Source organism: Cupressus sempervirens, chromosome 3 (assembly GCF_028749045.1).
Source record: "Cupressus sempervirens isolate cs-2001-9-10 chromosome 3, ASM2874904v1, whole genome shotgun sequence".
Taxonomy (NCBI): Eukaryota; Viridiplantae; Streptophyta; class Pinopsida; order Cupressales; family Cupressaceae; genus Cupressus; species Cupressus sempervirens.
The window spans coordinates 901,626,103-901,698,191 of NC_143120.1; positions in this window are offsets into that span (position 1 = coordinate 901,626,103).

The window sequence follows — 72,089 nt, forward strand, 5'->3', positions numbered from 1 at the left end:
ATATGATGTTTTACTCTCATCATGGAAGATTACTCTCATAAATATTTGAATTTTATTTAGTTGATATTTCATTTATATTCTTCTTTAGTATTTATCTTTTATTAAGTTTAATCTCCATTTTAATGTTCATTTTTATTTAAAATAATTTATTTTTTAACATTTGTATTATATCAAGTGCAATCTCATTTGTAATAGATACTTTTTTGACTATATAGAAATATTAAATTTTGATTATAATTTCTTCATAAAGAATAGTATATGCATTGTAACTTAAAATGAATAATATATAAATATAATTACACATATGATTATATTTTTAAGACAAGAGGCTCACACATTTGAAAGTTACATGCAAATATTAATAAATAAAATAATATCTTAAATTATTTCCTATAAATTAGTTAAATTTTGTTCTTAACTTCATGTCTACTACTCTAACTCAATTACTAGAGGAGCGGTTGCATTGTTAATTGTGCAATCACTACAAAAAGTAACATAATATACAAAAATAACTAGATGAATATTTAGACATGTAAAACAAATCAAATCTTTAAATTTTTTATTTCCTAATGAACATGTACATCAAATCTTAATGGCCAAAAGAACATGAGAATTAGTGGTAAATGTACTCAATTTCACACAACAAACTCAAATGTCACAATTCTTAATCATATTTAAAATTAATAAAATAATTTAATACTATTAGATATGTGTATCAATATTATAAATCAAAATATTATTTGTTAAATAAAATATTATTTTAGAATTGACTATAGGAAGGCCTCGGGCTTCATTAATTTTGTTCATTTATAAACATGAAAAAATTGCATCTTCACCTTTCAAGAATTTTATTAAAAAATCATCTGAGTTGGTAGAAGTAAAAGGTTTTAATTAGTAATTAAGTTGAAGAATTCTAAGTGGTTGTGATATGTTGTATATGTGAAACTGTGTAGTTTTCTATACCTATTCTAACATCAAGTCTAAGTAGGTTAATGATCTACCTACTAGTTTATATATATTTTGTTGTATATGTGAAATAGTAATCTATACCTAATGTAACATCAAGTCTAAGTAGCTTAATGATCTACCTACTAGTTTTTTTTTTTTTTTTCTTTTGGATCAGTAAACAATCTAAGTCTTGATTATATTAATTAAAAATAAATAACATACATCAGAGTACCTCTATTTAAATTAGCACTAGTAGGAAAGAATAGAGAAGAAAACCTCTATTCTAGCCCGAGACCATGGACCTTTATTATTGGGTATGTGCAGGATCATGGTGTGCCAAAAAGTGGCGATCTAAAAAATTTGTAGTTCTAAAATATCCCAAACCATTTCAAAATTTATTCCAACTTTTTTCCCACCCACCCTAATACCAAATGAAAGCAATTAATATCTTTATAAGGTCTACTATATATTTTGATACCAAACCTATATAGTCAACTTTAAAGACATCCTAAAAATGTGCTTTTGGCTTATTTTTATGTGATTTTTACTTCAAACATGTAGCTGACAACTTTTTTTCACCAAAATTTGATGAAATGAAAAGGGTTTCTTAAGAATGTTCTTATCTTTCCATAAATGTAAGGTTTGTCAAATAATGAGTTTAGTAAGTAATTATTACTTATTTTCTAATGGAGTTATGTATAAAGTGTTGATTGATGCACTACTTGAAAAATAACTATAGCTTTCAAATGGTACAACATTTTTTAAATCCAAAAGTTACATCAAATTCTATGTTTCTTCTACTATAAGGAAAAAAATAAGAAATTGAATTTTGCAGAGTTTTGAATTAGTTAAGGTGGTCAGACATGAGAGTCTTTTTATTCCTAAAATACTAAAGTCAAAAAATAATTATTAATTAATTATTTAGAATAAAAATACCCATAAATATGTGTCACATCCAGACATGAGTCTACTACTTATATCTAGAATATTATTAAAAATATTATCATTTGATTTTGATTAAGGTGGTCAAACATACATTTACTTCTTATTTTTGTTCTGAAATTTTTGTAATATTGCATTAAAATTCAAAATTTTGACCAATCAATTTTTATTTTTTTGAGATACGTCCTATTATTTTAGAAACTAGATTCAATTTGCTAGAGATTCTTTTCTCTCAACTTTTTGAGATAAAGTTAATAATAAGTATAAAATTGCACATCAAGTTGACATAACCCTAATTTTCTATTTTTTTATTACCACTTAAGAGCATAGTTTGGTTGACCATGATCTTGCACATACCCTATTACAACATAAAAGGGGCATACCCTAGTTGAATTACTACAATTTTTTTTATTGTTAAAGTATAGTGGATCATAATCCATTGAATACAAGTAATCTATTGACTCTTATACCAATTATAAACCTATTGTAGAAGGAACACACCAGCCAGTGCTTTATGTGCCCATCCATTGCTAAAAGATAAACTTGCCAATGTCTTACTAACTTGACAATCAGAGTGGTTAGTAATAGCATATAAATTAACTTCCTGGTCAAATAAAAATAGGATTACCTAGCAGGGGTAAAAAAAAGTGAACCTATTCTATTATTAGTTACTTCAACCTACCATAATTTAAATAAAGTCAACCACCTCATTAAGAATTAAATAACTTACCATTCTCCATTTAAAGAGTCCATAAAGATCACTGTCAAATTATTAATAGGAAATTCCTTCCAAAAAAATAATTACCCTTGATTGACTAATCCAATACTTAAAAGCTATTAATGAATTCAATACTTGCTTAAGTAACCTTTCATAGTATACCAAGAAATTCCTACATTATTCTATTACTGCACTTAGATTCCATTGCTATCCAAAGACACAATATAAACCCCAACTATACTCTGAAGAGCACACTATATTGATCTCTAACTACAAAGCTACCAAACAAACATAACTTAAACCTCAAGCTATAGATAGAGAATTAAATGTTCAAGAAAGCCAAATAGAGCAAGCTGAGATAGAATCAATTTGAATGTGAAGACTTTAGCTATATACTTAAATTGATTACCCAGATTACTACATCAAGAGATTTTAAAGATGTAATAACCTAAGCTCGAGGAGGTGAGTCAACATATTGTTGAATTGAAATGAAGAATGAACCATCCAATTTTAGATTTTTAATGTTAGAGTACTCTGCTAAGTGCAAAAATTTAACCTTGGTGTAATTAATAGTGGTTGTTTGAACTATTGGAAACAAATTATTAGTCTACTCATCTAAGAATCAGAATGCTACTTCTTAATTTATCATTGCAACTCCTATTGATCAAGGATAAATATTGTGCTCGTAAAGAAAAAAAACCCTAATGAAGACCATGATAAAAATTTCTAAAAGAATGTAAACCATATGTCATGGCAGAAAAGCCAAAAATATAAATAATTTTCCATTAAGATTGACTTATATATAATGAGTACAGTTAATTACATATATGCAAAGGTGTCTTCATATCAAACAACAACTAATCTAACCATCCTCTGGATACATTACCATATAGGAATACATAACATATACAGTTGAAAAAAAATCCCTACTAAGGGCCAGCAGATAGCTAACTGGAACTATTGATACTTATGAACTAATGTTACTTATGAACTATTGACCTTATACTTATGAACATAACAAGAACCAATCAAAGCTCCTAGCCAAGGAGAAGACAACTAACAATGACCCAGCCAAAAACTAAGCACAGGGCAGACAGCGATGCCCAACAAAAATTGGAGAACCCTAACATTAAAATCAGCATACAGGTATGTGCAGGATCATGGTGTACCAAACTATGGTCTTAAGTGGCAGAGAAAAATCAGCAAATCAAGGTTATGTCAACTTGACACATAATTTTAAAGTGGTTATGGACTTTATATCAAAAAGTTGTAACAAAATAATTTGTAAGAAATTTAATGTAGTTTATAAACTACTAGGCCTTATCAAGGGAAAAAAATAATTGATTGGTCAAAAGTTTGGATTTTAATGTAGTACTACGAAAATTTTAGGGCAAAAATAAAAAGTAGGTGTATGTCTAACCACCTTAATCAAAATCAAATGATAATTTTTTTTAATATAATTGAAGATATAAAAAGTAGACTAATGCCCAGATGTGATGCATATTTTTTGGTATTTTTATTCCAAATAAATTATTAAATATGAATTTTCTACCAAAACTTTTTTAGACAAAAAAACTCTCGTGTCTGACCACCTTAACTAATAGAAAATTTGACCAAATTTTATTTTTATTTTATTTTTCTTATACTAGGCAAAGCATAGAATGTGATACAACTTTTAGATTTAAAAAATGTTATAGTGTTTGAAAGTTATAGCTATTTTTAATCAGTATGTCAATCAACACTTTACAATAATCTTCATTGATAATTAACTAATAAATACTTACCAAACATAGAATTTCATAGCAATTATATCGATGGAATCTTGAGAGTGATATTAAAAAACCCTTTTTGTTTCATTCAATTTTGATCAAAATAACATTGTCAAATGGCTACCTGAAGTTTGAGTGTCACTAAAACCCTCCCCAAACATGTTTTTTGGATTGATTGGGTAGGCTTGGTAAATACTAGGCCTAATTGGATATCTGATATGGCTCAGTGAGCCCCCATCCACTTTTGGAAGGAAATTTCAAATCTTAAGACATTTTAGAGGGAAAACTGAGTTTGTGATTTATAGTTTATAACTTATCAATTATTTGAGTTATATTACTATGTAAAAATATATTATAATATTATATATATATATAATAACGTAATGTAAAGATATAACATATAATCTATTAATATATAATAATATATTATATTATTCTTATTATAATCTATAAATATAATATATATTATTACATTATATTATTATTTTTCCTATATTTTTATTAAATATAATAACGTAATATATTATATATACGTATGTTATTAATATATAATAATATATTATCTTATTAGTATTATAAAATGTGTGTGTGGGTGTGTGTGTGTGTGTGTGTGTGTGTGTCCCTAGCGGTCCTAAGACCTCTAGGGACATATTAGAATCATTCTTATGGGTCTAACGGGGTCATAAGGTGACCTATGACCCCCTTCAACACATTACATGATGACATATGTCCCTAGGACACCTGGGGATATATTAGAATCATTTAGAATCGTTCTTATGGGTAGAAGGGGGTCATAGGTTGACCTATGACCCCCTTCGACCCATTACATGATGACATATATCCCTAGGGGTCCTAGGATGCCTAGGGACATATTAGAATCATTTTTATGGGACGAAGGGGGTCATAGGCTGACCTATGACCCCCTTCAACACATTAAATTATGAAATTTATCCTTAGGGGTCCAAGAACCCCTAGGGACATATTAGAATGCTTCATATGGGTCCAAGGGGGTCATAGGTTGACCTATGACACCCTTCAACTCATTAAATGATGACGTATGTCCCTAGGGGTCCTACAACCCCTATGGACATATTAGAATCATTCTGATGGGTCAAAGGAGGTCATAGGTTGACCTATGACCACCTTCGACACATTACATGAAGACATATGTCCCTAGCGGTCCTAGGACCCCTAGGGCCATATTAGAATCATTCATATGGGTCCCCTTCGATGCATTACATGATGAAATATGTCCTTAGCGGTATTAGGACCCCTAGGGAAATATTAGAATCATTCTTACGGGTGAAAGGGGTTCATAAGGTGACCTATGACCCCCTTCGACCCATTACATGATGAAATATGTTTCTAGGGTTCTTAGGACCCCTAGGGACATATTATAATGCTTCATATGGGTCAAAGGGGGTCATAGGTTGGCCTATGACACCCTTCGACCCATTAAATGATGACATATGTCCCTAGGGGTCCTAGGACCCCTGGAAACATAATAGAATCATTCTTATGGGTCAAAGGGGGTCATACATTGAGTTATTAGCCCCTTTGACCCATCACATGATGACATATGTCTCAGGGGGTCGTAGGACCCCTAGGAACATATTAGAATCATTAAAATTGGTCAAAGTGGGTCATAGATTGACCTATGATCCTCTTTAACCAATTACATGACAACATATGTCCCTAGGGGTCCTAGGACCCCTAGGGAATATTAGAATGCTTCATATGGGTCAAAGGGTGTCATAGGGTAACCTATGACCCGCTTCGACCCATTCAATGATGACATATGTCCCTAGGGGTCCTAGGACCCCTAGGGACATATTAGAATGCTTCATATGGGTCCAAGGGGGTCATAGGTTGACCTTTGACCCCCTTCGGCCCATTAAATGATAACATATGTCCCCAAGGGTCACCCCGAGACATATTAGAATCATTCTTATGGGTCAAAGGGGGTCATAGGTGTACCTATGACCCCCTTTGACCGATAAATCATGACATATGTCCCTAGGGGTCCTAGGACCCCTAGAGACATATTACAATGCTTCATATGGGTCAAAGGGGGTCATAGGTTGACCTATGAACCCCTTCGACCCATTACATGATCACATTTGTCCGTAGGGGTCCTAGGACCCATAAGGACATATTAGAATGCTTCATATGGGTCAAAGGGGGTCATAGGTTGACCTATCACCCCCTTCAACCCATTAAATTTTGAGATATGTCTCTAGGGATCCTAGGACCCCTAGGGACATATTAGAATGCTTCATATGGGTCAAAGGGGATCATAGGTTGACCTATGACCCCTTTTGAACCATTACATGATGACATATATCCCTAGGGGTCCTAGGAGCCGTAGGGACATATTAGAATGCTTCATATAGTTCAAAGGGTGTCATATGGTGGCCTATGAACCTTTCGACTCATTACATGATGACATATGTCCCTAGGGGGTCCTAGGACACCTAGGGACATATTAGGATGCTTTGTATGGGTCAAAGAGGGTCATAGGTTGACTTATGACCCCCTTTGACCCATTACATGATGACATATGTCCCTATGGGTCCTAGGACCCCTAGGGACATATTAGAATCTTTCTTATGGTTCGAAAGGAGTCATAGGGTGACCTATGACCCCCTTCGACCCATTAAATGATGACATTTAGGACCCCTAGGGACATATTAGAATTGTTCTTATGGGTTGAAGGGATATTTTTCATCATGTAGAATGATTCTAATACCTCTTTGACCCCTTTGACCCATATGAAGAATTCTAATATGTCCCTAGTGGTCTTAGGACCTTGAGGGACATATGTCATCATGTAGTGGGTTGAAGGGGGTCATAGGTCAACCTATGACCCCCTTCGACCCATATGAAGCACTGTAATATTTTTCTAGGGGTCCTACGACCCCTAGGGACAAATGTCATCATATAATGGGTCGAAGGGGGTCATACATCAACCGATGACCCCCTTCGACTCATAAGAAAGATTCTAATATGTCCCTAGGTGTCCTAGGACCCCTACGAACATATGTCATCATGTAATGTGTTGAAGGGGGTCATAGATCAACCTATGACCCCCTTTTACCCATATGAAGCATTCTAATATGTTCGTAGGGGTCCTAGGATCCCTAGGGACATATGTTGTTATCTAATGGGTCAAAGGGAGTCATAGGTCAACCTATGACCCCCTCTGACCCATATGAAGCATTAGACATATGATATCATGTAATGGGTCGAAGGGGGTCATAGGTCAATCTATGACCCCCTTTCACCCATATGAAGCATTTTAATATGTTCCTAGGTGTCCTAGGACCCCTAGGGACATATCTCATCATCTTATGGGTCGAAGGGGGTCATAGGTCAAGCTATGACCCCCTTTGACCCATATGAAGCATTCTAATATGTCCCTAAGGACAAATGTAGTCATGTAATAGGTTGAAGAGGGTCATGGTCAACCTGTGATCCCCTTCGACATATTAGAACGATTCTAATATGTCCCTATGGGTCCTAGGACCCCTAGAGAAAAATTTCATCATGTAATGGGTCGAAGGGGGTCATAGGTCAACCTATGACCCCCTTTGACCCATATGAATGATTCTAATATGTCCCTAGGGGTTCTCAGACCCCTAGGGACATATGTCATCATTTAATTGGTCGAAGGGCCTATGACCCCCTTTGACCCATATGAATGATTCTAATATGTCCCTAGGGGTCCTAGGACCCCTAGGGACATATGTCATCATGTAATGGGTGAAAGGGGATCGTAGGTCACACTATAACCCCTTTTGACCCATAAGAACTATTCTAATATGTCCCTAGGGGTCCTAGGACCCCTATGGACATATGTCGTCATGTAATGGATGAAAGGGGGTCATAGGTCAACCTATGACCTACTTGGACCCGTAAGAACAATTCTAATATGTCCCTAGGGGTCCTTGGACACCTAGGGACATATGTCATCATGTAATTGGTTGAAGGGGGTCATAGGTCAACCTATGACCACCTTTGACCCATAAGAATGATTTTGATATGTCCCTAGGGGTCCTGGGACCCCTAGGGACATATGTCATCATGTAATGTGTCGAAGGGTGTCATAGGTCAACCTATGACCCCCTTGGACCCATAAGAATGATTCTAATATGTCCCTAGGGCTCCTAATACCCCTAAGGACATATGTCATCATGTAATGGGTCAAAAGGGATCATAGGTGTCTAGTGATAGTGACATTGTACTGTAACTCCTAATAGGGTTGGAATCTCCTAACAAGGATTCGAACTCTCCTAATAGGGACTGTATGTACTAAATGTTGTAATAGAATCCTAATAGTGTCCATCCTCTAACAAGGAATATTTATATTAGTACATCATCTTGTGAGCATCATTCCCACTTGGGTTTTCCCTCTGATCAAGGGTTTACTTAGTTAACATATTTGGTGTAATTGTCTATGTACATCTTGTTATGGTTGTTGTTTACTTTGGTTGAATGGATAAGATTTTTTAAGGATAGTAAATGTTTTAATTATTGGATAACTAATTCACCACCCCCCCTTGCCACCCCAATTATCTTGGTGGACTATTTTTTCTAACATAATCATCATTGAAGAAACAATTCATTTAGTAACCAGAAATGAAGAGACAAGCATGTGTATTAAACTGGACATACATAAGGCATATGATATGGTTTATTGGAGAATCTAATGTAAATCATTAGAAGCTTTTGAGTTTTCACACCAATGGATTAACACTATCTTTAAATGTATCTCAACTCCTAAAATTTCACTCCCATTAATGGAACCCTGGAAGGTTTCTTCAATATTTCAAGAGGTATTAGACAACGAGATCCCATATCACCTTTTATTTTCATCATTATGGCTGAAGCTTTTGGGAGGTCAATAAAAAAAAATTAGACTAAAGGTAAAATAAAAGGCATAACTATTGCAGAAAATATCCCCAATATCACACACCAACAGTTTATTGATGATACAATATTGCTAGTAGAAAGCTCTTTGATAGAAGCCCAAAGCTTTAAAAGAATCATACACTAGTATATGGAAGCATCAGGTGAAAAAGTAAATACAAAAAGGTCTGAAATTTTCTTCATAAACACAAAACCTAAACTTGAAATCCAGATATGTAATCTTATGGTATGTAAAAAAGGATTGTTTCCAATGAAATACTTGGGTATAGAATTAGAAAAGGAATAGGATTCAATAAAGGATGGAACAATATTTTATAAAGAATTGACAAGCAAATAGTAAGTTGGAAAGGAAAATGGTTAACAAAGGCAGGTAAAGATAAAAAAATTAAAGTAATTCTATCAGCAATTCCCACATGTCAAATGTCATACCTCCCGCTATCCAAAAAAGTGAATAAAAGACTATAAGGACAAATTAGAAGTTTCTTTTGGAACAATTCAATCAAACAAAAAGAAATGACATTAATAAAAAGGGAAAATATTTGCAAACCTAAAGACCTAGGAGGCTTAGAAATAAAAAATCTCAATTGGAAAAATGAATCTTTAGGAGAAAAACTAGTATGGAGGATATATCAAGAACAAGAACAAAAATGGGCAAAAATCCTTTACAAAAAATACTTAAATGAAGAGGACATCACATCCCTTTTTAGAATGGCACAGTTTACCAAAAGGATCAGAAAGTTGTAACTTTATAGTAAAATGTCGATCACTTATTAATAAATATGTAACCTAGGATATAGGTAAAGGAGACAAAGTACTATTATGGGAAGACTCATGGGATGAACTTCCCCCATAGATAAATTAAATATCCCTGCCAATGTAAAAAACACTTTAGTAAATTCATGGGGTTCTAAGGTAAGAAATTATAAACAATACAAGGAGAAAAATGGGAAAGATATATGGGAATGGAAATATATGGAAAATATATGTCTAGAACCTAAGGAATTTTTTTTTTGAGGAAGCCCTTTAATATCAAAAGGTTAGTCATAAAGATAGGAGCAGAAAACTTATTTGGGGGACCCCAAAAGATGGAAGATACATCGTTAAAAGAGGATACAACCTAATAATTTAATCACATATATGGGAAGCTATTAATATGCCCCTCAAGTTGTGCTTAGATTCCACATGCCTACAAAAGGCATGAATCTTTCTCTAGGCAGCAATTCAAAAGAGGATACTAACAATAGATAGGCTAAGGAAGATAGCAATTGAGGGATCGTCAAGGTGCTATTTATGTAAGCAAGAAAATGAAACTTTGAAACATCTTTTATTCCATTGTCTATATGCAATAGAATATTGGGATTGACTCTAAGAAAATCTTAATTAGACCTCACCACTACGTAGGAGTCTTGAGAGTCTATTTTTAGGATGGCCTGATGGATGTACTTTTAAAGTTTATGGAAAACTTTGGAACATTAGCTCTTCCATCCTTATGTGGAAGATCTGGAAAGAAAAGAATAGGTGGATTTTTTGTGGAATTAGAACTCAACATTCCATCATTACCCAACAAAATAGAAGCATGTTTAATAGAAGTTATGAACAATAATTTGAGAAGAGTAGTAAAAGAGGAAGGAACTTTCAAAAAAAATGGGATGGAGAAATAAAATAAAATTGGAACAAATTTATCAACCCATCACTAGTATATAAAAGACACAATTAGAAAGCTAGGATGGAATGAAAATGGGAATCTTCGCCAAAAGGTTGGAATAAATTGAATCTTGATGGAGCATCTAGAGAAAACCCAAAAAAGCAAGAATATGATGCATCATCAATTTAGATTCTCAAAAATGGGTCATTAAAAGAGCCAAGCCTATGGGTATCATCATAAACAATTTAGTAGAATTAGAAGCCCTCCAACAAGGGCTTCAAATGAGCTTAAATTTAGGAATCAAGAAACTTATAATAGCGGTGGATTCCCAAATTGTTATTAATGCCTTAAGGAAATAGAAAACTCCAAATTAGGTTTTGAATTTGAAATGTGAAGAAGTATTAAAATTGTTAGACTTATTAGAAGAAACTAAAATTGAACATGTATTTAGAGAAAGAAACAAAAGGGTAGATCTCCTTACAAATAAGGGAGCTGATGGAGAGGACATTTTAATACATCAAGACTATTAAACATAGCACTTTGTATTTTAATTTTAACATTAGTTCTCTTTTATCTTTCTCTCTCTCTTCTAATATCATTTATCTATCAATTATTAATTCATTAATTACTATTAATTTAATGATTAATTAACTATTCAATTATTTATAGACATGAGAAATGAATTGTTGAAAATAGATTGACCTACAAGTATGATAAATGTGTTTCAATCATTGTTTTGTCACTCATGTCAAACCTGCTATTTCTTGGTAAAATAATTGCTTATATAATTGAAGTACTATCACTAAGTTGATTGATGAAGAACAAATTTAGAAGAAGAAGTTATACAAAGTTTGGCTGCCAAGCTTGACCAAATGAACAACAAGTGCCTAGAAAAGTTAGAGCAAGCTACGTAGAAAATTAGTTGGAGCCAAGTAAAAGTCTATTTTAGTGTATGCCAAGTAAAATAATTGATGCCAAGAAAATTTTAGTTGATGCTAAGAACCAGTATACTTTAGTTCATGTCGAGTGATTTTATAGAGGATGCTGAACAATATAGTTTGTGATGAGCATTAGAAGTAAGATAATGCCGAGTGTCAACATTATTAGAAAGATTGTGAATTTGATGGATCCGAGTCAAATCTTTTTTGTCTTGGATTATGTGAACTATGTGGAAGATAAGATTGATGAGCTGGTGGCACAAAATCCATGGTAAACAATTTTGAGGTGAATTCAAAGAGGACTAAAGAGAAGTTTCTAGAAAGGAATGAAATGAAATAAGGGGTAGACTCATTGAATCCTACTTAATCTACCCTAAACCTAAATTCAAAAATGGAGAATGAATAGAAAAATTTCTTAATTCTCTATTTATAGGGATTGATGGTGAGAAGCAAAGGTTTTCATGTGCGAGAACTTAAGGAAGACAAGGAGTCTAGAGTATTGCTTCATTCAATGACCTATGTGAAGAGTCTGCATTGCAAGTTAAGCAAGAAGGCTTAAGGGTATAGATGATTGAAGGGTGAACAAGGTATCAAAGCTAAAGTGTGTGAATGTCAAGCATAATGGAGGACTGAAACAAAGATCTATAATATGTAAATGGAGTTCTAAGTTGCTATCAGATCAAGCATTACTATTACTCTCTAATATTTGTATTAGTCTAGGAAAAATCCTTTGGATTAAGGTTGACCTAATAGTCATTTGTAAATCCTTTAATTGGGTGACATTCCAACTGAATGGTCTAAAGTCCTCTAACAAGGCTCAATCCTAACAGGGTGATTGAAATCCTTTAATTGAGCCAGGTTTAATAGTGTGCATTGTAACCTTTAACAGGGTTGGCCTTTCATAGGGCATCACTTCAGAAGAGTGAGAAAGGGTAGTATGTTACTCATGGTTTTTCTCAAATTGGGTTTCCACATAAATCATTGTGTCAAGTGTGTTATTGAATCTATTATGTTTCATGTTTACATTTCTACAAATTGATTTGATAGTAACCTACAAGTTTTAAGTGATTACATAATCTTATGGATGCATGCATGATGATAAATGTTTTATGGGTTCACTAAGTTGTGAAAAGTTTTATTTATAAATCTAGACCTTGGATAACTAATTCAACCCCCTCTTAGCTATTCTAAAGAATTCAAATAATTGGTATCAGAGCCATCTTCTTAAGAGGACTAGTTTGATAGTAATAGAAGTACAAACATCAAGATGTCAAAAAGACAAGTACCCAAGCTTAATAGAGATAACTTTCCTGCATGGAAAAGTTTGAAGCTACACCTTGGAGGACTTGGAGATCATGCACAAGCTACCATTAATATTGAGCATGTTGATCCTGCTAGACCCTTAAATGCCAAGGATCTAAAAAAGAACAAAGAATACAACCGGGCAATAATGGAAATTTCCTTTGTCCTAAGCTATGTTGATTTTGATGATATTAAAAGTCTTGATAGTGCAAAGAAAATGTGGCATGCTTTATACACCATCTATGGAGGGAACAAGATTTTTCTAAGAGCCAAATCTGAGAGTCTCAGAGGTAAGTTTGATGATATGAGAATGCAAGAAGGTGAAAATATTGCTCAAGGATAAAAGATGTTATTAATGTAATAAGAGGATCTAATGGTACAATAGATGATGATACTATACTCAAAAAATATTAAAGAACACTGCTACCTATATATGCTATTAGAGTTTCTACAATTCAAGAATTGAGATGTATACTAGGAAATGTTCTAACTCTTGAAGGTCTAGTAGGTAGATTCACTACTTTTGAGATATCCAACTTTCATAATTATAAAGCTAAAAAATATTGAATATACTTTCAAAATTGAGTTGTCATTGAAAGAACCTAATCTAAAGAAGAAAAAGAAAAAATATGTGTCTAGTGATAGTGATACAGATGAGAAGGATGTAGATTAACTTGAAGCACTACTAGAAAGGAGATTTCACAAAGGTAAAGATAAGTTTAAAGGTAAACTACCTATCATTTGTTTCAATTGTAATGAGGTTGCTCATATTGCTACTAGATGTCCAGAGAAGAAGAAATACATAGGTGGTGAGAAGTACAAAAGTAGAAGAGAAGAAGATATCAAAGATAAAGGCAAGAAGTATTACTACATTTTTGAAGAGGAAACAAGATATGAATCTAATGAACATGATGATGAAATGGTGTATGTTGCAATGAAGGATGAATCTAATAGAGATGAGGCAACTATGCTTGTGTCTTGTGTGAACAAGAATGATGAATGGATCATTGATAGTGGATTTTTACATCACATGACTAGAGATAAAAGTAAGTTCATTACCTTGAATTTTTATGATGAAAATAGTGCAAGATTCAGAAATGATGCACCATGTTTGATAAAAGGAAAACATTCTACCAAAATTATAGAAAAGATTTTGTGTGACAATGTTGACCATGTTGAAGGACTTAACTATAATTTTTTGAGTGTGTCAGAACTAAATAATTTAGGATCTAAGGCTGAGTTTGAAAATAAGATTGCTAAGATATATAATACTAATGGAAAATTAATTGGAAAGGGTGATCAAACTCATAGTAATCTATTCTACCTTTATATAGAGGATGCTACTTGTCTAGTTGTAAATTTTGATGATGTGTGACTATGGCACAAGAGAATATGCCATGTGAATTTTGATAACTTGGTCAGTATCAGTAACATGAGAAAATTTAGAGGTTTACCTAAGTTGAAGAAGCCTAATAATATAATGTGCAAAAAATGTTAGTTAGGCAAAATGGCAAAGTCATGTTTTAAGAGTAAAACTCATACCTTTAAAGAAATACTAGAGATTTTTCATACGTCTAACTTGTGTGGACTAATTGAAGTGTAAAGCTATAAAGGAGATAAGTACATTTTTCTACTTGTTGATTATTATTCTAGAATGATGATAGTTATGTTTTTGAAACAAAAATTTGATTCTTTCCAAATGTTTAAGTGGTACTTAGCAAGAGTTGAGAAGGAAACAGGTAAAAGTTTGAAATGTTTAACATCTGATAAATGAGGAGAATTTACATCAAATGATTTTGATACGTTTTGTAAAGATAAAGGAATCAAAAGACATACATCTGCTCCTAGAACCCCTCCATAAAATGAAATTGCTAAAAGGAGGAACATGCCTATAATGAACTGTGCTAGGGCACTCATGATGGAGAAAAATGTTGCTTTGAAATACTAGAGAGAAGCTATAAGTATAGCTATCTATACCTTAAACCTTATTCAATTAAAGAAAGATATTAATTCAACATCTTTTGAACTATGGTATGGATACTCACCCAATGTAAAATATTTGAAGATGTTTAGAACCAAATGCTTTATTCTCAAAGATTTCATGAATGGTAAACTAGATGCAAAAAGTGAAGAAGTTATATTCCTAGGTTATTCAACAAGAAGTAAAGCTTATAAGTGTTTAAATAAAAACACTCGCAAAGTTTTGGAAAGTGCAAATGTGAAATTTGATGAATATATAGAGGTATATGAGGCTGAACTTATGAAGGAAAGATAAGAATAAAAGTCATTTTTATAATTTTATGAAGGTATGCCTACTAAACAAGATTCTGCAAGTCAAGTTACAAACCAAAAATAGGTTTCAGTGACTACTAGTCACATCCTATGAATGTTGAGTTACATTCAGGAATCGAGCTACATTTAGATGCTGAGTTACAAAATGAAGTTGAGGCACATTCTTATTCTAAGATTAGTGTACATGAAAGAAATGTTGAAATACCTAAAAAAGATATACATAGTAATTTAGAAGTTGAAAGACCAAATGAAGAAACCAGAGCTGAATCAAGATTATCTAAATATGTCAAAAGACATCATCGTGCTGCATAAATCATTAGAGATAAAGATGCTAGACCAATGACAAGGAACATGTTGAGAAATGATACATGTTTACTAAGCATGAAAGAGCCCAAAATAGTGAAAGATACATTAGAAGATGTAGACTAGAGTAAAGCCATGGAAGAAGAAATTGGAAAAATTGAGAAAAACAAGACATGTACTCTAGTTCCTAAACCAGAAGACAAAAACATGATTGGAACCAAGTGGATATATAGAAACAAGCTAGATGAAAATGGTGAAGTCACAAGGAATAAGGAAAGATTAAGCTACAAAGGATATGCACAAGAAGAATGAATTGACTATGAAGAAACATTTGCCCGTATTGTTAGATTGGAAGGAGTAAGAACTCTACCTACTTGTACTTATATGTTTCTGGATTTGATTATGTTAAGATTTTTACCATCAATCTTAACACAATCGAATCCAGAAACATATCAGTACAATAGAATGGATTGTGGAAATTTTTTCTCTTTAACTCTACCTACTTATTCTACATACAAAAGTTTCAAGGTTTATTAAATGGATGTTAAATCTACATTTCTAAATGGTATATTAGAAAAATAAGTTTATATAGAATAACCAAAAGGATTTATTGATGTTAACAATAAAAACATGGTATGTAGATTACACAAAGCTTTATATGGTTTGAAGCAAGTACCAAGAGAATGGTATGAGAGACTTCATAATTATCTTGTGAAGATTGGATATGAGAAGACTAATGATAACAACAATTTTTACTTGAAGACAAAGAAAGGTAAAGGTATTTTTTTATCAAAAATTTTTGTTGATGATATTATATTTGGAGGTCAAGATTCTTTATTTAAGGCTTTTGCAAATAAAATGAAGCAAGAATTTGAGATGTTATGTTTGGAGAGATTAAGTTCTTTGTGGGTTTGCAAGTACATCAGATGAAACATGGTATATACATTAGTCAGTAAAAGTATGTCAAGGAGATACATAAAATTTTTGGATTGGAGGATTCAAAGCCAGTAAGTACACATATGGTGCTAGGACATAAATTGTCAAAGAATGATGATACAAACAAGGTGAATCAAACATTATAAAAGTCTATGATTGGAAAATTAAAATATGTAGTAGATAGCAGACTTGATATTGCATTATCTATAGGGATAGTTGCAAAATTCTCTACTAATCCCAATGAGAATCATTTGATGGATGTAAAGAGAATAATGAGATATCTGAAAGGAACTAAGGAATATGGTCTATACTACAAGAAAAAAGAGAAATTTGAATTAAGAGCTTATATTAATGCTGATTAGACTAGAAATATTGATGAAAAAAAGAGCACCAATTTAGGATCAATTTTCTTAGGCAAGAGGCTAGTTACATGGACTAGCAAGAAACAAAACTGCACTTCACAATCTATTGCTAAAGCTAAATATGTTGCTACTGCTATAAATTGTACAAACATTGCATGGATCAAATAGTGACTCAAAGGTATGAAGGAAGAGATTACTAAACCAATGATAATTTATTGTGATAATGAAAGTGCTATAAATATATCAAAAAATCCTATGATGCACACAAAGACTAAGCACATTGCAATCAAGTATCATTACTTGAGAGAGTTAGCTCAAGATAAAGAGGTGAAAATGGAATATGTTAACACAAAAGAGAAAATTGATGATATTCTCCCAAAGGTATTACCTAAGGATGCTCATGAGTACCTAAGAGGTAAAAAAGGGGTGATACCCTTATCAAAGGCTATCTAAGAAACAAGAGGAGTTCCTTGAATTAAAAAAAGGTTGATTGACATATGTTACACATTGATGTAGTGGATCTTACTTTGGGAGCTACCTAAGGTAATCAAAGAGTTAAAACTACAAATCACTCACAAGCAAGGGGACAAAGCAAGAAATTGAAGAAGTTCATATCTGAATATTAAGATGAAAAGTCTTTGGCATTGTTGTTAAAGAGGGAGATGTATATAGGATAAGGGAGAAATCCTAACACACAATATGAGGGAGAAATTTTGACTCCTAAGAAAGAAAGTGTATCTACTGATTACATCTACCTAGTAAGAGGAAAGATATAACAAGTAATTCAAAGGGAGTCATAAGGAAGATAGAATAAAGTTTAGCCAATAGAAAACTAGAAGGATGGGGCCATGGAACAGACCAGTGCACCAACCCTTCCAAATCAACTATAGTAGTTTGAAGGTCATAACACAACTATGAATATGTTATTCCACCCCTCAAAAGTCCACCAACCCAAGCTTCAGATAGTAGGTGAATTATATTATACCAACCCTGCCTTCTTGACTATAATACTCTTCCTCTTGCTCTTACCCTTGCACTTGTAACATATTCAGAAGATGAAAGTTGTTGATAGAGGGAGAGATTTCAATACAAGGAATTTTTTTTTTTTGGTATTCTGTTGGTCTTACTGTTTAAACTGAATCAATTTGGTTGATCAATTTGGTTTTCCTTCAATGCCAAAGAGGGAGGTTGTTATTATAGATAGATACAAGTATGATAAATGTGTTTTAATTATTATTTTGTCACTGATGTCAAACCTGCTATTTGTAGGTAAGACAATTGTTTATATGATTTAAGTACTATAACTTATTTGATTGATGAAGAGGATTAGATCAAATGATGTAAAAATAGCACCTAGAGGAAAGGTTAAGTTATAATATGAAAAGGAGTATAAGAATTAGCTAAGACAATTATATCATAGTGCATTGATAATCTATTTAAGGTTGCAAAGGTTGGTTACACTAAGAAAGTTTATAAAGACAAGTTAAACAAAGTTTGTCTACCAAGCTTGACTGAATGGACAATAGGTACCAAGAAAAGTTAGTGCAAGCTAAGCAGAAAATCAGTTGGAGTCAAGTAAAAGTTTATTTTAGTGTATGCCAAATAAAAGAGTTGATGTTGAGTAAATTTTAGTTGATGTTGAGCACCAGTGAACTTTAGCTCATGCTGAGTGATTTTATAGAGGATAATAAGCAACACAATTTGTGCCAAGCATTAGAAGCAAGTTAATGCCTAGTGTCAATATTATTAGAAAGATAATGAGTTTGATGGATTTGAGCTAGCAAGTTTTTTTTCTTGGATTGTGTGAAATAGGTGTAAGATAAGATTAATGAGCTGGTGCACACAATCCATGGTAAACTATTTTGAGGCAAATTCAAAGAGGATTAAAGGAGAAGTTTCTAGAAAGCGATGAAATGAAATAAAGGGTAGATTCATTGAACCCTACCTGATCTATCCTATCCCCAAATTGGATGATGGAGAATGAATGGCAAAATATCTTAATTCTCTATTTATAGCGATGGCTAGTCAGAAGCAAAGGTAGACAAGGAGTTTAGGGTATTGCTTTATTTAGTGACCTAAGTAAAGAGTCTGCATTAGCAAGTTAAGTAAGAAGGCTTAAGGGTATGGATGCTTGAAGGGTGAACAAGCTATCAGAGCTAAAGTGTGTGAAAGTAAAGTAGAATGGAGGACTAAAACAAAGATCTATAATTTACAAATGGAGTTGTTATCAGATCAAGCCTTATTGTTACTCTCTAATAATTGTATTAATCTAGAGTAAATCATTTGGATTATGGTTGACCTAACAGTCATTTGTAAATCCTTTAATTGGGTGACATTCCAAGTGAATGGTCTAAAGTCCTCTAACAAGGCTCACTCCTAACATGGTGATTGAAATCCTTTAACTGGGTCACATTTAATAGTGTGCATTGTAACCTTTAACATGGTTGGCCTTTCATAGGGTATCACTTCAAAAGAGTGAGAAAGAGTAGCATGTTACTGGTGGTTTTTCCCAAATGGGGTTTCCAAGTAAATCATTGTGTAAAGTGTATTATTACATCTATTATGTTTCATGTTTACATTTCTGCAAATTGATTTGACAGTAACCTACAAGTTTTAAGTGATTGCATAATCTTATGGATGCTTGCATAATGATAAATATTTTATGGGTTCACTAAGTTGTGAAATTTTTTATTTGTACATCTAGACCTTGGATAACTGATTCACACCCCCTCTTAGTTATTCTAAGGAATTCCAACATGAATATGTATTGGTAATGAATATAAAGAACAAACATCATAGCTTTGATTATTGGCATTCAATCATGAAAATTTCACCTCAAAATTTCTAGTAGGATCTAAAGCCTTCGATTTTGGCTTCCTCTATAAAAGACATATTCCCCCTTTTTGCTTTGATCTATAGTTTGTTTCCTGTTGCTTGTTGTTATCTATCATCTATTTTTAATCTTTTGCTTGTATCCCCTGTTGATCAAGCTCTATCTTTGTGTCCAATGGAGATGACTATAGTAGTCTTTCAAGCCCTAGAAACTCAAACCATGACATTTAGGGGATATGTTAAACTTGAAAGGTGGAATATAATCTTTAATCTTATGGATGATTTGTCTAGGGTTGTGATTGGCAGGGTTTTAGGTAAGCATATCTTCAATTATGACTTCACCCAACATACTAACAGCTTGGTCATTGGGTCCCTCATTACATGTTTAGCTAGGAAAAACATTTATCATACTAAGATTATCAATCTCTACCATAATAGTTTTGACTCTACATGGTTGGAGGGTTTGGAAAATGCAGTTCTTAGCATAAACCATTAGTTGAGGATTCTCCTTCCTAAGGTCTACATGAACCATGCTCCAGGAAGTTTAGGATTAGCAAATGTTTTTTAAGCATCCCATCCTGTCAATTAGGGACAATGTTCTATTTTTTTAGGCATGGCCAAAGATGGAAGCCAAAATCTTCTTCCTACTACCTCTAAAGAGGGATTGTGGAGGAACATAATTTGGAATGGCTTAAAAATTATTTGAATTCACACTTTTCATACATTTAACCCAGGGTGGATTTGGACAATCTTATTAATGTAGAGTTTATCCTTCAAAATCTATACAAATCAAGAAAACAAAGGATTGTGTATATTTTTCCTCTAGGTTTCTAGGTTACCAATAAAAAGGAAGCTTCAAAAATTATTATAGTATGTATGAAGGAGGAGGAGGATTAGATTTAGTGTAATATTGGCTATAGGTTTTATATAGATGGAGGCTTCTATGTTCTCTAGTATAAAATTGAACTAGAAGTTAGAGATTTTAATTTGTTAGATCCCCCTTTGTTTTTTCTAGAATCATATGGACTCCATTTATAGTTTAGCCAAAGCTTTTAGGGTATAGTAGTAGTCAAGTTTCTTTCAAGCTCCCCTGGTGTAAGTGGTCTTTTCCTACTTGTTTGTTTCCCTCCATTTTGTCTCATTGCTTCATGTTTTGCAGTAATCTCAAGTATGAAACTATTAAGTGGAAGTAAGGAACCATCCTCTATAAGATTGGTTGTTGGTTGGGCAGATTTCAGAATCTAACGAACTTTTTTATTTAGCCTATTTAGTAATTTTCATTTGTAACTCTTGAAGGATCTTATATATTTCTCCATATATCAATATAGTATACTCTTCGGGTGCATTCGATTCTTGACTCTTCCTAGATTGGTTATTTTTATATATAAATTATATTGGCAATGGTAATTTAGAAGCATATAATGATCCCTTGTATAGTTTTGAGAATTATAATTTGAATTAATCTAGTAACATTCAATGTGGGCACAATGGGAATATGTATCAAACGAAAAGCATCAAATATTAAGCATTGAATCTATCAAACAACATTAAAGAAAGGAAACAAATTCAAGAGTAAAATGTTAATTAGTATTAACATACAAATTTTTTCATATATTAAAAAGAATAGTGGCAACTATAGCAATAATCTTCTCATTTCGAGCCCAATTTAATTTAGCTTTCCATCATTCCCTAGTAATAAGCATAACTTAGTTTTAAGGAGAGTCTCTCTAATCCAAACTCATGATTAAAGAGGGATGACTAAAACTAAACAGAGTATTAAACAATAATCTAAACTATTTGAGAGACTTATAAATTAGCATAGGTGGATCATATGAGAAAGGTTAATCGGGTTTATAAATACTAACAACTTTATCATATATCAAGAAATTTGTATCATATAGCTACCTATATTAGATATAAGAAAATCTATTTAGGATAACATGGATACCAAATTTGATGATTTTATTGTATAAATGGAACTAATGTCATATATGAGTTTCATTATTTATCAACAAGTAATGAATATTAGATCATCTCCTCACTCTCTTTCAAGCCTTTGAAATGCAAAGGCATCCTTTAAAAAGATCTATATTTTCAGCAACATTTAGATGTGAATCTTATCAATTCTAATGAATATAAAACAAAAGAAAATGACAACTCTGTTGAGAGTGGGTATGCCCCTTCTAAACATTTAATAATAAAGAACTATGGTCCCGGGAAATATTGGAGGTTTTCTTCTATGTTCTTTCCTACCAGTGCCCATTTGAATAGAGATCTACTATGTTGTTTTTTATTTTAATTAATATAATATATAAGGCTTAGGTTGTTTACCAACTAGTTTATATATATTTTTTAATATATATAGGGAAGTCAAGAGTTATCCATCTTTGATATCTCTCTAATAAAAAAGTGTATACAAATTTTATATACTACAAAAAAAATTTTCCATTATTATTATTATTATTATTTTCTATTGAAATAATTTGTATTTAGTATAAGAATGTAAAATAAGGGGTAAAGTGATTTAATAAATTTGTAAAGAAATATTTAAATATTTTACACTCACTTGTCAAAATTTAAAATTTATTAAAATTTATTTGTTTAAAATATTTTAAAATTTAAAATAATTTTAAAATGATATAATTTTAAAATTTTAGTCCATTTAAAAAAATTTCATAATCTTTATTAAAGAGTAGCATATAAAATATAATGAAACTAAAATGAAACAAGATAGACTACAATTCTCATTTTTGTTAACTTTTGAATAATTTTGCATTTCATTCCAAATTTTATTTTATTTTAAATTCACTTTACTTCTTGAAATTTTATTTTTGAAATATTTACCATATTTCATTTTTGAAATAGTTATCATATTTCTTGAAAGCTTTTGTTTAATACATGTGAACAATTAATACAAGTGAACGGTAGAGATGAAAATGTTGACACCACTAATTAAGCTCATAGGCTTATATGTGTGGCTTTGTTCCTATAAAATAATATTTTTAGTTGGGAAGTTGTCAACCTCAACTAAAATAAAAAAATATCTTGCTATTTGAGACTTTTATTTCCTCTTTTTGAATTACTATTCCTACCTTGTAGTGACCAAAAATTGCTCCTTAACTCTTCTTAACATATCTTTTGCACAATTTGAAACATTTTTATTTCTTGTAATTTCTCACAAAGTCCACTTCTCTGATTTTTCCTTTCTCCATCTATTTTCATCTATAAGATTTTTATTAGCTTTTCGTTTCAATATTGTCTAATTTAATTATATTTAATATTATAACTAATTAAGACAAATACTTGGCCACTACGTGTCACTCTAATTGTACACTTCATTTTTCTCTTACAATCTAATAATGAGTTTTTAAATAATAATGGTTAGGAAAGAAATTTGCATATTTATTAGGCATTAATATAAAGGACTAGAATTTGTATTGGAGGCATTTGAAAAATTGTACACTACAGATATGCATGGAGCATTACATGGTTGTTTGGTATGCAATGAAGAACATCTTTAAGATAGAGTAGGAGAAACATACAAGAATAGTAGCTTTTTATATATCCATAAAGATATATAACCAATAGTTGTACCTTTAATGATGATAACTAGCAGTAATATGTTTTGTACAAAATGTACATAAAAAATAATGTAGTTTATACCAAAAAATTAAGCATTTATAGAATTAGCTTTTACTAGCAATTGCTATATTTTAGAAGTGTGAATTATGAAATTAAAAAATACATTAAAATATTTTTAAAAAAATTTATTTAAACTTTATAGAAACTACAATTTCTATATCCATTTCAATTAACAATATCACCACTTGAATTTTTTTTTAGATACTTCCACTTGTGCACTTGTAATGATAGAGTAATTTTTATTAATAAAAATGATGTCCTATTTTGTTTTTATTCTTTCTCTTTTTACCTTAAAGAACAGAATCATTCTAACAATTAAACAAGTAATGGTTAGCCTCGCGAAAACCGGGAAAAGTTGAAAACACGGAGCCACCAGCCATGCGGGCAATCACCAAACGATATCTTTTAGTGGAAGGCACTAATACTTCAACGTCCAACTCTCCCCTTGCCAATGTAAAGGCTGTCAAAGCCCCATTAGTAACCCTCATTTCCAATACATCGAATATTAGCAATGTGGATGTTGTCTGCATGAAGAATTGAGACAAGCATCTCATTAAAAATCATTTTGACAAGAATTTATTAAAATCATCTCTTAAGATTTTAATAAATTGTTTAATTTATGTTCCAGGAGACGAGCATACTTATTCTTCATTGCCTTGTATGTGATGACGATCCTGATTTAGTGTATGCAACCAGTAATAGAGCAGAAATTCTCAGTGATCTGAAATGAATATTAGTCATATGAAGAATAATATAAAATATAATACTACATTTTTTTAAAAAAAATTTAGGATTTTATTTATTTATATTAAAACTGTGATTAGAGTGGCAAAAAAATCACTATTGAGCATTCGTGTCGTTTATATTTCAAAAAAAAGTTTATAATAATATTCTTTTTGTATTAGATAAGTTTTTTTTAAATTTATCAAATGATGTTTTGATTTATAATCTTGATACATATGTCTAATAATATTAATTTATTTCATTAAGTTTAAAATTGATTAAGAATACTGATAAGTTATAAGATTCTATTGATGGGCATTTTCTTCAATTTCTACAAGCTTTGAACTTATTGGATTAACAATTTTGTTCGTTGTGTGAATTTGAGTGCTTTAACCACTAATTCTCATGTTGTTTTGGCCAGTAAGATTTGGTGCATGTGTTCATTAGCAAGCATAAAATCAAGAGCTTTATTTATTGCACATGCTTACATATTCATCTAGTTATATTTGTAGATTGTGTTCCTTTCACTAGAAGACTTTTAGGGGGGAAAAAACAGTGCTTGCATAGTTAACAATGAAACCACGTAACAATTATAACTACAAGACAAGATGACCTCAAACACATGACAATATAGTGCATTTGGCAAATCTTAAAATAGTTGTTCACAAAATATTTAGATACAAAATTATAAATGAATTAATTTGTTTTTCATGCTTATATTATGATGGTAACTTTATAAGTTAAAAATCTTTACAAATTAATTATTTTGTGGAAAATATTTGAGTTAGAGTAGAAAATATAAAGTTGAGAATTTTTAAAACCCATTTATTTCAATTTTTTATTTTTTTATTTTTTATGTATTCTTAATTTAAGTTGCAATATGTACATAATCCTATACAAAGACATTATAATACAAAGTTAAGTTGCAATGCATACATTATAAATATTTAAAAATATCTATTACAAAAGATGGATAAAATAGTTAATATAATTTTAGATTTTTTTCAAAATTATTTATTAATTATAGGTTAATTTTAAGATTTTTTAAATCTAAAAGTGTATTTAGAATGGCAAAAACTCACTATTGATTATGGTAAGTGTCTTTGCATAGAAAGAAATAAATTTATAATAATATTCTTCTTCCATTTTCCTATATAATTTTCTTAAGATATAAATAAGTTTGATTAGTTCTTATTTTTTATATATTTTTTATTTAACAAATGATATTTTTTATTTATAATCTTAATACATATATCTAATAGTGTTAAATTAGTTGACAAATTGTAGAATTTATTAACAATCATGGTAAGTTATAAGATTCTATTGATTTGCATTTGTCTCCAATTTCTATAAGCTTTGAACTTATTTCATTAACATTTGTGTTCCTCACTTGAAATTGAGTGCTTATAACACTACTTTTCATGTTCTATTGATCACTAAAATTTGATGCATGTGTTCATTAAGAAGTACAAAAATTGAGAGCTTTGATTTATTGCACATGTTTACATATTAATCTAGTTATATTCATACATTGTGTTACTTTCATCAGTTCTTGCACAATTAACAATGCAACCATTATATTTTCACATTTCCTTATTTTCAGTATATGCATGATTAACAACACAACCATGTAATAATTGCACGACAAGATGATGTGAGACAAGACAATATAGTACATTTGGGGAACCTTACAATAGCCGTTCCCAATATATTTAAATAAAAAATTATGATTTTTTTCCTCTTTATATCATGATGGTAACTTTATTAGTTAAAATATTTATAAGTTTATTATTGACTTGAAAATATTTGAGTTAAAGTAGTATATACGAAGCTAAGACTTTTTTAAAACCCATTTATTAGGAAATATTTTAAGAGTGTTCAAGTTATATGAAATTTTATTTATTGATTTTGGCATGTCACTTTCAAACATGGTGAGACTGTTATCAAAAAAAAATCATACACATAATTATTTTAATGGATTCTTCATTTTAAATTGTAGTGCATACTCAAATTTGTATAGAGAAATAAAAATAAAAATTTAATATTTCTAAATATTCAAAAAATATCTATTACAAATGAGATCCCACTTAATATAATACAAATGTTAAAAATAAATTATTTTAAATAAAGACGACTATTAAAAATGAGAATAAACTTAATAAAAGATAAATAGTTCAAAAGAACATTAATGAAATACCACAATAAATAATATTCAAATATTTATAAGAGTAATCTTTCATAATGAGAGTAGAACATCATGTTTTTTATTAAAAACAAGTGGGGAAGGAAACAAAACAATTACATGTAATTACGAAACATAACTAACTCACCAAAATTCATAACCAAAATTAAAAGAAAAAGAAAAGTTTGCATCAAGCTAGCAAAATACTATAGAATAAGAAAATATTTAACAAGTAGTTTGGAAATCAATTAACCTAAAATATAGAGACATTTTTTTAAAGAAAAATATAACTCAGAAAGTAGTGTGATATAGAACTAATTAGGAACAAAACATATATATTTTAACTCTTTTGACATTCTTTCAAGAAGCCAATGTATAAACCTTTTTTTTTTTTTTTTCTGGTCTTGGTCATCTATTAACTTTTATTATTTAAACATTTAATCATGTTCTTCTTATCAATTAATCCTCATTAATCTATCTTTCTATGTCTTTTTATAATAAGTGGTCTACTCATTATTTTCACAATAATAGAATTACTAGAGGTTTAGTTTATCTTTATAAATCCAAATATATTCATTCTCTATCATTCAAAGCTTCTTAATTTGATGATTTTTCTCTTTGCAATCAATCCTTCCTCATCTCTTTTGCCAAGTTACTATATTCTTTAATCATTAAGGATAACAAGTCTCTAAAATGCTTCATTCAAGTGTATTTTATTGGTTGGTGGATGTAGAAATAGAATATGTGTTCAATCAATGGCCCTTCAAGTGCTTTCCTGTTGACTTGACTTACGTATTTATAGAAAGTGGAGCCTTAATGTTGATGTTTAGTTTCTTACCTTTCTATACATGGTGGGGGTTACTAACATTTTTAATGAGCTTGGGTACTCTAGCTAACCTAACATCTCTAGAATAATTAATAATGTCTTACTTGGCATATGATCTATATTTAATGTCAAAAAAAGGGATGGTTCAAGTGAGATGGTCACACTATTTAATAAAATATTTTCACAAATTTATCTTTATCAAAAACTATAATCCTTTGGGATTCTAGGGGTTTTGAGACTCAGGTTATAATATATCATTAGTTATTATGTATTATTCAATAAAATATCTTAATTGTTTATCAAATTTATAACCTTATCATCCATGTATTTATTTTTTCCTATAGAACTCTATTGTATATAAAATTTATTTCTAACTATTGGTGTGATTAAATATTAAATAATCACACTACACTTAATCTTACTTAGTATTATACCTTACATAGTAGTTTGGCATTAGAGACCTAGGAGTTTGCATCTTATTGCTACATGTGCTGAAAATTAAATTTGACTTTAGATGGTGATAATTGCTATCACATCTTCACTTTATGCTTGTGATCTGTCTTTTGTGTACTTATCACATTTTCTCCCTCATAATATTGTATATTTTTGCGCAATATTTCTTTGATGTAGATATCCATCCTATCACACTAAACTGACAAGTTCTCATAAGAAATTTAGGATCTTCTATGTTCAGTACCAATGTTAATATATTCAATGTACTAAATTACCAAGAGTAGGGGATAATGAATCAATAATCTCCAACTTCAACCAACTTAAAATCAACTTACACTTTATCAAACTAATTAATAAAAATTATACTTATCATCTATTCACTCATTCATCCATTCATGCTATCTTGTAAGGGAATTAAGTTAATATTCTACTAAAAATCTTAATAACCCTATTAGAATTGACCTTGTTCAATGCATTTTAACTTGGTCAACCTAATAGGATTGATTGTACAATAAATATTACATAAGGTTCTATGTAATTTCCACTCTGTAAATTTCCAACCCATAGGGATTTTTGAGCATTGCAATGATAGTGGGACTCAAGCTGGGCTCTTCCCACCTTGATTTGGTCCCCTTGGGTCTATTGCTTGTCCTCAACTCATTCTTTGCCTAAGTTTATTCTCTTTCTTTTCCCATCACTCTTGACATTCCTCTATCTACTAGCCTAGTCTCTGGCACTCTTAAGGATGACTTGGCCTTTCTAGGTTCCTCCCCTCCTATGCTGTATTATTGAGCCTCAAAATCTTCTACTTCTATTAAATGTTGGAATGCGGTTGTTTCAATATCCTTAGGGATCCCAACATCTAGGGAGGTCACAAGGGTGATTTTGAGGGTTATGGGCCATCAAATCTTCTTTGTGACTATTTGGCAGATTGTATATCCTCTTCCTTTATGATGTTTCTAGTGGGACACTGCTAGAAAGTAAAGTCCAACAAGATAACTAAGACATTGGGGGTGGGGGGGGGTGGGTGGGGGGGGGTGATTCAATTATCCATTAAAAAAAAATTTATTAGCCTTATTAAAACTAAAACATTTAATCAACAAGTGCAATAACCATGTAAGAATATAACCATACACAATAGCACAAGATTTTTTAACTAGGGAAACCCTTGATCAAAGGAAAAACCCTAGTAGCGATGGAACCTATAAAATGATGTACTAATATATAAATTATTTGCAATAGGATGGACCATATTAAGAGTCAATAGAACTTTAGTACCTACCAGTCCTTGTTAGGATATTTGAACCTTGTTAGAGTTGTGGAAGGAAGACACGCCCACTGTCCAAATAGCTCTAGGAGAGGGACCACCAAAATCACTTTCCAATTGGCCTTAGTATTATTCCTACCTGAATAATACCAAATGATCAACTATCCACTAGCACTCTCTATCAAATATAATATCTTTTCTCATTCACTATTATTTTGCTACACCAAATACTTCTCATATCTAAAAATAAGATCCACAAACTCACATCACACAAATTCCTTAGATCACTTATTCACATGTAATTTGCACTTACAATCTAGTTCAAGACCACACACAATTACCTTTAATGACAAGGAAATTATAAAAATCCTTTATTCCTTGTCTTCAAATTATTTTATTGAGCCATTCTTGAGGCTTTCTTAATTTACAATTATAATAGGACCTCATTAAGATAAAACAATACACATAACATTATATCTTTTAATAATTACATAACACTGTTATCTCATAGTCTTTGCAAGTATTCACATGTGTGACCTTGCACTTCACGTGATCAATCACATCATCACCATGAGGTCTTCTACATCTATTTGACTACACTTAATTAGATTATATTCCTCTTAGGGTATATAATCCAATTACTAGAAACTGCTTCATAGGAACTCTATCAGTATTCCATATTCAACAAATCTTGAATATTATCACTAAGGCTCAAATTTCAATATGTGCTTGTAGGGCCATGTCATTAAGACAATAAGTAGAACATATCCTCAATTGCTCTTGACCTTACCTTCAATCCTCAAACCTCATGATCTTAAACTCTATTTGTTTCTTTATTAGTGTTCACATAATAACTAGTATGTTGTATCAATGATAAACAATGGCATGAATGCAACATATAGTCACATAAAATCCCCCAAAAGCTCTAGAAATTATAGGATACTCCCCCATAGGAATATCATTAGTATTCATGCTAAAAATTCCCCCTTTGGCATTGATGGAAACATAGATGAAAAACATCGAAGTTCCAAGAAAATCAAACATATAACTCTATTGTTGTACTCTTTCATTTCAAAGCCTCTTCATCAATCAAATATAAATCTCAAGAATAACTCCACATCAATGTGTTTCTCCCCTATAGAAATAATTCTCCATTGACATCAATAATCTCTCCTTCTTATCCCTTATTTCAACACATCTTCTTCCCCATTTCAATGTACCGTAAGATGTTTTCTATGTACATCGTCTCCCCCATTGACATCAATGAAAAATACATAATTATGTAAATTATACTACAATAATAACTTCAATAAGATGAAGTGTCCAAAGACACTATTAAGTACTAGCTACCAAGAAGGTATGTGTAGGATCATGGTGGGCCAAACTATAGCTGTAAGTTACAATTAAAAATCAGGACATCAATGTTAATCAAATTGATGTAAAATCTTGAACGAGTTATGAACCTTATATAATTTTTTTGTAAGAATAGAAAATTTAGTAAATTGAATATAATTTCTAAAATGATTTCCCTTTTTTGATAAAAAATAATAATTAATTGCTAAAATTTATAATTTCAATGCAAAAGTACAAAAAATTCATGAAAAAGAAAGAAGTAAATGTATGTCTAACTACCTTAATCACAATTGAAAATGATAATTTACCTACATACATAGAAGAAGTACACTCATACTTTAATGTGATGCATATTATTTTTTAATTTTATTCGAAATAAAAAATTAATTTTGAATTTTCTAACACAACATTTTTTAGAATAAAAAAATCTCATGTTTGACCACCTTAACTCATTCAAAATTGTATAAAATTAAGTATTTTTTGTTTTGTTTTCCTCATAGTAGGAAACTCATAGAAGGTGACACATTCTTCATATTTTGAAAAGGTTATACCATTTGAAAGTTACAAAAATTTTCAATCAATATGTTAATCAACAATTTATAGGTAACTGCATTAGAAAATAAGAAATAATTACTTACTAAACTCATAATCTGACAACAATTATATAAATGGAAATATGGTAATGTCCTTAAGAAACCCTTTTCATTTCATTAAATTTGGATGAAAAGTGACTTTTTTTCATTTTGCCACTTTTTGGCTCATTATGATCCTACACATACCCAAGAGTCTTTCATGACTAAGCTTAAACATGGATACTCCCTCATAGAGTAAGCATCCAACATCCGATCCAAATAAATAATAGTGCTCTATATCACTAGACTAATACAATCACTACATCATCTACTTAGAAGTAGGTAGGGACATTGTTGATCTCGAAGCCTATGTTACCAATTAGTGTCCAAACACTTAATCATTTACTATGAAAGATGATGAGGTCATTACTATGACCGAGTTATCTAGTAAAGGCCAGGCATATAATGCTTATATCGAGCAGGATGGTGATTGTAGAGTATTCATTAGAGATGGAGCATATATACAACCTGAGAAATATATTTAGAGATGAGAAATATGAGGAAAACTAAGCATAATAATAGTTTATCAAACACCAATAAAACAAAAATATAGAAGTCAAGCAACAACACAAAGGGTTATACACAACTAAGCATAAGAGCATTCAAGTGTCGAGTAGTTTTGTTTTGGTATATTAATTTTTAATGGCACTAACTCATATGTAAACCATTTTGGCCAAATTTTCTATAACATTTAATATTTGTAAAGCTAGCAAATATGCTGATCACACGTTATTGCAAATGGTAATGATCCCTAGGTGTGTGATTCAACCAATCATAGAAAGGGATGTAGACAAAAAAAAAATGGTGAAGTGCAAACCATTGATCAAGATCTAGAACCATCACAGAATGTCTATTTAAGGAAGATTCTAACCCTAGAATCATAAGAGAGATTGTAAGTATATGATGAAGGAAGAAGAGATAAAGATAAGTATCCTTATGTGCATGTGAAGGAGAGAAGGTGAGATCAAAGAGTAGAACAAATAGAGAGAAATCAGAGCAATGACGGATTAAATCGAGTTATCAGATTAGGAGAATTAGATCAATGATATAGCAAGGAGGAGACCCAATATCATCTTGTAAAGCATATTGAGGGTTATGTACTAAATCAATTAATTTTTAATTGAGATAAGGTAAATCTCTTAATAGAGTGGTCATAATAGTGCCATGTAAATCTCCTAATAGAGTCCTTACTTCTTTGTGAGTCAAAATCCTTTAACATGGCGATACCTAATCATCTCTTAAGATTTTAATAAGGAAGATCCATCATAAGGTAGATCATATTTTATGGTTAAATATTGCAACCCTAACAGGTTAACTTTATTATTGCAATAGTGAAGATTTTTGGGTTTCATCCCCACCCTATTTTTACCTTCATCTCGAAGTGTTTTTGGGTAACCAAATTATTGTGTTATGTGTTGACATTTTTATGGATGTGATATATTTAATTTATGTTTTAATATTTTAGTTTTAATGGTAGATCTATCAGATGAATTCAGTATGAATGAATGAAATTGGTTTTGAAGTCAAAAGTTTAAGATCCTGATCCACCCCCTCGCACAGTATCTTGTTTCCCATAGACTTATTCCAACATGCATAACCCCAAGTATACTTCTCAAATACTCAAATGTATTCTTCAGAAAAGCCTTTGTAAATATATCCACTATCTACTCCTTTGTGATGATATAATTTAGTCTAATTTCTTTTAATCCAACTTTTTTCTCTTAAAAATTATTATTAAATAGATATGTGCTTCATCTTGGAATGTAAAACGAGATGTCGAGACATACTCATTGTATGTTTTCTATCACAATGTATGGTAAGGGATTCTATAAACTCAATTCCAATTTCCTTCAACATCTAATTCATCCACATGATTTGATTACCATTATTGAATGATTCTACATACTCTAGTTTTGTTCTACTCTATGAAATGCAATCTTATTTCCTTCTTAGCCAAGAACCCAATCTTCTTCCTAAGAATAATGTTCCACCATGTGTACTTTTTCTACAACCTAAATTTGTTGAACCCTTCAAATATCTAAAAATTCACTTTGCTACTACATAATATGATTCTTTAGGGTCAACTTGAAATCTTGCAATAATTCCATCTATATTAGCTATATCTAGTCTTTTATGTATCAAATATTATAAAAATCTAATCATAAAAGTGTACTTCTTCTTCTCAATAATAGGTGTCTCATATTTTCTAGATAGCTCATGACTAGTTACTATAGGTGTAGCAACAAGTTTACAACTTTCTAAACTAAACATTTTCAAAATTTGTTTTAGATACTTAATTTGTGATAAGAAAATACCTTCATTGTTCTACACAATCTGTAGACCCAAGAAATAGTTCATCTCAACAATCATGATCATCTCAAGCACTTAGTTCATTTCACCAATAAAGTTTTCACTAGCATCATCATCAGCTCCAAATATTATATCATCAACAAATACTTCAAAAATCGGAAAACCATTCTCAATTTCCTTCAAATATAGGTTATTATCTGCAGTACCTTTAGAAAATCCCAATTTTGTAAAATATTTGTCCAACCTCGCATACCAAGCTCTAGGTGCTTATTTTAATCCATACAATGCTTTCTTCAACTTGTAAATCATATTTCCTTTTTTCAAAAGAAATCCTTCAAGTTCTCCATTTAGAAATACTTACTTCACATCCATCTATACACTTTAAATTTCTTGTTAGCCACATATGCCAAAATCATTCTAAATGCTTCTATTTTAGTAATAGGTGCAAATGTTTCCTCATAATCAATACCTTCTTACTATGAACAACCTTTACATACTAGTCTTTCTGTATTTATCACATCCTCACCATGTTTATTCATCTTATTTATGAAACCTATTTAGTTCCTATAATATTCTTGTCCTTAGGTCTAGGAACTAATTCCCATGTGTCATTCTTCTAATTCTGATTTAATTCTTCACTCATAGCTTGAATCCAAAATTCATCTTTACTAGCTTCATCTACACTTTTAGTATCTACTTGAGAAATAAAACATAGTTCTTCTCTTTGTACCTTGTTCCTTGTCATCATACCTTTGTCCTTTCTTCTAATAATCTGATCAAATGGATGAGTCTTTATTAGATTCCTATTAGGTGTCATTTATCAACTTTTATTTTAGCTCTAAGTTTACTCTTTGGTTCTTCTCTCTATTGCACAATTTGATTATGCAAATCTATGCTAGTTTCATAAAACAACTGAACATTCTATTGATTAGCCTTTAGATTAGTCTCTTCATCAGAATCATTAACAAGTTTTTTTTTGTTGATTTCCAAATTTCTTATGAAGTCTAACATTTTTATCTCAAAAATACTCTTAGTTTGTTGGTTAAAACATCTATATATTATACTCTTCAATAAATAACAACGAAACATACCTTCGTCACTTCTTGCATCAAACTTACCAATTTTGTCTTTTCTCTTAATTTAACACTTACTTCAAAAAAGTTTGAAATACTTAAATGATGGTGCATTCCCAAACCAAATCTCATTAGGGCTCATACGAATACCTTTTCTGATCTATACTTTTTTCATTGTATATACTATTGTGTGAATTACTTCTCTCCAAAATGTGTTGACATCATAGCTCTTTTTTCTTTTGTTACTGTTCCATTTATCCTTTCTTTTATATGATTCTTATCAAGTGTCTTGGAGGCTGAAAGATGCCTTTTAATACCATTTGGTTAACAAAAATGTTAAACTCATTGGATATAAATTCTCCACATCTATCTGATCTTAAATAGTTAATCTTTAATCCATATTCATTTTCAACTTTGTTCTTGAACACCTTCAAATGCTCAAATTCTTCAGATTTCTCTCTAAGTAATGCTACCCATATCATCCTAAGAAAATATCTAACAAGTGTAATGCTCACTTTCACAAGTTATTAGAGTTTATATGACAAAACCTTAAGTGTCGTGGCCAATTGTCATCAACTTTAGAAACCAAGCATGTCATCTCTATTGGATTCAATTGAAAAACATTACATCTTGATCTTGTGCTAGTACCAATCATCTTACTATTTTTATCCTTGATAATACATGTCTTCTCCATGAACTTTGACTAATATCCCTTTTTAAAGAATCCTCCATCACCCATAAGATTGTGTTTTATACCACAAAAAAATAAATATCACCAGTGTTAGTTTTTCCATCAAGAGTAATAGATCCTATTCTTTTTATGTGACAAGATGGATTATTTCCAACTCTGATAATTTCTCCATTACAAATATTGAAATCAAAAAATTTATTCATATCCCCAATCATATGATGTGAACAACCATTTTATATAATCCAATTAAACTTCTTATTTTCAACTTGCGGCACTAATGCCTTTTGTTCTCTAACTTCTTCTTTTTCGTGACTTTCTTGTTTAATTGCAAAAAATTCTAGTTAATCACTCTCATTATCACTTTCACTCAAGAATCTTTCCACACTAGCTTCCAAATATTCACGATTTTCATAAATATATTTTTGAGATCTCTTAGAATTGAAATTATTCTTATACTTCTATACTTTCTTAGGGAACCTTAAAGGATAATGATGAAATTCATTACAAATCCAACATTTAAAGATTTTCTTACCTTCCAGTTCTCCTGTCACAAGTATGGAAATTCCTTCTTCAATATATTTTTCTACTTTAATTCTTTCTCTACTTCTCAATAATCTATACTAGTACTCACGCTCATTGCCAATGTAGGTTGTATACTTAGTGTGCTAAATTTTGTCTCAATTGTAGGAAAATTTCCACTCTATCTTAAAGTTATCTCTAATCCTTCAAATCTTCCAAGAAGAGTCTCTCATGTAAAATTCTCTATGCATGATATAACTTTTTCAATAAACTGAGATATCTTCCTATATGTATGTGTCAAAATTTCAAGATCTTCCATACAATTTCATCTTCATCTTTCTTCCCTTACAAGCTTTACTTCCTACAACAATTCTCGATATTTTATCAAAATAGCTTCTTACATATTCATCTTCCATCATTTTATTTTCTTGAAACAATCATATCAAATTTTGTAATCTAACCTTCTTAGGATGCTTATAATCTTGATAAGTAGATTCTAAAGATTTCCACATTTGAGATGATAATCCTAAATATTTTTCTTGAATGTACTAATTATCAGGAAGGGCTTCCAAAAATGCTTCCCTAGAAAGTATGTTACACATGAATATTTCTTGAATTTTTTCAATACAATCTTCAAGTTTATCTTCTTCAATCGCTTCTTTCTTATTCTTAAAAATCAACTAATATCCTAGACCCATACATAAAAAATGTGTCTTCATCTTCTCTTTCTAATTGTCATATTTGGTACCATCAAACTTTAGAGTATCCTTTCTAAAATTCCTTGCCATAGATGTCCTTAAGCTATTTTTTTTTCATTTAAGGACCTTATGCTATGATACCAATTGTTAGAAATTAAATTCCACCAAGATATCTGAGAGGGGGGGTGGTGTGAATTATTTATCCTTTTAATTTTTTTAAAACCTTATTATATAAGAGACATGTAATAAATAAGTGCACTAAACACAAGAAGATAACCATACACAATAGCACCAAATTTATTAACTAGGGAAACCCTTAATCAAAGGGAAAACCCCAGTGAGGATGGTACCCACAAAATGATGTACTAATATATAAATTCCTTCCAAGAGAATGGACACTCTTAGGACTCAATGAAATACAGTCAGTATATATTAGTCCATGTTAAGAGACTCTGAATTGTTGTGAGGAGATTCCAACCATGTTAGGAGTTGTGGAAGGAAAAAGGAGCCACTATCCAAATAGATTTAGGAGCAAGACCACCAAACTCACCATCCCATTGGCTTTAGTGTTATTCCTACCAGAACAGTACCAAATGATCAACTATCCACTAGCACTCTCTTCCAAATATATTCGCTTTTCTCATTCATTATAATACTATTGCACCAAATATTTTTTATATCTTAAAACCATATCCACAAACTCGCATCACATAAATCGCTGATATCAATTACTAGCATATTATTTGCACTTACAATTCACTTCTATACCATGTACACTTACTTCTAATCACAAGGAATTTTTTTTTCCTTTATAGCACCTCCTCAAATTAATTTATTGAGTTAGTCTTGAGGCTTTCTCAATTTACAATTACAATAGGACCTCATTAAGATAAAACTATATACATTACACTATATCTTTTCATAATTACATAATATTGTTAGCACACATTCTTCACAAATATTCATGCATACAACCTTAGAATTCACACACTCACTCACTTCATCATCATGATGTTTTGTACCTTTGTCTAAATTCATATAACACAAATATATCAATGTTAGAAGATATAATCTATTTACCAAAAATTGCATCTCATGAACATTGTCTATATTGTATATTTAAAAAATCTCAAATAAACATCACCAATGTTCAACTTTCTACATGCACTCATAGCCACACCATTAAGTCAATTTATAGAATATATCCTCAACTGCACTTGACCTTGTCATTGGTCCTTGAACCTCATGATCTCAAATTCTATCTATTGATTGGTCAGTCCTCATAAAATTAGCTAGTATGTTGATATCAATGACAAACATTGTCATGAATGCAACATGTAGACATATCAACAATCTTGCAAATTCACTAAAAATGCCAAGATAGTCCCCCATAGGAATATCATCAATATTCATGCTAATAGATAGTTCATGATGTCTATAATAGATAGAGAGGAATAAGACTTGGACTCTTGTTCCTAGACCCAAGGAGAAAAACATAGTTGGCAGAAAGTGGGTTTTTAGAAACAAGATGAATGAAGATGGAGAAGTTTCCAGAAAAAAGAAAGTTTAGTATGCAGAGGTTAGTTACACATAAAGGATTTAAAGTTTATCAAATGGATGTAAAATCTACATTCTTGAATGGAATTCTTGAAGAGGAAGTTTACGTAGAAAGACTTGAACGTTTTGTGGATCCTAGCAAAAGGGATATGGTCTATAAATTACATAAAGTGTTGTATGGTCTCAAGTAAGCTCCTAGAGCTTGGTATGAAAGACTTCATAACTACTTGATAAATATTGGTTTTCAAAGAACAAATGATAACAACAGCCTGCATATCAAATAAGGACGAGACAAGAAAATTGTGTTGGTTGAAATATTTGTAAATGACACTTTATTTATAGGAAATGATGATTTATGCAAGGAATTTTTAGATGGGATAAGCAAAGAATTTGAGATATCAATGTTTGGAGAGATAAAATTCTGATAGAGGGCCAGACCACCGTTACCCACTCACAATCAAGAAAGAAACAATATAGAGACCAAGAGAAATAAAAAAATGCTTCACAAGAAATTTTATTATACTTGAAGATCCTTAAAACACCCACAAGATGATATCAAGCTTCTTGAGCTTCCACTCCTCAAGCTACTCCTTGAGCTTCTACTCTTCAAGCTTCCCCCTTGAGCTTCTACTCCTCAAGATTCCCCCTTGAGCTTGATTTAGAAATGCTCATATGCCTTTCTTAAATAGGAACTTACCACCCCATGCATGACTTATCCACAACCTTCTAGAGTTCCTCCACAACCTTCTAAAACTTCCATAACCTTCTAGAATTACAACTAAGCACCACCATGTGGCCCAATTAGAAAATTACATTTCCTTTATGGATCACAACAAATATTAAATGCAAGATTTAAGAAACTTTCCACAAGCTTCTAAGATGCCACCTACACACCTCGATTAATTTAATGACAACTATTTTTTTTTTTTTTTTCTATTATGCAACCTATGCACCTCGAAAATAGAAATCACCTTTTCCTTTCTTTTCTCCTTTTTCCCTTTTTTTATTTTTTTATTATTTCTCCTCTAATTTTCGTCACTTTCTCTCTCCTCCACAATTTTTTTTTTTCAATTTTTTTTTTTTCCATGCAAGATGCTCCTGCATCAGACTCCCCCGGTAGATAGAAAAGTGTGTCCCAAACTTTGATGCCAAAAGAAATATCTACCGCCATCTTCATCTTCACCAAAGGTTTCCACCTCAATAGGGACAACAAAACCACCATGCAAATCCTCCACACCAACATCTCAACCATCCAATCAACAAGCTCATGCACAAGAACAAACTGAATGTAATGCTTCATTACCAAATTCCCATTCACATCAGCAAGTAGTGAATTCACACCCATAGAAACAAACCCCGCATTAGCAACAAAAATCTTCATATCAGCACCAACATGTAGATCTCCATCAATATACGCCAAACTCTCAACACCAACAACCTCATTGCTCACAGCAAGATGCTCTACAATACATAACTCACCCCCAACAACTGGATCATCCACCTCCAAGTGCTCCATAATCTCCATGTTAGATTCAACCAATTGATCATGAAAACCAACCTCCATCCCAACATTAGAAAGGTTAGGAATATCCTCAGCAACAACCTCTATTTTCTCTACAGGTTCTGCATCAGACTCCACAAACTGATCAGCAAAACCATCCTCTTCCACCTTGACCTTCTTAGCTTTAGCATCCAACCAAGCAAACATCTTAGAAAAATTACTCTCCACTATATCATGGATTTTCGCAATCATCTTAGGGTCCAATCCACTTGGAGCCATCTCCCAAGATCTTCGTAAATCCTCTGCAACAAATCCTTCCTACGCTTCTTGTGACAACCTTGAATTGTTTGCAAGTCAGATCGCAACCTGCCACCTCGCATGAACAATTAGAAACCACATCACAATTCTAGGACCACGGATTTGCAATCCAGAAGCTCTCTACAATCATGCCTCAACAAGTTCAATCTTCTATCTCTGCATCCATCAATCCATCTGCATGTCTTCCCAAGATCTTGGTGCAAATTGCCTCAGTTTCGGGGATCTGTCTACATGCTCAGGAACTCCCACTCTAATAAACTTCACCCAACCAAGGTTCGGGTACAAACTGCCTCACACTTCGGCAATCTGCTTGTACACTCAGGAACTCCTACTCTGATACCACTTGATGAAGGACAGCTCTGATACCACTAATGAAGGTACGCTTTGATACCACTGATAGAGGGCCAGACCACCGTTACCCACTCACAATCAAGAAAGCAACAATATAGAGACCAAGAGAAATAAAAAAATGCTTCACAAGAAATTTTATTATACTTGAAGATCCTTACAACACCCACAAGATGATATCAAGCTTCTTGAGCTTCCACTCCTCAAGCTACTCCTTGAACTTCTACTCTTCAAGCTTCCCCCTTGAGCTTCTACTCCTCAAGCTTCCCCCTTGAGCTTGATTTAGAAATGCTCATATACCTTTCTTAAATAGGCACTTACCACCCCATGCATGACTTATCCACAACCTTCTAGAGTTCCTCCACAACCTTCTAAAACTTCCATAACCTTCTAGAATTACAACTAAGCACCACCATGTGGCCCAATTAGAAAATTACATTTCCTTTATGGATCACAAAAAATATTAAATGCAAGATTTAAGAAAATTTCCACAAGCTTCTAAGATGCCATCTACACACCTGGATTAATGTAATGACAACTATTTATTTATTTATTTATTTTTTTCCAATTTTTTTTTTTTTTCCATGCAAGATGCTCCTGCATCAAATTCTTTATTGGATTGCAGATCCAATACAAGAGAGATGGCATCTATATTACTAAATCCAAATCTATCACTTGAGGGGATATTAAAGAAGTTTGGAATGCAAGATTCAAGACAAGTTGGAAGACCTATGTCTACTTTACATAAGCTTCCCAAATATGATGATTCAAAAGAGGTAGATCAAACCACATATAGATAAATGATTGAAAAATTACAATATGTAGAGCACACAAGGCCTCATATTGCATTAGCAATTGGTATGGTGGCAATATTTTCCACAAATCCCAAAGAAAATCACATGATGAAAATCAAGAGAATCATGAGGTATCTGAAGGGTACTGAAGACTATGGATTATTATATAGGAAAGGAGGAAATCTAGATTTGGAAGCCTTCACTGATGTTGATTGGATAGGTAGTGTTGATGATAATAAGAGCACTAGTGGTGGAGCATTGTTTCTTGGCTTGGACAAGCATGATGCATAATTATATTTGTCATTCTATAGCAGAAGCAAAATATGTAGCAACAACAATTAATTATTCTAATTTTTTTGGTTCAAGGAATTGTTGGTAGATATGAAGATAGAAATCAAAGATCCAGTGGTTATATTCTATGATAACACTAGGGAAATTAATATATCAAAGAATCTTGTGATGCATACCAAAGCCAAGCATATTGCTATAAAATATCATTTTTCAAAGAATTGATTCAAGATAAAGAGGTAAGATTGGAATATGTGAATACTAATGAACAAATTGTAGACATAGTTACTAAGCCATTACCTAAGGATGCATTTATGTATCTAAGAGGTAAGTTAGTGGTCATTTCCCTATCCAAAGCTCACTAAATGAAGTTTAGTGATGCATCAACCAGATCATGTTAAAGATTAGTCAGTTGATGCAGTATTGAAAAGTACATATTGCATATGAATCAGTACATGAGGTACATTGATATTCACTAAATATTTCCTTTGGCATGAGATGTCAAAGAGGGAGAATTTTTTGCTATATCATAGAAATTTTGTTTGAATATGTCTAAGAAAGAAGATGAACTTGGTCTGATATGAAAGAGGGAGAGTTTTCTATTAGAAGAAGATGTTGAAGACAAAGTTTTTCTGATAGAGGAAGAAATTGAAGGTAGAGTGAGTTCACACTGATAGAGGGAGTTCTCATGGATGAGAATTAGAATGAAACTAAGGATAGGTTTCTAACTTTATTCTTGTTCTAAAATTTCATTGTACATTATGACATGTTGCATTGCCACCAATACCAAAGAGGGAGATTGTTGAAAACAATTGGTTAATTGTGCATTGACTTTGATGTTACAAAAAATGTCGTATCATTGTCAGTTAGTGTATGCTAAGATCACTCAAGAGATGAAGACAGCTTCCTATCACTACCGAGAATTCCACAGTTTGCCAAGTTCAGAAGACTGTGTCTACTGAGTTCACTCAAGTGACAAAGAGAAGATCGCAGAAGTTGAGTGTTAGCCAAGCTCACTCAGTTACCAAAGGAACTTTGTGAATATGTAGTGTTAACCAAGTTCACTTGGTTAACATAGGAAAATTATTTCTAAGTTAGTGTCTACCGAGTAGGGTTGGCTAACAAAGGATTTTCTTGTTTTGGCATACTGACTTTAATTAATTTGTTTGTTGATTCTAGCTGACTGAAGAGATGGATATTAAGTGTTCTAAGTTGTATTCATGCTGACTTGACAATGTATAATATATAAATATAAGGTCAATTTGAGGATTGAATTAATGCAAGTAATAGAATACTTGAAGATGCTCGGAGGAAGTGAATTAGAAGGATAAGTAGAATATCCTTGTTGAGCTACAAAGATACATTCAATTAGAAAGGGTCAAGTATACAAGCTAGAATTGAGATCTATAATCAGAAATTCAGTTGCATAAAAAATTAGGTCATCTCATTGTTACTGTCTAATCATTGTACTAGTGATCTAAATCTCTTAACAGCATTGGCTTAATATCTATTTGTACATCCTCTAACAAGGTGGAATTTCTAGATTAAAGTATCTAAAGATCTCTAACAATGCCACTCCTAATAGGGTGATTAAATCTTCTAACAAGGTCACACCTATTAGCGTATTTTGTAACCTTTATCAAGGTTGACTCCTAATAGGGCTCTCTTCAAAAGAGTGAAAACTAGTAACTAGTTGCATGTTAGTCTCAAAATGGTTTTGACATTTGAGTGCCAAAACACTTAATCATTTTCTACATTGGAACCAAGCACACTATGTATGTCGAGCCACAATATGTGTTGAGTCAGAAAAACCAATAGGTGTCGAGTGATCTTCAAGTGCTGAGTAGCCTTTAGGTGCTGAGTGAAGATCAAGTGCCGAGTGAGAATCAAGTGCCGAATGACTTTAGATGTCGAGCATGATACAAGTGCTGAGTGAAATTTGAGTGCCAAGTCATAGATGATGCCGAGAAATACAAAAATGTAACAGGAGCTGAGTAAGCCAATTTATTACATGTGCCAAGCATTTGGGATCAGTAAGTGCTGAGCAACATAGAATGCACATATGAAATTTTAACTTTAAAAATTTAGATGTAAACTATTTTCATGGCCGACATATGACGAATCTCGAATGATTAAAATGATAAGATCAAATCTTTTGTATTTCCTATGCAATCTACATGCAGCCAATAAGAAAAATCGAGAAGGCATGCAACCAATAATAAAAGTGCAAGGAATGAGTAGGAAACAGAGATTCAATATGGATCATAGATCCACATCTAACCCTAAGTCTTCAAATGTCTTTATAAGAAAGATTAAAATTCATTGTATGTGTGAATGGATGAGGGTGTGTAAGGGAAACTATTTCAGAGTGAAGAGTATCAGATCTCAGAAGATCAAGATCAGAGAAAGCAAATCAAGTGCATGTATTTAGCAATCAAAAGATTGTAAGCTATCAAGTTTATTATACCTAATACTCTCTAGCAATTGTATTAGAAAAGAAATCCTATGGTGATAGGTTAGCTTAATAGCTATTTTGTAGATCCTTTAAATAGGTGATTAAATCCTTTAACAGGGTAACACTTCATGTAAAGTGTTTTTAAATCATCTAACAAGGTCACATTTAAAAATGTGTTGTAGCCTTTAACAGGGTAGGCTTTTAACAGGGCAAATCATCAGAAGTGGTCAAACATTATTGTTACAGTAATTTTGTGGGTAGCATCCCCACTCTAGTTTTACCTTCTTATTCTTGGAGGGTTTCTGGGTTACCAAAAATTTTAGTGTTATGTGCTGATGCACATGTGTTCTTCATAATTACTTAGTGTTGATATGCATGCATGTACATTTCAATATTATGTTATTAAGGATTTGAGAAAAATAGGTTAAAAGCTAGTACTTCTGATTCAGCCCCCCACTCTTAGAAGCATTCTTTCCATTAAGATATTTCAACAATTGGTATCAGAGTAGTAAGTTTCTCACAAGGAGAAGTCTAGTAGCTTGGAGAAAAAGGTCTAAATATGGAAGTCTTCAAACTTGAAAAGATTATTGACAATCAAGTGATTGATGTGCAACTGGCTCTACACAAAGTAGAGGAAGCAATGGAGGAACTAAAAAAATCCTTGAAAATAAGGAAGGATATAGCCTTAGCTGAAAATCATACAAACTACAAGGGTATTGACACCACAAAACTATTTGCCAATGGAGACACTAAAGAGTTTGATGCAGCAATAGCAGAACTGATGGAGAAAAACAAAGTTCAAGTAGATGCGATAATATCTCTCAAGATGGAACATGAATCACAGGCCATAATGTTATGTGAAATCACTAAACAAAAGAAAAGAGCAGTTGAGGATAGAGTCATGATGGAAGATGACAAAAGAAATCTTGCAAACAAACTTGAAGAAAAATGTACTAAATTGACAAGGATTTCAAACATGCAGATGGATACACTTGCCCAAAAGATGAACCTTCATCATGAACTCAATATGAGAGATATTGAGATCTTTACTTTGAAGATGCCGAATGAACAACTGGTGAGTGAATTGAATAGAGGAAAAGAGGTAGCAGAGAATCTCAACAAATCAAGTGAAGCCATCAAGTACTTTGAACAGTTGATGAAATTTCCAAGATCCACCCATGATACATCAAGACTTTGATACAGCAGCACTGAAGTAGGAGAATCATCAAAGAGTGTTGAGAAAAGAAGTGACAAAGGTAAGGATTCAAAACCCATTTGTCATTATTGCAATAAAAAGGGGCACACTACTAATGTTTGCAGTACTAGAAGAATCAATCAGCCAAATACACCCAAAAACAAGAGTTACTGTCACAAGTGCAACATGTAACGACATATTGTAGACAGCTAAAAACCTTTAGAAAATAAAGTATTTTTATTTTTTGAAAAATTCTTGATGACATCATCATTTATTAATTAGTTATTTATTTAATTAATTAATTTATTTTTACGCTATTAAATCCCTTTATCTTAATTAAAAATATTAGTCAAGGAATCCCTCCCAAAAATGTTTAAATCTTATTTAAACATTATTTCCTTATTTATTAATTATTTTATTAATAAATTGACCAAAAAACTCAAAATAAATAAAAAATTTATTTTTTGCCCAAAACTTGGCCAATTTCCTTAAGACCACTAACCTCTTCCAAAATCTTCTAATCCTTCTTTAATTTTGATTAAAGGCTAATCCCATCATTTCCTACCCCTAATCCCAACTCAAAATATTTAATTAAGATTAAATATTAATCCTCATGTTTATTAAAAAAGTTTTAATAAATATCTCCTCAACCCAAACCCTTGAAATAAATAAAACTTTATTTATTTCCTAAAAATCTAATTTATCCTCATCCTAAAAAGTTCTAGACTCTTCTAGAAAGTCTTCATCCTCATCCTAGGAAATTCTAGACTATTCTAGAAAGTCTTTATCCTCATCCAAAGTCTAGACTCTTCTAGAAGATGTCTTTAAACCTAATCCTAATCCCCACCTAACCTTGTCACATTCCCTAAACATGGGTTAAGACTTACTAACCCAAGCCAAAGTTAACAAATATCTCCCCCTTCACCCACCCTCATTAAATGCCATCCACTTGCCTATCCCTAAGCTAATCCTAAACCATCCTAATCCATCCTCTAATCATTTTCACAAGCCTAAGCAAGCTTAAAACCCTCCTAATCAAGCCCAAGTATAAATTTCTCTCATCTCCCTCAAAATATCTCAACCATAAAACTTTATGAAGCCCATTAGGCCATAAATGACTCTTCCAAGCCCTTTTATTGCTCTTACAAGTCATTATGAGGGTCTTTATGAAGATTTTATCCCTTGAGCCTCCTTTGTTGACTCATCCTTCCTCTTTCCTCCATCCTCTCACCCTGTGACATGTGTCACTCCTTGATTGGCTGTAAGGAAGCACAATCCCTATGCTCTCCTCATGCAATCTAAGCCCTCCATGAGCTTTTTCTCATCCTTGCATCTTAGACCTCAATCCCTCAAGCCCTTTGCCTATTTAAGGAATCCTCTCCCAAGCCATTTTAACACAATCCATGAAGTAAAGTCATAATGCCATTTTAAGAAGCCATTTTACATCAAAACCATACACCCACACCCAAATTTCAACTCCATTTGAAGCCCTTTTTGAAGCATAAGCTTGAGCATACATCCTATCTATTTAGACAAAGCCACTCAACAAGAGAGCTTCTTATTGAGAGAGCCCATTAATGGCTCATATTCTCAATTGAGAGCTCATCTTAGTCTATCTTGAAGTTTATGAATTTTGTTTAGTTTGTAGAAGCTTTATTTAAATTTTTTTTCTATTAGCATACTAACATTGCTCATATACATTTTGGCATGCCCGGTGGGACCCCGCATGGGTCATCTTCATTAGCTTTTTTAGTCAAGTTTTGTATGTCATTTGCTAATTTTGGCTAATTTTGCTTGTTTTTGTGATTGGTAGGATTGTATAAATTGGTTTTGTAGGTCCACATGAGCATGAAGAAGACAAAGGAACTCATAGTCTATCTCATAGTGTTTGCAGATTTTTCAAGCTTATAGGTGGACAAAGCACTTGGAATTCTTCTTCCTCTTCTTGTCTATATTCTTCTTATTCCATCTACTTCTTCTTCTTCTTCTTGTGGGAGATCTTGGCCATTTTCTTTTAAGGAAGAAAAATCATACACACTTCTTTTTAGTGCTTAAAATGAACCCCCAAATCATACTTAAATCCATTAAAAAATTAAAAATTTGCAAAAAATAAAAAATCTTTTAACAAGTGAAACTAAACCAATCCAATCATTTGCAACCTTGCAACATCAAGGTTTTAGATGCATTCATGAAAAGTTAGGAACACTTCATTTTTGGGAATTTAAAAAGAACTTCAAGTTTCCATTTCAAATGGTTCAAAATCAACATTAAGTGCACACTAAAATCTAAATCAAACTCAAAGCATCAATCAAGGATAAAATGAACCTCATTTGCAAATATTTTAAAGTTCTTTTAAAAATCTCATGAAAACTAAGAGTCCTAAATGGTTGCCAAAAATTGTCCTAAAAGCTTTGTTATTTATTCCAAACAAATGTCTTGTTGCAAAATCTTGAATGTTGCTTAGGTTTTTCATGCATCAAAACAATCTAGGAATATCATTTTTGGGCTTGAAATATGCAAACTAAAACAAAAAATCTTGAATGAAAACCAAAGTTCAAAGAGTCATTTTCACTTTTGAGTCCAAAACAATCTTGAATGATCTAAGGTTAAAACAAAGCACTTCAAAGTTCTTAAAACAACACACAAAATCTCAATCATGAATGCTCAAAGGAAAAAACGTGAATGTTTAATCACTTGTCTTTGAATGCATGTTGCTAAAATCACTCTTGAGTGCCATGGATTAAAATCAAGTTTGTTTTTTTTATGAATGCATGATTAAAACAAAAAATCCAATCTTGAATGACATAGATCAAATAATCATCTTTTGGGGCATAAAAAGAATCCATATTTTTGAAATCTTCTAAGTTATAAAAACTAATAAAGATGCTTTTAGTAAGTTTGTAGTTGGACTCACCCTCTTTAATCACCCATCACTTTAACCATTGGTTGCAATCTCAGCGCCATCTATAGGGATGGGTCCACCTAAGAGGGTGTTAAGTGCTCCACAAAGATCAAACTTCACTTACTTGTGTTTTTATTAGTTTTTCTAACTTAGAAAATTCCTTGAATGCACATTAGGCTCGCTAAGACTTCATTTGGACATTAAAATTGAACAAACTCTTGATGTGGAGGGCCTCCGGGTGCGTGCTTGACAAATTGAGTTTCGCATATCTTTGTTTTGGGCTTAAAACAAACTTACACTCAATCTTTAATGCCTAACAATCAATGAACATTGCATGGTTTTGACGCATTTTCAATGACGCTCGCATTTCTTATGTTGACGATCTCTCAACTTCCATTATGCTAACGACGCTGTCAAATTGGAATGAACATTGTACGCCATAATCACAACTGTCTTCAATCATAACTTAAAAAATCTAAATCATCAATTGGAATAAACGTGTGTCTTTTAAAGCCCAATATCATATATGTGGTCTTGTTTTACACTTTTTAGGAGGCCTTCTTGGGGATTTCATCACCCTTTGGGATGACCTCAACTCCAGCATTCCGATGGAGTATAAAAATTGGGAGGTGAATCCAAAGACACCTCTCTTGGAATCAAGATTTTGTCACTCGAGCTAAGCCTCAAGGAACTTTATACCCTTGAGAAGTGAAAGAGAAGAAGTGTGTTACCGCTCCTCTCGACTGTGTAACATCTTTTTGGTTTCATCTATGGATTTTGGTCTCACGTACCTTGCGTATATCGAGGACTCCCTAGCTATAACAAATTTCATCCTTGTAAAAAGCTTCCTAGGATTTTGGTGTGTTTGATGTGCTTACTCCAAAAAATTTGTCTGCTTGTTTGTTCATAGCTTTTGAATGAATGTTTTCCAACTTTGGTCAAAATTCCAAAAATGTAGAAATCTCCCAGCTCAAGGCATACTTAGCGTAGTCACTGCCTTATCAGAAAATCATCCAAGCTCCCCCGCTGCAACCGAATCTATCTAGTTCCTTGCTTTAGAAAAATCCCAAATCCAAAGTCTTTCCAAATCATCCCCCCCAGCCAGCTAGCAACCCACTCCAAAATCACACCCAAGCCTTTAGAGAGTTGTTATCATTCTGCTAGAATTTTCTATCCAATCAATCCAACCAATCCACCAGCCTCACCAAGGTTATCCCTTTGACAGAGCTTTGTCTAGGGTAATCTAGCTTTGTCACTTGTTATCCCTCATCACCTTGAGCTAAAGGTTGGGATCCACAAGTGGTCAATCTTGTGTCATGCCCATAGGATCATTAGTCTATCCTTAAGTTGACACAATCTCCACCAATCCAGCGCATAGGAAAGCAAAACTCTCACTTTTTGACAGCATGCCCTTGAAGTCTTCCATCCATAGGAAAGCCAAAAATCTCCAGCCAATCATCCTTAGGTCTGTCATACAGCTTTGACTCTCCCTAGGAAATTCTTTATCAGCCAATCCAAAATCTACGTTTAATCCAAATGCAACCATGAGCTTCCATGTTCATCCGTATGCAAGACCCCATCCCCATCCAAGTCATCATCAAAACATGAAATCCCAAACCTATCATGATGTGTTCGATTGTATTGTCCTTGCTCCTGCCACCTCCTATTGCAATGATGATGAAAATCTTGTTGACTATGATGGGTATATTGAAAGCCTTAGAAACATTCCCCCAAGCATCCCACAAAATCCATGCATTATTCCAAACTATCTAGTCATGCCATCTGATATCCAAGCTTCTCCTCCATCACCCAATCAACCAAGCTTCCAATCTTCCACCCTCATCACACCAGCTATTCCTATCAACCCACCACCTCCACCTCCGACACATGAGTCTCCAAGGAATCTCTTAGAGGAAATACAAAAAAAGCCGCCTCCAACAGTCGATAAGCCATGTCATCTAATCCAATCATGTGAAGTAGTTAGCGATGAAGCTTCCCAATCTATAATATCACCCCCATCTCCCATAGCTATCATCCCCATACCATCCATCAAGTTTCTTAAAATCCTTCCACTTCCTGCAAGCATCAAATTCCCACCACCCATCGAATCGCTCCAAATCCCATCCACATCTCCTCCTCCAAGCATTATCCAAATCCCATATAATGAACCTCATGCATCCACTCCCATCCATTCCTATCAAGATCTTGTCCAAAAGCATGTTGAAATATCCTCTGACAGAACAAAAGATCTCGCCATCCCATTTATTCCCCTACATGATCCACTTTTATCATCCCCTCCATATCTAAATCCTACCATCTTACTTACTCCATCTCAAGATCCCTTTCCCTCAACCCACCCAACTCAAGATCCTATCCTCCCATCTCCTCTGCTTCATGATCATACATCTCCCATAATCCATGATGATAGATCCATCAAAAAAGAACTAATTATCATATCCAAAGCTCCAACTCCTTCAGCTAGTAATGGCCTCACATCTTGTGTTCCAAATAATGAACATTATATTGAAAAAAGAAATGAAAATGTATTTCTAGATGTTGGTATTCCCTCTATTCCTGCATGGTCCCAAGTCCTTCCATCTCCACCCCAAAGTTCCCATCCATCTTATTCCACATCTATTTTGGGCCCTCATCCTACTCCTTATCTCCAACCCTCCATTTTGGGTCCATATATCCCTTATCTAAATCCCACACCCTTTCCATCCATTTTGGGTCCTTACATACCTAATATGAATCCTTTATCTCCTCCATCTATTTTGGGACCTACACCTTCCCCGTTTCCATCTATTTTGGGCCCATATCCTTCCTTCCCTTGGGCAATTATATCCATCCATATCCTATGTTCCAATCTGTCCTTCCATCCCCTCAAATCCACCCGCTAGATCATCAAAGGCACTCACCCTTGAATCCCTTCCAACCTTTAAACCGTATCACTCCATCAATTATCCCTCCATCTCCTCCATGCTCTTGTTTCCATACCATGGCTAATAGAAGCATATTGGATGCCAAAATACAAAAGCATAAATCCAAAAATCCACAAAAATCCAAGTCTCAACATGTCCCTTCTAAAATACATGTTCAAAACAAGAAACATTTAATCCCAATCAAAGAAAAAGTCAAGAGGCCACAAAAGCCCAAGCTAAAAATGTCAAAAATCATGTGGATACCCAAGATGCTCATAAAAGAAATGCATCTCAAAGAAAAATCTCAATTGGGATCCATTCATGCTACTCAAAAAGCCTCATCCATCCATCCTTCATCCCCCCAATCCACTTTTAGTCCATATGCTTCTTATCCTAAATTTCCCATCCTCCATCTTCCAACTCTACTTTTAGTCCTAATCTTTCTCTTCCTCCATTTTCTCCTCAACCTTGCTCAAAACCATCTTTCCCACTACTTTATCACCTCTCAAGGTGTGTGCCAATGATGATCTTTCCATTTTCCTCATCCATTTACCCACAAGCCTTATGTCTTCACATCCATTATCTGTCAAACTCCCACCCACCATTCCACTTGTTCAATCCAATCCTTTTTCATCCATCCTACCAACATCTATGAGCCAAAAATAGCTGAAGAAAGCCAAAATCATTCCAGCTAAGTCCAAAGTCAAAAAGTCAAAAAAAAATTAAAGAAAAATAAAGTGTCCACTAGTGAAAACTTGGCAATTCAAGCGCCTTAATAAAGTACCATGATGAAAACTTGGCAAACAAGCATCATGCGTAATCCAACCATCCCTAGCTTAGCCCATCATCCTCATTCTTTTGGTCACATATTGTCGTCCAACTCCATCTTCCAATTTATCCACCAATCTTTCATCCTCCAGCTTTTATCTATCGCTATCTACTTATCTTCTGCAACCTCACCCCATCATCCCAGTTATCATCCATGTCCCTAACCCCTTCAGCTTTTTCCATCCTAGCTTCAATCCTATCACATCCATCATAAGACCTCCTTCTGCATGTTATCTTCTGATTGGGGGCACTATATTCCTTGGAGATCTTGTCTTGTCCATCCTCCCTTGTCATTGGTATCTAGCTCTAGGCTATCCTCATGCAAACCCAATGTCATCTCTTTATATCCATCATAATCCTAGCTATCTACCATCCTATCCAGCCATCTCATCCTACTCCTCTAGCTATCCTTGGTCACAAAATCTCTCATCATCATTGGATGCATCTTGCCAAATCCATATCTTTCGCTATCACCCCACCCTTAGCTTTCGCATCTTGCACAACATCGAACCATCCGGCTATCCTATCATCCTGAGCTTTAGCCCGCTTGTAAATATCTTGGTCCATTAGCTTGTACCATATCTTAATTAGCCCGCTTGTAAATATCTTGGTCCGTCAGCTTGTACATCCTCTTTAGCTTAGTACCATTGTATCTATCCAGCTTTCGTGTCAGTTCCTCCTTGATTAGCATCTTGCACACATCGCACAACCCTTGGTTAGCTATTCCAATGCATCCTTTAGCTAGATCTCCTATCACCAAAGTGTTATCTTTCTTAGTTCAGCTTGCCAGACGCATCACTCATCCAAATCCACCAGCTTAGGTGCTCTCCGATAGGTCCTTGCAGGATATAGCTTTCCTCATGTCTGATCTTGGTCCATTAGTACCTCGTCCTACCCATCTTGTTGGCAAACGGTTCTCTTTTGGATTTTTGCTTTCTTTTGATTTGGACTTTTCCCTGTTGGGTCTTGAAATATCTTTTCCAAGCAATCTCCTTGTTCCCTCCTCAAGGTTGCCACGATCTTCCATATCATGGTATAATGCGAATGGGGCAATCAGAGCATAAGGTCTTGATCATGTCTTTTGCTTGTTTTCTTTTCTGCTTGTGGGTTACCCAGTGTCGTTTCCACACTGCTTCCTCTGGGATTCATGTGTGATACTGGGGCAATCCTTGCGTGTTCATTTTGAGTCAGTTTGTCAGTCCTCTGGATAGTTGGTGAAAAGGCCTTGATGTTCTTGGTAACCTTGTCAATTAACCAACAGTCCTATAGCAAATCTAGTGCTCAACTACATGGTGGTACTTCTCTTTGAAGTATCCCCACACTCAAAAAGCTTCAATGGTTTTCCTTCATCTCCATTATCCCCCATCCATATCCAGCATCCGTCTCTCCTACCCCAGCTTATGCATCAGTATCTCTTTGAATCACTCCTCACCTTTAGCTTTAGGGATCCACAATCCTAGTCTTAGGGATCCACCATTCTAAATCAATCCACCAAGCCTCATCTTTCGAGATCCACAATCCTAGTCCTAGGGATCTTCAAAACCCATCTTTCGCCAATCTAACTCTTTGCAATCCTATTGCATCAGCTTTATAATCCCCTTATCCATCTCCCTATCCTGGATTCCCTTTTATAGCACTTCGCTCCTTCATCCTCCACCTTCCCTAAAGTCTTAAGCTTGCTTCCTCTTGTGCATCTGATTATCCTTTATCATTCTCCCATAGTGAGAGTTTGAGCTAATTCAGCCCCTTCTCTTTGCTAATCTGAGTTTCCTTGCTCATCCGAGATTCTTGTACTTTTCAAGAAGTCGTCGAGCCTCGCTTTCTCTCCCCGTCGCCTTCTTGAGGGGGCATCTTGCAATCCGTTCTCTCCTCTTCTGCTCTAGCCTTGGGCATCTTACTTTCTTATCTTTGATGTCATACCACTTGCGGCATCACATCAAACAGGGGCAAAATGTAGGCAACTAAAAACCTTTAGAAAATAAAGTATTTTTATTTTCTAAAAAATTCCTGATGACATCATCATTTATTAATTAATTATTTATTTAATTAATTAATTTATTTTTATGCCATTAAATCCCTTTATCTTAATTAAAAATATTAGTCAAGGAATCCCTCCCAAAAATGTTTAAATCTTATTTAAACATTATTTCCTTATTTATTAATTATTTAATTAATAAATTGACCAAAAAACCTAAAATAAATAAAAAAATTATTTTTTGCCCAAAACTTGGCCAATTTCCTTAAGACCACTAACCTCTTCCAAAATCTTCTAATCCTTCTTTAATTTTGATTAAAGGCTAATCCCATAATTTCCTACCCCTAATCCCAACTCAAAATATTTAATTAAGATTAAATATTAATCCTCGTGTTTATTAAAAAAGTTTTAATAAATATATCCTCAACCCAAACCCTTGAAATAAATAAAACTTTATTTATTTCCTAAAAATCTAATTTATCCTCATCCTAAGAAGTTCTAGACTCTTCTAGAAAGTCTTCATCCTCATCCTAGGAAATTCTAGACTATTCTAGAAAGTCTTTATCCTCATCCAAAGTCTAGACTCTTCTCGAAGATGTGTTTAGACCTAATCCTAATCCCCTCCTAACCTTGTCACATTCCCTAAACATGGGTTAAGACTTACTAACCCAAGCCAAAGTTAACAAATATCTCCTCCTTCACCCACCCTCTTTAAATGCCATCCACTTGCCTATCCCTAAGCTAATCCTCAACCATCCTAATCCATCCTCTAATCATTTTCTCAAGCCTAAGCAAGCTTAAAACCCTCCTAATCAAGCCCAAGTCAAAATTGCTCTCATCTCCCTCAAAATATCTCAACCATAAAACTTTATGAAGCCCACTAGGCCATAAATGACTCTTCCAAGCCCTTTTATTGCTCTTACAAGTCATTATGAGGGTCTTTATGAAGATTTTATCCCTTGAGCCTCCTTTGTTGACTCATCCTTCCCCTTTCCTCCATCCTCTCACCCTGTGACATGTGTCACTCCTTGATTGGCTGTAAGGAAGCACAATCCATGTGCTCTCCTCATGCAATCTGAGCCCTCCATGAGCTTTTTCTCATCCTTGCATCTTAGCCCTCAATCCCTCAAGCCCTTTGCCTATTTAAGGAATCCTCTCCCAAGCCATTTTAACACAATCCATGAAGTAAAGTCATAATGCCATTTTAAGAAGCCATTTTACATCAAAACCATACACCCACACCCAAATTCCAACTCCATTTGAAGCCCTTTTTGAAGCATAAGCTTGAGCATACATCCTATCTATTTAGACAAAGCCACTCAACAAGAGAGCTTCTAATTGAGAGAGCCCATTAATGGCTCATATTCTCAATTGAGAGCTCATCTTAGTCTATCTTGAAGTTTATGAATTTTGTTTAGTTTGTAGAAGCTTTATTTAAATTTTTTTTCTATTAGCATACTAACATTGCTCATATACACATATGACACAAGATTGTAGATCCAAAGTTACAAGGACACACAGATTTGATGGATATTGTCATAATTGTAAGAAGTATGGACATAGAGCATTTGAATATAGATCAAAGCCTATGTGGACATCAAATCAACCAGCAAAAACAAAAGAAAATGAAAGTCAGTACCATTGGGATTACAAAACTAGGTATGGCTGTCATTATTGTCAGGAATATGGACATATGCCCCAGAACTACATAAGAACACATTTCAAAGGGAACTATAAAAGATGGTTAAACCAAACCACATGTTTCAGTTGCCTAAAAATTGGTCATATCAGCAGAAACTATTCTACAAGGTCAAAGGTACCAAAGATTGAAGTAAACAAGGGCAAAGAAAAGATTGATAAGGAACACATAAGAACAAACATGAAAAAAACATGGCAGAAAAAGAATGAATCAAGTTCATCGAATGAAAGGGTCACTTCACCCATAAGGTCAAGTGATCATGTCTCATTCAATTAAACACAAGAAAGATCCTACAATGCTGATACATATAAGGAAGTATCATCCATCAGCTCTAAACCATGAAGAAGCAATGCAAAGTATAAATTTGCATGAAACAAGATGCCAAGACAAAATTTCAAATGATGATGCTGAGCTATCTTTGGATGCCGAGTAAAAATCCAATACATGTCGAGTTCCTAACAATGACCGAGTTGATAGTTGATGTCGAGTTGAGTAACTCCTATGGAAGCCGAGTAATGTTAAAATCCTTCAGAGGCCAAGTTTGTAGTTGAGCATTTAATGTGATGGAAATAGGGTATATTATCACGATTTCAATCATTTTTCCTCATTGCAATCAAGAAGTAGAGAAGAGAAAGAGAGCAGAGTGACTTCATATTAGCGAATCTAGCATTCGAAGTAGATTGCAACCTCTTATAATGCATTTTAATTGATCTTGATGTATCTTCATTTGTGTCGAGCTACGAGGTTTCATATTTATGTGAAAAGGAAACCTTAGTTTACATAAATGGCTTCGAGTTCTAAGACAACCCAGGACAAAGAATCGTTTGAAGTCCAATTAGTATCTAATCAGGTTAGCTAGCCTAATTTTTGCCCTATCCCTGAAGTTGCATACACAAATGATCCCGTCAGAGCCCTTTCTTGCATACCTCCAAATGTTGTTATGGTTTAGGATGTAAGGAGATGTTATAAAATCAAGATAGGAGCCATAGGAGACATGGAAATAAGAGAAGCCTATGCGAAGCTGTGTGTCAATGGAGTCTTGGAAGATGAATACAAAATTGCTGAAAAGAAGGGTTTAACATGAGTTTTGAGTTTTCCTACCGTATTTAAAACAAAATGGATCAAACTTGTGTTGAGCAGCCTTCATGATGGTAGTCTGTGGTTAGAAGATGTTCATGTCAAAATCACAAAAAGAATCATTCATAGGGTAATTGGATATCCTACCCTAGATTGGCACAAGACCTTGAGAAGTTAGTCCAAGGAGGTTATTGAAAAGAACACAGTTTCTCAGTGGAAAAAAAGAGGAATGAAAATTCACACCATTCAGGATCCTCTAGTTGAGTTTGCTGTTAGAGTTATTGCACACAAATTCTATCAATCCAGTAGACTCAATAGTTTGCCATGTATTGCAGTAGATGTAGGCTACAAACTGGTGAAAAAGGATCATACTTATGATCTTGCAAAACTACAACTACAACAGATTAATGAAAACCTAGCTGCTATAAGAAGGACAAAGGGTGCACAATGCAAATTTGGAGCAATTATGGTTTGTGCATTCTTTTATGTTCAAAATGAATTTCCCTCTTTTGAAAAAGTTACATGGAGAAATGATAGAACTATCATATCTCAAATTAATGAATATATAGAACAAATGGGAGACAATTTTGATACCCTAATGACAAGCTATTTTGAGGATTTCAAGAAATCCATGAAGCAAAGGTTGAGAATACCAATTTTCTTAGTGGAAAAATATATTAATGATATATGCTTCTTAGTTGATATTGACTTCACCTATATCCAAGCAACAACTCTAAGGGTGAGATGGCTAAGGCCATTTGGTTATGAGATTAACATAGATGGAGCATTTGCACCCATAACTGCATTATTGGCAGAAGAGACAAATAAGAGTGCCCTAGACTTTGGTATTTATGATGTGGTAAGGTCAAAGATAAATATGGAATTAAAGATTGCCTCCACATTGAAGAAAAAAGATAAATTGATGAAAAAAATTAAGAAGAAATTTGTTGAAGGAATAGAGGTTGAAGCAGAAGAAGAAGCTGATGATGAGGATGAACATGAGAAAAACCAAATGAAATTAACTCAAGGCCTAGGTGAAGACAAGGAGGAAGGTACTAAGGAAGAAGAAGCCAAGGATGCACCAACCATAGCCAAGACAAACAAAAGAAAGGCAACAAAAAACCCTCCAGCTCAGTCCAAACCAAAGAAAATTGCCTTGTCATCACCACAAAAGCCAACAACTAGAGCTACAACGAGGGCCTCCACACAAAAAGCTAAAGAAGAAAACAATCAAGGAGACACAGGAAGAGAAAAGGAAAAGAAGAAAATATGTGGCTCAACCTGATACTGATGAAGAAGATCAATCTGAAAAGGTAAGCCATTTTTCAGTTGATACATTATGTAAAAAGATTGAAAATGGAGACTTAAGCAACATAAATAAAGTTGATTTCAATAAGTTCACTAAAGATGAACAAAATAGAATAGAAGAATCAGTTTATGGAATGATGGCACAGTTCAAGTATACTCCTCCTGAACTAGATGGACAATTGCCAAATGAGCTATCTAAAATTGTAGAAGACAAATGGCATTTTTATTTGAAAATGGAGAAGGAGATGAGAGAATCAACCCTAGCGAGCATACTGCTTGATTTGACTAAGGAGCAAATAGAGAAAGTAGTCAAAAGGCATAATGCTAGGTTTATAGCTAAGTACAGGGAATTCTTCGTTCTCCAAAATAAAATAGAAGAAGTTGTACAAAGAACAAAAAAATCATGGAAGAACTTGTACAAAAAGATTGAAGATTTTCTTGAAGAAGAATACAAGGAAGAAGCTACTGCCCCACCAGAAGAAAGAAAGAAAAGGAGAGAAGAGAAGAAAGAAGTAGAGCAAGGTAGAGAAGAGAAGAAGGGAGAAGAAAAGAAACAAGAAGAAGAGAAGGAAGAAGAAAAGAAAGAAATAGAGGAGGAGATACAAAAGCAAGATGAATGGCAACAGCTGAGCAAGAGTAGCAACAAGATCAGTGTGTGCAAGACAGACAATTGCCACCTACTAGCCCTCCTCATGTACCCATCACTCCTGCTAAAATTCTAATAGTACAAGATGCTCTTGACACTTTTGCTCAGAACATAAATCCATTAACTGCAGAGGATCTCAAAAGAATCATTGACCAATCCACACAACAAGCAAGATTATTTGCAGATCCAGTATTGGTCAGTATGGATGAATTACAAAAACTAGTAGAAAAAATAATTAGAGATAAGGTGAATCCACATGAACCACCTTCCATCATCTCTACAACTACTAGTGATCAACTTCAAATGCCAATATTTGTTTCATTAGGCATAGTTGACACAACAATACAAAAGCCGAGTGCAGTAGTAGACAAACAAACAGAACAAATAGGACAGACTATTACATCTGATCCTATAGTACAAACACAAGGTGCAATTCCTAAAATTAGTATAATTGATCAAGGTAGACAATAGGAGGAGAAAATAGGGGAAACCCCTAAAGAGCAGGAGGCAATACAAACATTGATAAATTTGCCTACCTCGGGGACTCCTTCACAAATGCCATTGCGAATATCAGCACCAGGATCTAGTTCTACAAAAGTTGCAAGGGTACTTCACTATGGAGACCCTAAATTAGATGAGGAAATAGTCATACCAAGTTATGACCCAAAAACAATAAACATTGATCAAATTAATGAGGTGTAGGAAGCATTAAACAGAAGAAAGAGGCAAGAGATACTCAGGAAGGAGTATCAACAAAAACAAACTTTACATGAAGTTAAAGACATATTTAAGGATGCTTTTAGTATTCAATCACCAGATGAGTCCAAGCATATCATGGAACAATTATCAGATATTGTTGACCAGGTGACAAATGCAGACCAAGAGACAAATGCAAAACTTATGGAATGGTCTGAAAGAAAATTTCAAGGGAAAGTTAATGAGAAAATATTTAAGTGAAATAGCACTTTCACAGATTGAATTGGCAAAGGTAATAGACAAAGTGAAAAAGGTACTTGAGAATATATTCTCATTGTACACAAAGTTGTGTGACTATTCATACTTCACACAAGAAACTAGCCAAAAGATAATGAGCCTAGAGAGTAATTTGAATGTTTCAAGCATGTAGCTACCTAAGGATCTAGCTCAAAGTGAGAAGCATTTTTCTCAAACGCTTCACACTCAAAAAGAAATAGCTATATTAATAGTAGAAGAGGCCACCATCAAGGCAAAACTAATATAGCTCCAATCCTCCATTACTCCACATTTAGAAGTACTCCATAAAGAACAAGTCTATGTCGAAGCTATTCTCCGAAAAGATCCAAATCTTTCTACTTTAGAAGGACTTATTCACCTTGTTGTAGATACTGCCATCTAGCACAAGTCATTAGAAATTGCTTTGCATAATTGGGATACAACTGTCAGGATGATTATGGAGGTAAACAACACATTTTTTGTGAAATATGGTCTTAACCCTTAAAAACCTTTGACATAAGTGTCAAAAAAGGGGAGACAAGATGAAAAGGGGGAGACAAGATGAATGGGGAGACAAGATGAGATGGGGAAGACAAGATGAATGAGGGAGACAAAGAGACAAGTTAATAGGGGGAGACAAGAGAAAAAGGGAGCATGATATACAACATCAATTTTGGTTATCAAAATGGCACAATCAACTCAAGGGGAGTTACCATAATTTTGAGGTATATATTGCAAGCCACAAAATTTTGATCAAGGTTTTAAAACCTAAATGTACTCATAAGGTCAATTAAGTGTTTTTGTCACTCATGTCAAAGGGGGAGATTTTTAGTCTCAAAATGATTTTGACATTTGAGTGCCAACACACTTAATAATTTTCTACATTGGAGCCAAGCGCACTATGTATGCCGAGCCACAATATGTGCTGAGTCAGAAAAACCAATAGGTGCCGAGTGATCTTCAGGTGCCGAGTAGCCTTCAGGTGCCAAGTGAAAATCAAGTGCCGAGTGAGAATCAAGTACTGAATGACTTTAGGTGCCGAGCATGATACAAGTACTAAATGATATTTGTGTGCCAAGTCATAGATGATGCCGAGCAATATAGAAATGCAATAGGAGCCAAGTAAGCCAGCTTATTACATGTGGCGAGCATCTAGGATCAATAAGTGCCAAGCAACATAGGATGCACATATGAGTTTGTAACTTTACAAATTTAGATGTAAATCGTTTTCATGGCTGACATATGAGGAATCTCGAAGGATTAAAATGATAAGATCAAATCTTTTTTATTTCCTATGCAATCTACATGTAGCCAATAAGAAAAATGGAGAAGGCATGCAACCAATAATAAAAGTGTAAGGAATGAGTGGGAAACAGAGATTCAATATGGATCGTAGATCCACATCTAACCCTAAGTCTTCGAATGTATTTATAAGGAAGATTAAAATTCATTGTATGTGTGAATGGATGAGGGTGTGTAAGGGAAACTATTTCAGAGTGAAGAGTATAAGATCTCAGAGGATCAAGATTAGAGAAAGTAGATCAAGTGCCTGTATTCAGAAATCAAAGGATTGCAAGCTATCAAGTTTATTATACCTAATACTCTCTAGCAACTATATTAGAAAGGAAATCCTATGGTGATAGGTTAGCTTAACAACTATTTAGTAGATCTTTTAAAGAGGTGATTAAATCCTTTAATAGGGTAACAATTCATGTAAAGTGTTTGTAAATCCTCTAACAAGGTCACATTTAAAAATGTGTTGTAGCCTTTAACAGGGCAGATCATCAGAAGTGGTCAAACATTATTCCTGCAGTAATTTTGTGGGTATCATCCCCACCCTAGTTTTACCTTCTTATTCTTGGAGGGTTTCTGGGTTACTAAAATTTCTAGTGTTATGTGGTGATGCACATGTGTTCTTCATAATTACTTAATGTTGATATGCATGCATGAACATTTCAATATTATGTTATTAAGGATTTGAGAAAAATAGGTTAAAAGCTAGTACTTCTGATTCACTCTCCCACCCCCCCCACCCCCCCACCCCCCCCCCCCTCTTAGAAGAATTCTTTCCATTAAGATATTTCGATAGTTGCAATTGGTGGATTTTCCCAAATTGGCTTTCCATGTTAATCTTGGTGTCACTTGTGTTCATAACAATTCTTTTATGTGTATGCAAATAAGTTAAATAAGGCTAATCATAGATAATATCTTAATATTTTCATTTGCTAAGGTACTATTCCTATTTCAGTTTTTCCTAAGTTACATCATTTACTAGTTTAAACCGAGTGCATGTGTGTTAACTGAGCATTTGTATTTTTAGTGAAGTTTATGTTATGTATTGACATCTAAGGGATTTGTGATTTATTTTAGTGGTAACTAATTCACCCCTCTCCTCACAGTTACTCCTCTTATATTTCCAACAATGTGTCCTCCTTACAATATTTTTTTTATTTAACTACTGACACCTAAAATGACCACTATGGCTATGTCCACTTGCATTCCCAACTTGCCCATTGTTTCCCAAGATTCCCTTTCCTCTAGTGGCTTGATGCTCAAAAACCACACCCACACTATGATGCATGTTCAATTAAACCATGAAATGGAGCTTTTTCTTGATTTAGGTAAAATTGGTAAGGAAATAACTAGGGTAGGTGATGATCTCATACACTTGTCGCCAACCCTAGTAAGTAAAATAGGACTAAACACATAGAAGATCCTAGAGGAGGTGGATATAATTTGAAGAGAAGTGAGGAGAAAGGGAAAAAGTTTTGGAAAAAATAGAAATCCATGGGAATACATTAAATTGAGGATGAAGAGGAGGAACTGACACACATAGAAGATCCTAGAGGAGGTGGATATAATTTGAAGAGAAGTGAGGAGAAAGGGAAAAAGTTTTGGAAAAAATAGAAATCCATGGGAATACATTAAATTGAGGATGAAGAGGAGGAACTGACAAGTCACCCCTATGTTGGCCCCTCGGGATGAAGACATCTTCCATATTTTGACCAATTTTAGTCTGCAGACTATTGATTTGACTAGGCCCTAAGTATTGATGATAGCTCCCATATGAGTGCCACTTCACTCCTTAAGAAGATGAGAGACAACTCCCTTGCTTAGCATTTACCCCTAGTTGTCTCTCCTTGTTCACCGCCCTCCCTCTATAACCCTCTAGTTCCACTACTTATCAAGGACCTTCCCTTCCACTACTTTGGGGAAAATCACCTTTTTCACAGGTTTAAGTTGAGATTAAGAATATTTTAGTGTAGATGGAGAATCTAAAGTCAACTATGTCGGAACTAGACATTTGTTTCATAACGCTAGTAGATTTACAACAAGAGAAGGTAGGTAAAGCAAGGGAGGGGGATGAAAATTTCTAGAAGCTCTACAGCTTTCTTATAGATGATTGGGTTGATGTGTTGTTGTAAAAACCACCCCACCAAGACAAGAAGGAGAAATGAGGGTCCGATCTTATTTTGTGTTGATTACTTTTTAGAGTAGGTCATTTCATGTTTATGTTTAACCCTTGTGTGGGTGTTATTTGGATTATGAAAACTTTTATTGCTATGGACACCTATACTGCTAGCTTAGCTTGTTAATCTTTGATTACTATATGCTATAGGTGGTTAGATAGTTGGTTATTGAACTCTCCTACTATTTTGTTTTATATTTTAAACATGGGTGGTTAGTGTGTTGTATGTTGGTCTATGGGTTTCTCTTTAGTTGATGGTGATTTTTTCACTTTGTTAACTCTATGGGCTAGCCACCTAATTTTGACTACTTATAATTTCAAAAATATTTAGAAACTAAAAGGAGACTTACTATGTTTCACACAAATCTGATGACATGTTGGTATAGATTGCTTTGGTGAATATGAGCATGTCCATGGTAAGAAATTTATGTAGACTTGAAAAGAAACATCTCTCAATAAGATGAAAATATTTATTTCAGACAAACAAGATTGACACAGAGGTATTATGTCCAATTTTTTTTTATTCTCATAAATGGTTTGATACAATCCCATTAATGTGTAGGTACATGATATTATGGCAAGACCAAAGGAACCTTAGTGGACTTATCAAGAACTTGTTAACAATAAATATGTTATAATTCTTTATCAATTTATTATTGTTCTCTAATTATGCAGTAAAGGTCCATCTCTAGAATACAATTCCCAAAATGGTTTACTCAATTTACTAGTCTAGGAAATAAGTTTATTGTTTATTTAAAAAAAATAAAAATCCTTAAAGATCCATCTATAGGATAGAATTCCCAAAATGGTTTATTCAATTTACTAGTCTAGGAAATAAGTTTATTGTTTATTTTCATTTTTTAATTCTCTTGCCGATAAACCTTATTTTTAGGTCGGTGGGTTGTCCTGGCCGTCCACCTGTTTAACTGCTCTGCCCATGCCCACTTTCTTCAGACGCCTTTTCACCTATGGTCTACGGTTGTCTTTTTGAACGGCTTAGATAGGGCAGGCTTGTGATATTTTGTTTTCTGTTCTAGGGTTGTTTCCAGTGGAAAGCTGATCTCAATGGATCGCGGAAAGTCTGCTGGTCTGTTAACATTGCATCAGAAGCAGATATTGGAAGGTATGTGGGCTTCCGGTGTCAGAAAGCCCTCTGAAGACCAGATAACTGAGATTACTGCCGTTTTGCAGCAACACGGCAGAGTAAAACCCAAAAGTGTGTTCTATTGGTTTCGAAATGAAAGTGGTCATGATAAAATCAGGAGACAACAATCTGCGGCGAGTAGTATGCGGCTTTCCTCTTGATATTGTTTTAAATTCAGTTATTTATTATTAATGAGCTCTGTGACAGGGTTTAAATAATGCATGTGTTATACTCCCAACTATTGTTTTTAAATAGGGAATTAGGCTTTGCATGGAGTATAGGAAGAAATTAATTAAATAGGGAATTAGGCTTTGCATGGAGTATAGGAAGAAATTAAGTCTGAAAAAGTAAGTTAAATTTTGACTATTTAACACTTTTGTATTAGGAATCAAGCCTTAATATGTGATGTTTAAGCCGTAATTAATAACTAGCTAAGCTGAAATAAATAATCAGATTTATAGAGAATCGGGATAATATAGTCAGAATTTATTTCTCTTTTCCCTATATATTATTATATGGGTTTCTTCGTTTTTCATCATCTGATTGTTATTTTTCAGCTTGTGAGATCCCTGGACCATCAAACCATTTGGGAAATATGTTTCGTGAAGAGGTAACAAGAGGAATTTCTTTAACATATTTTTCCTGTTTGATAAGACACTCATTTTACCAGCAACTCATGACTTCGCCTGTTTATGTCCAGGGAGAAGAAAAAGAAGTGGTTCCCAGAACCTTGGAGGTATTTCCTCTGCATCCTGACAAATGCGGTTTATAGACCATGAAACAACTGCTACTCTCTAGTGATCAATGGTTTATGTTTTTAAAACAAAATGCCTTTGATTTTCCGTAATAAATTAGGTTTTTGTTCTTCAGTGTTTTAGACGAATTTTGTTTCGGCGAAAGCAACACATTATTAGTAGAACTGATTGATTTGTATTTGAGAAGCATACTGTTTTAGTGTATGCACCAAGTTATTAATAGAACTAAACTTCTGTTTACATTTCAATTCTTCATATAGTGAGCAATTCCGTTGGTAATATGTGATGTACAATTAACAGAGCAGTCTATATTGGGTTTTAATTAACTTAATATTAAGAAGAATGTGTACGATGCAAGTTTCCTTCTGATTTCCATGGGAATTCGTAGTTTTCTTCAGATTTTCCTTCTGATTTAAATTGGGTTTTCGCCGTAATCAAGACTGCTGTTACCGTGGTAAACCAAAGGTGATAAATAGCTACATTTCTACAGCGGTGGGAATGTATTTCTGATTTACAGGGACAAACTTGTCGCGCCTTGTTTCCTGTGTCAATTAACTCTAACAAATTATTTCGGATAGGCTTAATGGAAGACACTAATGCAAGGCAGTCAAAACCTCATTAAAATCACTTATTTCCAATGAACCGAATTATAGCAATGTGTATGTTGGCTGTATGAAGAATTGCAAGATCAGTATAGAGTAGCAACTATATCAGCAGTTATTCCTCATTGCTCTGTCTGTGATGAGCATCTCGATTTAGCGTATGCAACAAGTAATCCTGAGAAAACTTCAATGGATTCTAGTTTAGTTGACGTTGAAGAAGAGGAATGCTTTTTTTCTGCTACTTTCGAAAGTTGTTTTCAGGTTATCAAGATTACTGTTAGTGGTTGGTACACGAGAGAGGGAATAAATAGCTCTCTTTCAATAGAGATTGGAAATAGCATTTCATGGAGGAATGTGACCGTGCCTCATCGGGAACGCCCTCTATCTGTGCAACACAGCGTGTGGCATGTTGGCTTTGTCTTTTTCTGGCGGGGTACACTTTCTGTTGGTTAGGAATTCTAAATATTATTTGTGTCCTGATTATAAATATTATTTATCTTTAGGTCAGTTTAAAGTTTAAAATAGGTTTATTTTAATAGGTAATGGGTAGATAATTGGGAAAAAAAAATAGGGAAACATTACTAGGTTTTAAAAGTTTGACTGTGGTACATTTTGTATGGAGATTAGCCTGTTCTTTTTATCAATAACATCAACCATCAACCTCTTGCACATTGATTAAGGAGATGAGAAGAAAAAGATTAGAAGAAAGAAAACCTTTGATATATTTGGGGATTTATGAAAGTTCTGTTTATAAATATTTCACATGTTAGACTTTCACATGTGAGAAAAGTGCCACACGGTAGCTTAGTACTTGCCTTAATATTTTAATTAACAAAAATATTAGATAATTATAGTTTTCTATAATGATATTAATTATAATTATAATTTAAATTTTATTTATAAATATAATTACTAATATATATGTTCTATTATATATATATATATATATATATATGTTCTATTATATATATCATTTGATAATATTATATTAGAAATATATTAAAATATGAAAATAATAATAATATATAATAGTTCTTTTTAAACTATTATATAATATATGAAAGATTTTTTTTAGTGTTTTTAATTGAATGATATATATATATATATAACTAGTTCAAGAGCTCAACTGGGAAAGAACTAGAAAGAAAATACAACATCGTCGCAATACGTACAAGTAACTAACATCGATATTTACAATCTTGTTATATGATGAACAAAACTACTACCATCAAAAATTTGAAATTTGTCAAATTTTACATTTTCATCACACAACAGGCATGGATGACTCGAATTCAGTCAGGATTTTTAACAATTTATATAACATGCTTGAAGTATGGAAAAATAACCCAAAAAAATAGAAAGAAACCTCTGTGCTACCTTTCTTCCATATCCTCGCTTGAGGTGCCCATAGCAGGAGTGGATGCCAAACTAGGATTCACATAGAAGCCCCATCCAAAATTTGAACATGTTAAAGCGGCAACCTCCCATCCCGAGCTTGAGCCCTTATCAACAACATCTGAAATGCCAGTGGAAGATGGCGCACCCCAAACATTTTCTTTGGTGACATTTGAGTGAGGAAGCCAAGTAGTTTCTTGTGAGACATGGTGGACAAAACCAGGGACATTGAGAGTTGGAATCAACCAGCCACCTGGTTCACTAACCAACTAAGTTGGGGGAGCCAAAGCTGTCTTCACCAATTTTTCTCCTGGTTTAGAAATTGGAATACCCAAAATATCAATCAAAGAAAATCCTACTTTCTTCACCTCCTCTCTCAGCTGATAATCCAAATATCATGACGTGAATTGTAGGGTCTTAGTCAGGAACCGAGGATTGTGCTTTTCAAAGGACTTCTGCAGCACTGAAAATGTCATCATAGCCTCATGATTCTTCATGAGCATGGTTCTTGAAAATATTCCACCTACCAAGGTATTTCCAAACCATAGATCATAGCTCTACATCGCACGTTTCAACTTGTTTTTAGTCCAGTATTTTGGTCTGACCACCTCGATAGCAATAATTTCCAATCTTAATGTTGATTATAGGAGATCCATGGCATTAGAAAGGAATATGGAAACCAAAGTTGAATGAAATAACATCTTTCTTGTGGATACAGAAAAGAGATACACCCCAATTATGGTTTGAATCACATGATGAATGTTGTAGGAGTGCACAATGAACATAGTGTCTAGGACCACATTGTCTAGAGGATGAAAAAGTGCATCTTCATCCAATGCCAGTTGAAGCTTGATTATGAAGTTTTTAGGGAGAATGCAATGATGAAATTAGTGACATGAATCACATTTCACACATGATTCATGTGGGAGAGACATTTTCGAGGCAATTTAGATGGCAAGCACATATAACTGAGAAGATGAAGACTTGAAAAAAGGTCCATTCATTAAATTAGAATCTAATTGCAATTTGTGAAGGGCAAAGTACAAAACTAATGCCGCCAAAATTGATGAATGAGAAAATTGTTTTGCTGCCATATGTATTGAATTTAATCTTGCCATGTACAAAGTACCACACGTCCAAACTGAAGCAAGATTGTACTTCAAGTGACATCAGTGAACAAGATTCTACTCAGTGAAGAAGATTTAGCACGATTTTACCATAATTTCACACCTAGGAGCCTGATTTATAAAGGCACCATTTAATATTTGGTACCCAAATTGGATAATGCTCGGTGACCATCGAGTGATGCCAAGATACCCATGAGTGCTCAGTTATAACTATGGCCAACTGGCTAGGTATGAGTCTTTTCCTTCTTAACTTGACAAACACTCAGATAACTTGGTTAGTATACCCATGAGTACTCATTAATAACTATGGTTGAGTAGCTCAGGATGAGTCTCTTCCTTCTTGACTCAGCAATCATTAACTAAATGAATCAATGGGCTTTGAGTAACTCAGTCCAAACTAAATTTGAGCTAGCTCGGTAAATATTAACATGGTCAATACTGAACTCAGTAATTACTAAACAAAGGATGACTCAATCGATGCTAAACCCCAACTTACTAGACATGGTAAACATAGCCAAGAGTAATTAAGTCAAAAATGAACTTGAGCTTGCATGGTAACCACTATGCTCATGTAGTATACTGGCTTGCTCAACACATGTAGCATTCTGGCTTGCTGGCACATGTAGCATTCTGGCTTGCTTGACAAATATGGCATTCTAGCTTGCTCGACATCAACTATGACTTGGCACATATAGATTACTTGGCACATGTAACACACTCAGCACCTAAAGTCACTAGCTTGCTCGGCATCAACTACGACTCGGCACATATAGATCACCCAGCACATGTAACATGCTTGGCACCTGAAGTCACTCAGCACCTATAAGAATTCTAGGTCAACACATATATTATACTTGGCTTCTATAGGTTAGTAGCCATTAGTTTCTACAAATCTTTATAATGCTCCATGAATGCAAAAGGATTTAATGTAAAAGTTGTAATCCCATTACATCCTAAGTTGGAGAGATAATCTGCGATTCTATTACCCTCTCTATATGTATGCAAAACTCTAACCTCCTCAAACTGATCAATAATATTCCAAATTTTTTGGAGCACACATTTGAGTTTCCAAGATGACGATTGTCTCTTAATACAAGCTGAGATTATAACTTGAGAGTCACCTTCAATCTACACTTGATGGAAGTTCCCTTTCTTTGCTAAAATTAGTCCCAAGAGCAATGACTAAGCCTCAGCCATACTGTTAGTTCCTATAGGTAGGGGTGCCATTTTAATTTCTAGGACTTTACTAATGTAGTCTCTAATGCAAGCTCCCAAGCCTGATTGTCCTAGATTACCTCTAGATGCTCCATCAAATTTGAGTTTGACAAAGCCAACATAGGTGGTTACCATTTGACTATAGATCTATCTGTACGAGTTTGCAGCTTTGAAGAAGTGCCAGTTCCAAATGGAATAAAAATTGATTTCCATTCCTAAATGATACTTTCATCCCAGGAAGTGATAACTGGATTAAATTTGCATCTATTAACACTTGCATTAGTAACTTCTAAGATCAATTTTTAGATGATTTGGAACACTTTCTCTAAGGATGATACTTCTTTTCTAAAACTCCTCTTATTTCTTTCCTACCAGATAGCCCAAATTACTAGTGCAGGTGTACATTTCCAGATTCCTATAAAAAGGGCATTGGAGTAAAGAATTGACCATGCCTGAAATATGTCCTAGATGTTATTTTGTAGTGGAGTATAATAATTTAATTTTTTTAATGTAAACATCTAGCATTGGTATGAAAATTCACAACTTACAAACAAGTGGTCAATTGATCATACTCCTCACCACATAAAACACACTTGAAAGGAGAGGCAATACTTAACCTAGCCAACTGATCACTTGTTAGAATTCTATTCTTAATTGCTAGCCACATGAAGCACCTAGCCTTGGGTAACACTACTTTATTCCAGTAGAACATGAATGCTCGAGAAGGGGGTTTTTCCAACTCAACTTGCTGAAGAAGTTTGTAATCTTCCTTGATTGAGTAGCTTCCATTTTTAGCCAAAATCCACAGTAATTGATTCTCAGCCTTTGACACAAAATCCTGTCTATCTGAGAAGATAGATTGAAGTTGTTGTTTGCATTGAGAATCTAAAGGGAGTTGGTTTTGATCTTTCCATATTACTTTCCTTAAAAAAATGCAAATTTCATTCATAAAGCGAATAGCAAGGTTACCCAATTCTATTTTTGTAACCGAGACAATATTTTGTATAGTTGGCATTGTATTTAATGGAGGATGTCCATTCCATGAATCACCCCAAAAGTTGATCTTGTCCCCATAATTTAATTACCAAGGAATGTAATTAAGCACAATGTCTCTAGATGCAATCATGAAATCCCAAATGTCTGATCCCTTAGGAGGATCCAACATAGAGAATATTCTATGTGGCTCATTGTTACCTAGATATTTCTGTTGCATTATTTGACACCAAATTGATTGTGATTTAGTGTACATCTGCCAAGCCAGCTTACCACCAAATGCTTTTTTCCTTGTTGTCAAATCATGAATTCTTGCTCCACTTAAAGTAGGAGGATATGCCATATCTTGGAGAGAAATAAGTGGAAGTTTCTTCACATTTGTCAAATTTCTAGACCATATAAATCCATTAATAAGTTTTTGAATTTGTGAAAAAATAGGAGATGGTGCTTGCATGATAGTCATATAATAATTTGGTATTGCAGAAATGACAAAATTAATAAGCAATATTCTACTAGATAATGACAACCATCTAACTTTCTAGGAGGCAATTTTGCTCTTAATTCTTTGATAGACACCATCCCAAAATCTTTTCTTATTTGATCCCACAAAAAAAGGGATCCCAAGAAAAGTGGAGGGTAGAGAATCCTTAGGAAACCCCAAAACATGCACAATCTTGTCTAAGATTATTCTGTTTGTGTTAAATAAGAAGATTTTTTACTTTTGAGGATTAATGAGATATATTATATTATAAAAAAATATAATATTAAAATATAAAAATATTAAACACCAATATAAGAGCTAAGTGAATTCAACCAATCAAATCTTAGAAAAAATAATTTCTTAAAATTGTAATGTTAACAAGCATGCATCTATGCCATGCAACATATTAGTTCAATAAAAAAATTTAAAGTCAATTAATTTTTAAGTTGTAGAAACCAAAAAAATTTAATCACTAGTTAAAGCATATGTATCTAGTAGATGATTAGACAATTCCAAGTATACGACATATCACATATAGTACATGTATTTCTTTTGACCTTTTTGAGCCACTTATTTAATTTCCCAAATCATTTGGATCCCACATAAGACATCCAATTCTTTTAAATCTTATAGTTTCTTGCTTCCTTATTCTGACTTTTTCAACAATACTAGTTGTAACAAGTTTTAATTGATATGTCAATTTATACTAATTAATTTATAATTTTATTTGATTCATCCAATCTTTTCTTTTCCATGAATAATGTCGTTAAAATGTTATGAAATTCCTAGGTTACTTATAGATTTCTAACTTTTACAAATTGGAAGTTTAATCTTTAATTAAAGTATTAATGAGAGTAAGTTTAAAATATAATTTTACAATTAAGATAATTTTTATAATTTATTAAATAACAAAGTAATAATAACAAAAATAAACATAAATAATAATATGAGATAAAGTGAAACAAATTTAAAGCTACTGGTCGAGAATGAGTTGTTAGGAATTAAATAATACATAGTGTTGAAAAAGAATAACATTTTAATTTTCCATAGAGCTATAGTTGAGAGAGATGGATATGATCATTAAATTATTATTTCCCTCTATTAAGACTAGATATATACATATTATATATTTATATAATATATATATCAAGGCTTTAAGTTTTTTAATATGAATATATTTTTATTTGTAAATTAAAACCTTGATATATCTCAGCTTTATGTATATATATTATATAAATATATAATATGTATATAGTTAGTAGGATCTAGAGGGGATGTTAAAAGAATACAATTCTAATATTTATTATATAATATTATATTACTATATAAATTTTATAATATGCATTTGTATAATTCTATTATGTATAAGACAATTTTTTGAATTTGACAAATAGTTCTAATTTAATGTAGGTTTGAGTTCATAGTTGCTTAATTTAACACTAAAAAATGTCAAGGTTTCTAAGTAGGCTTAGAGTTTGAGTTTATTGAGGTTTATAAATAGGGTTAAAATTAGTTAAGTGTTAAGGACGTGGTTTTTAGTTGATTTAGTATTATGTTTAGGATTCATGATCATTAATAGGTTTATTAGTTTAAGGTTATGATTCAATTTGGGCCAATATTTAATCACTAATAGGTTTCACTTTTGGCTAGGGTTATTATGTAATGAATTAATGAAAGGTTTAACATTAAATTGTATTTAAGGTTATTTTTTGGTTAGAGTTTAATTTGGTTTACTTTTGGCTCTATCTTTCAATGTACTCTCTCTCTCTCTCTCTCTCTCTCTCTCTCTCTCTCTCTCTCTCTCTCTCTCTCTCTCTCTCTCTCTCTCTCTCTCTCTCT